At 37.5% G+C, this 60,948-nt stretch overlaps 1 protein-coding gene across 5 annotated transcripts; it reads left to right on the forward strand.

Annotated features, from left to right (window-relative positions):
* Positions 1–16,519: 16,519 nt before the first annotated feature.
* Positions 16,520–54,114, forward strand: LOC106878600 (uncharacterized). 5 transcript variants are annotated; one of them, XR_016241681.1, is made up of 7 exons: positions 16,711–16,903; positions 26,328–26,845; positions 29,444–29,469; positions 35,892–36,021; positions 38,246–38,419; positions 42,184–42,292; positions 50,005–50,584. XR_016241681.1 is itself a non-coding variant. In XM_014927860.3 (6 exons), exons 3-6 carry the CDS (start codon positions 26,609–26,611, stop codon positions 50,062–50,064), a joined length of 453 nt encoding a protein of 150 aa, XP_014783346.1. In that variant the 5' UTR covers positions 16,741–16,903; positions 20,094–20,166; positions 26,328–26,608; the 3' UTR covers positions 50,065–54,114. The 5 variants fall into 5 exon arrangements, 3 of the variants coding, with proteins under 3 accessions (XP_014783345.1, XP_014783346.1, XP_014783347.1); XR_001410518.3 differs by lacking the exon at positions 38,246–38,419 and having other exon boundaries at positions 50,005–54,114; XM_014927860.3 differs by lacking the exons at positions 38,246–38,419; positions 42,184–42,292 and adding an exon at positions 20,094–20,166 and having other exon boundaries at positions 16,741–16,903; positions 50,005–54,114.
* The last annotated feature ends 6,834 nt before the right edge of the window (positions 54,115–60,948 follow it).

Below are 60,948 nucleotides of genomic sequence, written 5' to 3' on the forward strand. Positions count from 1 at the left end.
TGTTGATGATGTTGCTAGTGATGGTGACGGTGGAGATCTTTCTCTCCTCCTTTGTTGTGCACAGAAAGCCTGGAGATGGTTTGTGTTACCACACAAATGACACCTCGGCTTCTGCCCTCAACGGCCACGTGCACTTTTGCACTGACTGGCAGATTGATCAAGTCCAGGATAGGTTCCATACTCTTTTGTTCTGTTTGGATCTATAACTTCATCCCTTGACTCAATCAGTTTTTTTTTGGGGGGGGGGGGGGGGGGTTGCAGCCTCTAGATCTGCAGAGTATTAATTTTATTCTTTGTGTCAAAGACGCCCATCTCCACCAAACAAATGTTATTTCTAGAGGCTTCCACTGTACCGTATTTATTTTCTCTCACGACATATGTTTTAGCGCTCCAGATTGGTTTAAGATACTTTCCTATTTCTTGCTGTGTCGCTCACTCTAATTTGCAGGATTTTTTACTGCTATTATTTTATGAGTTGTAGTTTTCGGATTTGCTTTTCGTCGAATGAATTCTGGGATGTCTTATTCTACGTTTCGTTCACAACTTGTCAGAAGGTTTTTAGCACTTTTTAATTTTGATAGTTCTTTCTGTCGTACTTCTTGTGTGAACTCGACAGCTTTGGATCTGTTAATTTGGTCCCTTGATTTTTCGTCATGTCGGCGAGTGAGAAGAAAAGTTTCCCTCTTAGATTGTCCTAATGTTTGATTATTTTTGTCTGCATTTTGTGCTATAGGGTTTTTAGAGAGAACGCCTAAATCCATTTGAGTAATTTCATCCTCTTCACGAAAGTATCCTCACAGGTGGTAACAACGTGCTGAAGTAGCTTGTGATTTGAAGGCACAAAAATAAAATTCTTACCTCGACTTGCAATCGGGTACCGCAGGCAGATTGTTCAATAGTTAACACGTGTTGTCATGACCTCTCTTCGTTACGTCTCACCTCTATCGCCTACGGCATGAAACAAGAGGGAAACTTTTCTTCTCACTCGCCAACGTGATGTCATCTCTCCCCCTTCCAGTCTTCCTTCTACTACATCGCTATTAATAGTGGTGGTCGCAGATTTGGTGATATGGTGAATGGACAGTTTGTTTTTTCTTCTTTGTTTTCTGTACTTATTCTTCTTGTTGCTGTTGTTGAATCGCTCGGTACTTATGGTGGTAGCAGTAGTGTTGCTTTCATATGTCTTTTTCATTGCGTTGTTTACATTGGTGGCTGTGATGGTTTTGTTGTTGTTAACATTGCTATCGTTCATACATCCTTTGTTAACTAATTGTAGTGGGGAATAGGTTTTGCTTTTGTATAGTCTGCTTGGAATAGCTAACTCGTGCCTGGATTTGCGAAGTAATATCGTTTTTATTTTTTTGATATGTAACTTGGCCATTAAAAGTCTCAAATTCACCTCGAAGGGAAATATTTTCACAAAGCCAACAAGCTTCAAAGAAGGTTACTTGACTTAATAACAAAATGGTACAACAAAAACCAAAATAGCTTTCTTTTTCTTTAAAACAACAAAATTCAGTAACAACTTGCGAGCTCCAAAACCATGTCTTTCACTCACGAACATAACAACACCAACAGTAATAATAGTAACTAATAATAATTACTAATAAAGTGGTTTTCGTCACTGTTTACAATTAGCATTAAAATTATTGGCACTATCATGCTATTAGCTGTCAGAAGTGAAAGTGCTCACTGCTAGTGAAGTATCTGTGTGCCTGTTGCTGGGCCTGTCGATTCTTTGGCTACTGACAGCTAATACCATGACTGGCCGGAGCGAGCTGTATGTCTGTCTGTCTCTCTCTCTCTCTATCTATCTATTACTCGAAAGTTCGCGCGTCCGCGCTAGCTAGTCGTGAGTAGAAAACACAAATTTAATATAAAAACATATTTCCTGAAATTGCAAATTATTTAAAATATAAAAATATAATTTTCAACAGAGAGAATTTATCAAAATAGAAAACAAATGAAGTTTGAAGTTTAAAAATAATAGGATCGACCACTCACGACTAGCTAGCGCGGACGCGCGAACTTTCGAGTAATAGATAGATAGAGAGACAGACAGACAGACATATAGCTCGCTCCGGCCAGTCATGGTATTAGCTGTCAGTCGCCAAAGAATCGGCAGGCCAGCAACAGGCATGCAGGCAGACAGGCAGACAGACAGATACTTCACTAGCAGTGAGCACTTTCGCTTCTGACAGCTAATAGCATGATAGTGCCAAATTATTTTTTTTAATGTATCATATAAATGTAATTTTTGACGCTGAATCCAAATTTGTTATTCATTTATTCCAGAAAAATTTTGCGAAAATGTCACAGGAGTTCAAATTTTGATAATTTTCAGCCAATCAGAAAACAGCGTGTTCGCATCAGCATGTCAAAACATTAAACTAGCTACAGTAAACAGTGAAAAACATGAAAACATTCGCGAGCAAATTGAATATTTAAAAGCTACGAACAAACCAACAGGAGTTGCTTGAAATAACAGTCAAAACATTAAAATATACACGAGCAAAGTTAGCATTAAAACATTCGCGAGCAAATCAACTATTAAAAAGCTACGAGCAAACCAACAAGAGTTGCTAGAAATAACAGTCAAAACATTGCTTAAATCAAACGTTTATTAGCTAAAAAGCACAAGAACGAAAGTAGGGTTAGGGTTAATTGTTTCAGAATCGTTTGTTTATGTAGTCGGCACTTAATGTATATCGGCTGAATGGACGTCAGTGATTGGTTGAAATTACAGAAATACAACTTTAACATGGAATAACTTATGGATTTCTTTTTTTTTTTAGAAGACTAAGAGAAAAAGATGTTTTATATGACACATTCTACCAGTGTTCCAGGTTTCAAAGTGTTTCGTTAATGAAAAATGTGGCCCCCGTTTTAAAAAAGATCCCTTACAGCTAACAACGGACCCGGGAAATTTATTCCATGCTTCAACAATTCCGAGCGTGAAAAGCTGTTTCCGAAAGTTGTGGGTGCTCTACTGTTTGGGGGTTTTATAAGCATGTGCATGAATGGTAGAGGTATTGAAATCAAAAAGGTCGCCGAAGTTATTGCTGGAAAAATGGTGAATGAATGAATTTGTAGATTTCTACCAAGTCAGCCGCTAGACATTGAAACTTTAGTGTGTCGATGCTCAGAGATGGAATGGGACTATTTTAATGAGCCGTGTCTGCGTCTTTATTTCTGCTCCGTGTTATATTTACATATCGCACTATTCTTTTACAATTTCAATAGTATATATGTTTCTCATACGAGCAGATACAACTGGCCCTACACTCAACAACCCTACTCTAATTTTGGTGAAAGGGACTCTGTTAGTGAACTTCCATGACCTTTTTTTACAGTACAACGTATCCGAGTATCCGATTTGACAAAAAAAAAAACTGACTCCGAAAGGATAAAAGGTAAAGTTGACCTTTGTGTTCACCTTTGGACTCAAAGTGAAGAGAGCCAGTGAAATACTGCCAGAGATTGTATCCGATGCTAATGCGACTCTACTCAATCACCATCTATAACAAGCTGTATAAATGTAGGGTAAATATGAGCAAAGACAGAGTTGCAGTTCTGGAAATTTTGACCAGGTCTGCAAACCAGTTTTAAGGCATAGACATTGCATACTCTTACTACACACTCTCAAAAAATTCTGTGATCTTATGCCAAGATAAAATATCAATATTTTTACTTCTTATAGTGATGAGCCATACAAGTTATTTACAATTAACAGTTATTTACAACTAATTGACCTGAACCATTAAAAAAAATTAAGTTAATTGCTTAGTTGGGAAATATAATATATAGCCGGTAAAAGATCGATCCCTTCACTGACTCATTCTGCAGTGTAAATGATAGTGCTGCTTTTGGGTTAAAATTCTGACAGAATCAACTCTGGTTTTTATGTTTATTCTTCGAGCTAGGAGGGAAGAAGGGCAGCAGTCGTGACGTTTTCAGGTCCTTCCATACAGATGAAATTAATATGATTGACATTCAATTTTAAATGAAAATATAATATAACTTTTACCAAATTACGATGGTCCACATGGTCTGCTGTTTATCTAATAGGTAAGAGATAAGAATCTCTCACCAAGTTAGTAATGCTGCTTTTATTTGGAATGATGAACTGCATTTACCCTGCTGTGCCTAGCAAGGTAGACCTGGCCATTTAAGAATTCAGTCTCCTGACTACAGATAGAAAACTACCTAGAATAGGGTATGAACTGCCGATCTCTCGGCTGGTTGTCTGCAACTGTATCCTCCCAGTCACTACACAACCATATTGGATGGTAATAGCAGAGGAAATGTAGACAAAAAGACAGTTAAAGAGGGTTATGATTTTAAAAATGAAGATTGGTTAAAGTATTTAGTGCGAGGTTTCGGAGTCAGTCAATGTACAATGTTCTTATTAAAGAGTTTACTGTATCTTGGATGGTAGAACAGACATTCCACTTGGTTTTGTCAGATCACCAAACATGGAACGCACAAAAACAACACTTTTAAGAGCTTGCAAAAACCCGATTAGAGAATCACAAGAATTCACCATCTGACAAATCTTTTCAATCTTTACTGGCACTACCGTTCCATTCATAAAATATAAACTCCCACTTACAGTCCTTCAGACACTACTGCACAAAAAACCCCTAATTTACCGGAATTCACATAGAAGTAGCACCTACCAAATCCACTGTCTTCACTATGATACTTTTCTGCTCTAGGAACAAGGCCCGAAATTTGGGGGGAAGGGGTCAGTCGGTTACATCGACTCCAGTACGCAACTGGTATCTAATTTATCGACCTCGAAAGGATGAAAGGCAAAGTCGACCTCGGCGGAATTTGAACTCAGAACATAAAGACAGATGAAATACCGCTAAGCATTTCGCTCGGTGTGCTAACGATTCTGTCAGCTCGCCGACGTGTCTTCACTATGATACTGAGCATAAACATATAACGAATAGCTTCCTAGATTTTTAGCCAAAATTCGAAACCTAGTCTGAATTTTTCCACCAATTCTTTTTTATTGCTCTCGGTTTTTGCCCTAAGAAATTTACGAGAGTCCTCTGTTACATATAGATAAGTTCTATTCTTTAACTGACTATTTCAAGTGAAGCTTAGGTGAAGGCATATAACAGACGAAAAATATTTTGTTTAGTCTGACCTAATTTTGTTAGCAAAAATATAAGTGCGGAAACCAAGTTCGGTTCTATCGCTTCCACTTGATTCCTGGCCAAAAAGAGCACTTCACGTATGGTTTTTCTCCGTACGGCTATGCAGCTTTCTCCCTCTCTACTTACTCTTTTACTTGTTTCGGTCATTTGACTGCGGCCATGTTGGAGCACCGCCTTTAGTCGAGCAAATCGACCCCAGGACTTATTCTTTGTAAGCCTAGTACTTATTCTATCGGTCTCATTTGCCGAACCGCTAAGTTTCGGGGACGTAAACTCACCAGCATCGGTTGTCAAGCGATGTTGGGGGGACAAACACAGACACACAAACATATACACACACATACATATCTATCTATCTATCTATCTATCTATCTGTATGTTTTACCAAGTAAATAAATGTTGTTTGAGTTGTTTAGTCTGGAGTTCAGCGTTCCGTCAATTTCTTGAATTTTATAGTAGAAAGTCAGGTATACAATCTAAAGATGTATAACCCACTTGCTACTAAAACAGAATGCACCCTTTGCTTTACACTAATGAATCAGTCAGATTGAGGTGCAGGGAGTAAAGCTAACGCTGCAAGCAATTGTAGTTGGCCGCTTGGTGGATGAGATTGACGTGGTGTTGGGGATGGACGCCATCAACCGTCTTGGTGGCGTTAGGATTGCAGGAGATGAGGTCACGTTCGGAAGCATGGGGGCATCGTGCGCCGTGAGTCGGGACCGCCAGGGAGAGCAGAGCCCCGTCGAGGACAGCGCCGCTTACACCATCGAAGACAAAGATTTTCAGGCGGCGTTTGATGGTCGGAGGTGGACGATAGAGTGGCGATGGAAGGACGAGCCCCCACTGCTAAAGAACAGGGTGAGCTGCTACCAGCATACGTTGAAAGGTCACGCCGACGTCGAGTTCGACGAGGAGGTAGAGAGATGGATCAAGGAAGGAGTCCTTGTCCCGTGGAAAGAGGAGGTGGTGAGTGGAGTGCTGCCTCTGATGGCGGTGGTGCAGCCGACGAAAGGAAAAGTCAGACCGGTGCTGGACTTTAGGGAGCTGAACGACCATATATCGTGCCACACGGGAGGCGAGGCAACGGACGTTTGCGGTGAGACGTTACATGTGTGGAGACAGTCGACCAAGGCAGCGACGATCGTCGACTTGAAGTCGGCATATTTGCAGCTCCGTGTGAGTGACAAGCTGTGGCGATACCAGCTGGTGCGGTACAAGGGCCGAACGTACTGTTTAACCAGGCTGGGTTTCGGGCTGAATTCCGCTCCGAAAATTATGGCGATGGTGCTCAAATCCGTCCTAGGGAAAGAGGAGAGGATAAGGAAGGCCACCAGTTCCTACATCGACGACATTTTGGTTGACGAGACTGTAGTGCCAGCCACCGAGGTAGTGAGACACCTAGAGAGGTTCGGGCTGATTGCGAAGCCGCCTGAGTCGATGGTGGGGGGAGCTGCGCTGGGGCTGAAGCTACAAAAAGACAGATCGGGCGAGCTGGTGTTCCGGAGAGGAAACGAGATCCCTGAACTGGGCACCAGCGTGAGTAGGCGGGAACTGTTCTCGGTGTGCGGGAAGCTGGTGGGACATTACCCGGTTGCAGGATGGCTTCGGACAGCATGTAGCTTCATCAAGAGAGGAGCGAAGTGGAATGACAGAGTTGGGGAGAAAACGACCGACATCATGCAAGAAGTCTTGGTCAGAGTGAGAGCAGAGGATCCAGTGAGGGGCAGTTGGTATGTTCCCAAATCAACGAGTGGGATCGTTTGGTGTGACGCCAGTAGCATCGCAATAGGAAATGGGAGGCACCATGGTGGAAGATGCAGCCTGGCTCAGGAAGATGGATGACTGCAACCATATCAACGTGGCGGAGTTGGATACCGTGTTGAAGGGGGTGAACCTGGCCTTGAAGTGGGGGCTGTGCACCATCGAGATTAGAACCGATTCGGCCACTGTGCTTGGTTGGATGACGACAGTCCTCACCGATGAGCGGAGAGTGCGAACCAAAGGGGCTGCGGAGATGCTGGTAAAGCGCCGATTGGGAATATTGCGGGAGCTAACCGCTGAGTTCGATCTGGAGCTGAGCGTAATCTTTGTGCCTTCCGAAAAGAACAGGGCAGACGTCCTAACCAGGGTAAAGCGAGCTTGGTTGCAGGTGCCAGAGGATGCGGAGCGGGCTGTGGCTGCAGTATGCTGTCTGAGTGACTCGGAGTTGAGGAGACTGCATACTATGCATTACATGGGAGTGGACAGGACGTTGTTCCTCGCCAGGAAAGTTGACTCCGAGGTAACGAGGCGGAGCGTGCAGAGAGTGGTTAGCAGCTGTGACAGGTGCCAGTCTATTGACCCTGCTCCGGGCGTACATGAGGCGGGAAGTATTCCAGTGGCCCACAACTGGAAACGACTGGCAGTGGACGTAACACACTGCCGGCAGGGGACGTACCTCTCAATGGTTGACTGCGGACCGGGGCGGATGGCCATATGGAGGGAGATGAAGACGGGGACTGCAGAGGAAATCGCAGGAGTGTTAAATGGGATATTCCTGGAACGAGGCCCCGTGGATGAGCTGCTGCTGGATAATGGCACTGCATTTCGCTCGGAGGCGCTGAAAGAAATGCTTGACAGGTGGCAGGTCAGCCGCTTCTTCAGGGTGGCATACCGGCCAAGTGGAAATGGAGTGGTGGAAAGGCATCATCGTACCATCAAGACCATGGCAGAGAGGGGTCGCATTTCGCCAATCGAGGCCGTATTTTGATACAATATGTCGCCCAGGTCAGGACAGGCTGAGGAGTCGGTGCCACACAGGACAATATTCAGGTACGAGTGGAGGCACCCGTGTATTGCATCAATGCGACTCCGGGGAGAAGAAGAGCACGCCTTCGTGCAGATCGGGGAAGAAGTTTGGGTAAAAACCCCAAATGCACGGTGCACATCACAATGGGGGATAGGAACTATGACCTCCATCAATTCGAAGAACAACGTCTCAGTCGATGGTATGCCACGCCATGTTTTGGATGTGCGGAAGATTGTCAGTGCTTCAGAGGATGGAACCAGCTGCAGTGGGCAGGATGATGAAGGCAGCGCGCCAGGAACTCAGGCCAGTCCTGGGGTCGCACAGCGACCACAGAGGGAGCGGTACCCTCCTCCCTGGTTGGCTGATTATGAAACCAATTAAGGTAGTTCGGGAGCGAGGAGTGAGTAGGAGAGCCGGTTGAATGATCTATAGATCAGGGGGGCGTGTGGTGTTTGGGCTGTGACGAGCTATGTGTTGTGGTGGAGAGGGGTGAGGCAAACAGAGGTGAAGCCAGGCCGGAAGGGTCAGATCGGAAGTCGGCGACACGCGGTCGAAGGCTAGCACGTGGGGCCAGTGAGAAAACAGCGACGTTACGAGAAAGACGTGTTCTGATTAGGAGCGATCGTGTACCCCGCTACGGTCGGCAAGGTAAGGTCCAACGCTTCATTCTGTCCTTTTGCTTCTTGTTGTCTTCTTCCTCCATCGCACCACAGAGTGCTTAACCTGAAACTGAACAACACACCCTTAGAGTTTTTAGTCAGCGTTCTTTTTGTGGAGAAATCTGTTTGGTGGGGAGGGGAGGGTTAACCTACTTGATTTGCCAAATTCATTAATACTCAGTGAAATGTTAAACCTCTTTCAGTCAATTCGACCACTGGCCGAGGAGGAAACTTTTGCTCCCTATGCGTGCGAGGATAGAATTTTTATTATCTCTAGCTACCTTTTTATCACTTCTATTCTCTCTCTCTCTCTCTCTCTCTCTCTCTCTCTCTCTATCTCTATCTCTTTCTCTCTCTCTCTCTCTCTCTCTCTCTCTCCTTCTCTCCATCTATCTATTTCTCTCTGTAACAGCACAGGGATGAAGCAAGCTCCCTCACAGAATGGACCATGGAACTACAGAAAATATCTTACTGTATTCATGTATATACGCAACGACGCGACATCGTTTATTACCTCCGCCTTCGCTAAGGCGGAGGTATTGTTTTCAGTCGTGTTTGTTTGTTTGTTTGTCCGTGGGCAAGATATCTCAAGAAACGGTGGATGGATTCGGCTGAAACCTTCGTCCTCGTGACTGGCACCAACTGATTAGATTTTGGGATCGATCCGTTACCGGAAAAGGAGTCTGGATTATTTTCCCGACTGAGTCCTCGCGCCTCGTGACCACGCATGCCCACCGCGGCCCTTCCGGCGGGACCCACAGGCCCCACTTCCGATAGGACATGCCTACTCCCTCACTTCCGATCCTTCCCTACAACACAGCTTGGCTCATAACACCTCACGCACTCCTGATCTGAAGATCATTCAACCAACCTGCCCACACCCTCTTCTCAACCCTGACCACACGCCTTAACTTGTCTCTTAATCAGCCAACCAGTGAGGAGGGCACCGCTCCTTCTGTGACCGCCGTGACTTCAGGACTGGCCTCAGTTCCTGGCATGTTGCTGCCGGCTTCGTCCACTTGTCCTTTACTGTTGGCCCCATCCTCCGTCGCAGTGATGATCCTGCGCACATCCAAAACACGTCGTGGCATGCCATCTACAGACAAATTGTTCCTCGAATTTACAGAGGTTATTGTCCCCTTTCCCCACTGTGATGTGCACCGCGCGTTTGGGGGTTTAACCCAGACTTCTTCCCCGACCTGCACAAAGGCATGCTCTTTCTCTTTCTCGTACTTGAATATTGCCCTGTGTGGCACTGACTCCTCAGCCTGTCCCGTCCTGGGCGACATATTATACCAAAACACGGCCTCGACCGGTGAGATGTGGCCCCTCTCTGCTATGGTTTTGATGGTACGATGATGCCTCTCCACAACCCCATTGCCATTTGGCCGGTATGCCGCCCCGAAGAAGCGGTTAACATGCCACTTGTCGAGCATTTCCCCCAGCACCTCCAAGCTCATCCACGGGGCCTCGTTCTAGGAATATCTCATTCAGTATTCTTGTGATTTCCTCCCTGGTCCCCGTCTTCATCTCTCTCCATATGGCCAACCGCCTCAGTCTGCAGTCGACCATCAAGAGGTATGTCCCCTGCCGGTAGTGCATCACGTCCACTGCCAGTCGTTTCCAGTTGTATTCCACTGGAATGCTTCCTGCCTCATGTACGCCCGGAGCGAGATCAATGGACTGGCACCTGTCGCAGCTCCCAACTACTCTTTGCACACTCTGCCTGGTCACGACAAAGTCAACTTTCCTGGCAAGGAACAAGGTCCTGTCCACCCCTATGTGATGCATGGTATGCAATTTCCTCAGCCGACACACTGCAGCCACTCCTTGCTCCAGATCCTCTGGCACTTGCAACCAGGCTTTCTTTATTCTGGTCAGGACGTCCGCTCTATTCCTCTCAGAGGGCACAAAAATCACATTTAACCTCAGGTCGAACTCGGCAGCTAGCTCGCCCAGAATTCCCAAACAGCGTTTTATCAGCATCTCTGTGTCCCCTTTTGGTTTGCCGGTGACCACTGATCCCACCCATCTAAGTACAGTGGCCGAATCGGTCCGGATCTCGATGGTACGCATCCCCCACCCCAGGGCCAGGTTCAGCCCCTTCAACACGGCATCTAGGCAGTTAAAAAGTACTTTCTGGAAAACAATCTTCCTCTCAAAGCCCTCCGCATCCTTGATAATGCTCTTGCTAACCCTCCTAACTTCGAAGATGATATCCTGAACGAATTTAAATTCATAAAAGTTTTATACCTTTCACGCAACACTATCTCTATCTTGCAGCCCATGGACTAACAGGTGATTTCTAATTTTAAGAAATTGTACACCAAACACCTGTTTCGTTGGCGCTTTGAAGCACCAATGAACAGATGAACTCCTGCAGCTTCAGGAGCAGCAGCATTCGGATGCGGTGGAAGAGATTGGTTCCCCGGAGGAGGACAATGTAGCGGAGAATGTTATTTCTACGAGTGACATAAAGGCAGTGTTGGCAAAGTAGCAGTATGTTCCTGAATTTGTAGAAAAATATCATCCTGAAAAAGTTTCCACGAGTCATGCAACTGCTTTATTGAATTACACTGCTCTGGCGCATTTTCGTAACATTTTGAAATGGGAGGAAAAAGCAGACTTCTCTTGATATGTTTGTAATGAAACGACCTGCAAGTGTGAAAAGTGAAGAAAGTGTATCCGAAAAAGCCTAACTTAAGTGAAATAGGAGAGAAAACGCCATAAATTGTTCTTCCTGAAGTCTTACTGGAAGGAAATCCTCCTTCCAAACAATAATTCTTCTCCCTGCTCCATTGTATTCCTCGTGCACAAATCATCCAATCTTTAGAGTAATCAAATTGATAAAACCAGTTTACATATTTCTTTTACATTCTATTTTATTTGTTTTTTATAATTGTCATTTTCCTTGTAACTTCACCATTTCTGTTTTAAAACTCATAAACAAATAATTTTTGGGTGGTTTGGAGGTGCTGGAACGGATTAATTATATTTGAATTAATTTCAATGGGGAAAATTGATTTGTACAAATGAGTAAATCACAAAACGAGCTTGATCATGGAACGAATTAAACTCGTACTGCGAGGTATCACTGTAATGCTTAATATCACCAAAAGGCAAGTGGAACAGCTCAAACTCAAAATCTTAAAATAAGTTCATGAAATATTTTCTGAAGGACGAACTGTGACAGCTGTGTGTGAAAGGACGAGAAACAACGAGCTGTGTGTGCATTGAGCGTCACCGGGCATTTCATACCGCCTGCATTTCTCTTCAAGAGGAGGCGCATCGCCGACCCACTGCTTCATGGAGTACCAGAAGGTTCGGTTGCTTATGGAAACGAAAATTAATGGATTGATTGGGAAACATTTTCTAAGTGGCTACGCCATTTCATTCAACATACCTGTTGAGAGAAAAATGCTCCTCCGTTTGGACAATCACATCAATCACATTAACTTGGATGCAATTGAGCTTGCTCGCAAGCATGGTGTAGTCATGGTATCAATTCTACCTCATACCGCCGAATGTCCAATCGATACTGGCCACAACGGACTTCTTAAACGACTTTCACTTGTTAGTAGATGTCAGGCGTCAGAGACTCGTGGACGATTCTAGAAATAAATAATGCGATGATGGGAACGGATAATAGTCCGATATTGCAGCAGACATGGAGACACCTGCAAATACGGTTTTGTAGATATCGTCAGAGAAGCATGGTAATAATGCACACGTCTGAAAAAATAAACGGAAATGATGGGGCGCCTGCAACCATTATTTAAGGACTTTTGTCCCGTTGTGACACCACATACATTGTCTCCAGAGATTATTGAACCTCACGTGTATGGGAGAGAAGGCTAACTACGCACTGTTGTGAAAACGGTTACTGAAAGCAAACCCCTTGTACGAAGCACCAGTGAATAAACGGTTATTGAATTTACTCCGCCTGAGATCTTCATTCTTCGTATTTCCAGCTCCTTGAATCAACAGAATAATTATAATGGAAGAAGATACCCCCAAAAGTATCATAAAAACCTTCCTTCCATTATAAGTCTGTCTGAGGTCCTTGTGACTTGACAAACAGTACAAGCCACCACCACCCCCCCACCACCCCCAGTAGACACAATATCTTCAATCAACAACCTCACGATATTGTATACTGTGTGACGTTTATAATAATAATAATAATAATAATAATTTTTCTTTTATTAACCACAAGGACTTACATAAAACAACATAAAATGACATGGCACAACATAAAAAACAACACAAGACGATACTAACGGTTTTACAGCGTGTAAACATTAGAAGACAATACAAAATTAAACAGCATAAATTTCCCAAAGCCACTTTGTGGTTCCTAGTGGAAAAACCCACAAAAGCCACAGGTGCCTGATCAACAGGGCAAGAGTCCTTCTCCTTTAATTTTCGCAGGTGCACGCTCAGAATTGGTCCTTTCACACTGGCCATTCTTCCAGCATTCACCCATCTTTCAATAAACTTGCTAGAAGGCAACACTTCCCATTCCACCCTCACCTTCCTCTTCAAGTAAAACTTGAAGAAGTTGATGAGGGCCTGGCCAAAGAGGAAAGTGTCTGACTTTAGCCCTTTCAGACGAGTCCACCAAATAATAATAATAATAATAATAATAATAATAATAATACAAATATATATAACATACAGAAAATTGCACTACTGGCCACTGCACACATCCTACGCAAAACACTTTCAATACAGTAACCATAAGAGCATCACAGCAAACCATAGCACACACCCAAGGCACACATAGCTGCGCTCGGTAGTGAAGTGAAAGCACGCTATAAAAATAAAACTACTGAACAATAATAATAATAATAATAATAATAATAATAATAATAACAATAATAATAATAATAATACATCTTCGCTGGTCAGCAAAGTAATTTATTCTTGACATTTGTAAGTGCTTCGAGGAACACCCACAATCATATTAAGAAAAAGGGTGATGCTAGATATGCGATAAAAATAAATGTGTTGAAGAGAAACGCCCTTCATTATGCTAAGTCTGCTCGATATGCTGGTTCAGTAATGATAGGTTTTTGTCATAGTAACACTATCTTTGTCATACATGTAACTCAGTACAATTATACAAGTATAAGAAATCATGCGGTAAATTAAAAATCAACCATTAATGTAGTTGTGAATATATTCGATTTCCATGTCCGTAATGTATATAACCATGCAATGCTATTATCCGTGTAATCGATCTGCAGGTTGTAGTGTATGCGTGCGAGTAGATGTAATCGCCTTACCTCGGTTTTCCTTTCGTCGACTGCGAGTCTGTCTTGCGGTATCCGATCCTCGAAGCTTGCCCCGACCCGAAGAACACTAGGAATAGCAGCTGCTTCTCCCAAACCTAAACCGTCGCTTAGCACGTCCTCTCCTGACCACGATCCCGATCGAGGCTCCCTCTGCCCTTCTTCCTATTCCGGTCAGCTCCCCAGTCACTGACTTCATACCACACAAGTGATCTCTATATATTTCCTTTCTTGAACAGGATATTATAATTCTGCTTGACACTCTGTGAATTAGCACACGTATTACGCTCTGTTGAGCAGTTATTACTAAAACCTTCTATGATGGTTAAGGTGCCGAGAGGCGGCGAATTAGCAGAATCATTAGCATACCAAACAAAATGCTTCGAACCATTTCTTCTGATTTTACATTCTGAGTTCAAATTCCAACCGCAAAGTTGTCAGCGAAGAGGTTGGCGCTGGTCGTCGATCGTTTGATTGATAGATCTATCCATGGCAATTCCCACTTCATGCGGTAGATCATAGAGAGGATGAGTAAAGGCCTAGTATATATGGAGCCTTGATCACTTTAGATCAATTGAAAGCTTTCTCTAGAGCCGACCATTAATACTTGGCGGCTGGTTTCAATCCTGCTTTCCGCGTTTGGATTACAACAAAGTAAAGCGACATCTGCTCGCTGGTTAGAATGAATGGCCACCAATTGGAATCATTCACCATCATGCACTCGGTCCGTCAAGGTTTTACCGTGTCATCTCTTCTGTATACACTGACTCTTGAGCCAGTACTGCGGAAACTAGAGATGTTGAGGGGCATCCTGGGCGAACAAGGAGGAAGAAGAACCATATCAACATATGTGGACAACATTATCGTTATAGTACCGGATACTAAGCATATTGATGTGATCGGCACTGCTTTAAGAAACTACGAGGTGATGACAGGAACAAAAATCAGCCAAGAAAACTCAATAGGCCCGTAGTTCAGCACCTGGAGAGGTAGGTTCATTGTCATCCAACAGCATCGTAGTTTGCTTGGGATCTGGTTTGATCCAGACCTCCAAGTGAAGAAGTGGGAGCAAATGACGAACAAGTGGTTAATCTCACCCAGAAATGGGCACAGGCAAAGCTTTCCTTTTAGGTCGGGCAAAGATGATGAACGCTTACATTGTCTCCGTCATATATTACTACCTGATCGTCGTGCCCAGTTCACTTCTGATGGGATTGGAGCACCTTCTCTCCCATTTTCTGTGGAAGGAACGCGTTTCACTTGTTAGGTGCTCTATTTGTTGTCAACATTCACTGAATGGAGGATTGAGCATGCCCTGGCTGATGGTCCGAAGACATGCACTGAAGCTACATCTCCAGCGTTTCCTTGACGGCGATCAGTTGTGGTTACCGTTTGTCAGACTGGTTTCTCCACAGCTCGTCTCTAACAGAACTTCAAGTCTTGAGTCAAGCAAAGACCAAAACAGGATGTTTGACATATGAAATATCGTCAGGCGCTCAGAGCTCTGTACCAAATCGAACAATGCGGTTGATGAAAGTTCTAATTTGGTGTTCTGTACGGGACACGTTGAAGGAGCCCTCTGGGTCAGTGCGTCTGGTTCAGGCAGACCACTTACTGAAGAGTAGGGTTCTTTTGGCATGCATGATAATGTGTGTGTGTCCTCCTCCTTCACTTCAGTATTGGCCCTACCCACTCTACTGATAGATGTACGAATGCATCTTACTCTTGACTTATGGTCTCTTAGACGGCTCACACATACACACACACACACACATATATATATATATATATATATATATATATATATATATATATATATATATATGCACATACACATACATACATACATACATTGTTGTTGTTGGCACTCCGTCGCTTACGACGTCGAGGGTTCCAGTTGATCCGATCAACGGAACAGCCTGCTCGTGAAATTAACGTGCAAGTGGCTGAGCACTCCACAGACACGTGTACCCTTAACGTAGTTCTCGGGGATAGTCAGCGTGACACAGTGTGACAAGGCTGACCCTTTGAATTACAGGCACAACAGAAACAGGAAGTAAGAGTGAGAGAAAGTTGTGGTGAAAAAGTACAGCAGGGTTCGCTACCATCCCTTGCCGGAGCCTCGTGAAGCTTTAGGTGTTTTCGCTCAATAAACACTCACAACACCCGGTCTGGGAATCGAAACCGCGATCCTATGACCGCGAGCCGCTGCCCTAACTACTGGGCCATTGTGCCTCCACACATACATACATACATACATGTGCTTGATGCTATTGTGACTTTTTTTCCTTTTTCAAACACATCCCAGGTATTTAGGCTGATGTGCAGCAATGATGGGTATGGGTTTTTAGAACGAAGATTACGCTAAGATCCTAAAGACTGGGGTTAGAAGATGGGAAATTAGACAGAATAAACCCGCCTCTTCTTTTGCCCCATTGTGAACTGAGAAGTAAGAGAATGCTGTCTCCTACTCCACCCCTTGCATGCCTCTCTTTACCATTTCCATCACTGCCGTATAGCTGTCTTCTGTTCTTATCAAATCAATAAACCTTATATGCACAAAATACACGCACACAAACATTCAGACACAGACACACACTACAAACATACACACTCATTCATTCAAACAGACGTACATGTTAAAGAGATGTTTTAAAAATTCATGCCTTAATGAATACACGCAGATATCTGAGGTATTAAATGTGCGTATATATATATAACACACTGTACAGGGATACCCCCAAAACCTTACCAGAGAAAGCAGTACCCGGTCTGGACTGTGACATCACTTCCGGGAAATTGAACTCGGGATGTCGTTAGCAGTCGTCTATAACAACAGCAGTTTCTCTTTCAGCGATATTGTACCGTCGTTGCGTCTGCTGCCATTCACTATCTATTTTTTACAGTGTCACTTATTCTGCAAGACATCTCATGCCGATAGAAACATTCTGTTCCCATTTCTACAAACTGATGCGTCTATATCAGTAATTTAAGGTACTTTCTTTATCCATTCATTCATTCGCATATAGTCTGTTTTCAGGTATCGTGTTGTAGTCTTCACAACACCTGTTGAACATTAACAGCTTCTCTAGAGACCGTCGTGAGAATATAAACTGATTAATATTAAAGGAAGGTGACATCGATTCTTATCATTACAGAATGGTACATTTTTGTTTTGCTGAAGCTTTTGAACATACCCTTTTATTAATATGGTTTGATTTTCTAGCATCGACTAACACTGCTATCCTGATGCCTGTAGGCATCCTCCACTCGTCAATTTTCTAAAGAACTACCTAAAATAAGGCAGTGACTATACACACACACTGACAGAAAGTAAATTACGATTGAAGAATAATTTTCCGATGTAAAGAGAAAACATGTTGATATTCTTACTGCTTATAATTATTAACAATGATAATGTTTTGTGTTTATACGTCGTATTAAAATGATTTCACGTAATATCGAAAACAAATATTCCCTACATTAGCCTTCACAAATAAATCAAAACCAAGTATTTTATCGTTAAAATCCTTGTTTAATATATTTGTCTTTTTGCTTGAAGGAATCCCCGTGTTTTTCGTTTCTAGTTTGTACTTACAATAGATGCTAAAGAGAAATTAACTTCGTCTTTTAAATAAACATGTAATCGAAGAAAATTGTCCGTTTGAACTAATCAGCTGCTTTGTGTATCAATAATCTAAATATATTTGGCACCAGTTTCTACACAGTAGAAAACAGATAATATCAAGCATCTTCTGCCTTTTTATTTTATTTATTTATTTATGCATGGTTTTTGTAGTATAAATCTAGTGTGTATGTAAAATTTTTTAATCTTAATTTTATATTGACCATTTGAGCTATTTTCTCTCTACTATATATATATATATATATATATATATAATGTCCTGTACCCAGATATGCACCTATACATACAGGTGGATGTCGGTATGCACATACCTGTACGTATATATGCATATACTCATTTACTTTTATATATATATATATATATATATATATATATATATATATAGTAGAGAGAAAATATATATATAGCAGGAAAGAAAATAGCTGAAAATGTCAATATGAAACTGAGAAAGATTCAAACACCACACACACACACACTATATATGTATGTATGTATATTATGGATGGATAGATAGATAGATAGATATAAATCTAACGTTTCTAGTTGTCGATGCTGTTTATAAATAGCCTTGATGTGAAACCTTTTGTCATATCACGGATTAAAACCGCTATATTTATAACTTTATTCCTAGTAAGCTGATAAATCTGAAGCTTTGTAAAATTTGATATAACTAGATGCTTTTGTTTTATTTATAAATCTGTAAATGTAGGGTTCCTCGTTTTTTTTTTTTTTCTTCAATAACCCTCTACAGTTTATTTATCGTTATCCTTTTTGATTATAATTTATTACTTTCGTTTTCTCGTCACCGACGCACCTGATCTGAAATATATTTCTTTTCATAGTTTATCGGTTCTCGCTTTTTATTTTATTACGAAGGAAGCAGGTGTTTTTTATGTTTGCATCTTATCTAAACAAATGCAGCTACTTGCTTTATCTACAAAATTCATCTTTTTTCGATTTACTCTCATTCTCACATGTCTACTTTTTTTTCTTAATGACAGATTCTGCGAATTTTATTAATATTAATGAAGTGTTATCCTGATAATATCTGTTTTCTCGCGCGAACAAATAACCAGAAAATTGTATAATAGGCATACTGCACTCTGTTGTTACTCCACGTGCTTCCTTGTAATCTGCTGCAGAACTGAGTTCTGTCCTTATAGTGTTGAGCATAAATGTTTGATTCCTGCTGTTAACGAAGATCTGGTTCCACCACTTGACACAGTTATATACCGTTTGCCCCAGAATTTATTTTACTTTCATTATTGAATACTTTCGTTCTTAATTATAACTTCGCTAGTTCTTAAAAAGATGTTTTCTTTGCTTACACCACGGCAATATTATATTTACACTTATACTTCGTGACTGACCAGTTAATTCTCAGTAAATAAATGTGAGCTGTTGTTTTTTTTTGTTTTTATTTTTTTTATCTTGAACATAAAATATTTATTCAGGTTTATCTCTAATATCAACAATCAATGAATAAAAGACCAGTGAAGTTCTGATTACTTCTAAGAGCGAAATACTTTAATATTGAAAGTAAAATAAATTTTGTAATTCCCTGTTTGTCGTGCTATAGTACCTGACAATTGTGTATTAAAAGTCAAATGTTAGAAACGTATCATAGTAATCATGTAATAAAACTTTACTATCCCGTTTATTTGGTTGTATTATCCAAAGAAACATTGACACAAGTGATAGTCATTGTCATTCATAAGTTCTCGTTATCTTCGATTCTGCCATTTCTTTTAGTGATCAGTAGGAACTACGCAATTCAAAAACCGAAATGCTTAACTGTAGTCACATGAAAGGGCCTCTGTAAACGGGGACCATTTTAAATGTAACAATTACAATTAATTAAATTTAAACTTAGTAAGACCTTTATTGTGTTGCTATCTTTTGAGCTGTCTTAGTTCAACTCTTTCGTTACACCTAACATAACTGTATTTTGTAATCTGTATGGAAATCAAAGGGAAAAGAGTGACATCTGTTTTGATTTGCTTTTTTCTTTATATATTCAAAACAGATTAAAACTTAAGTCTTGTATGTCGATTAGCAGTTTTCAATATCCATACTGCAGAATCTTGTGTGAAGCTTGCTACTTAGTCAATACTTTTTCATGCGTGTAAAAATCCAAGAAGCGTGGGAGTTCTATGACTCCCCTGGGGTTCCTGTTATTGCGTGAACAAGGTGAGTCAATAACTGCAGTAGAGGTGTTTTACGTTCTTCAAATCAGCTGTAGCTTTCAAATATATTTGTGTTATATTCATCGACCCAATTGAAATCTGTCATCTATTAATATTTCCGTTTAAAATGGAAAGGTGTCTCGTGATCATATTTCTATATTATTCTAAGATATCATTATTGGTTTGTAAACATTGAAGGTGTTCTGTGGTAGCAAAAATTAACAGGTTATTTATTTTAAAACTTCAGCATTTATTGTTATTATTATTATTTTATTTTTTGCAACTTGATTGACAGAATATGTAACGTTTAATTTATTAAACCTTGTAGTTAATTTTATTATCTTGTATTTAGCTACGCCCCTGCACTTTATGAGTTGAAATTCTATCGATGTCAACTTCGCCGTGGAGTAAATAGTGTAACAAAGGTAATGTTGTAGAATAACGTCGGAAATTATTCACCAAAAACTAATTTCAAAACATCAATTTTTTTTTTAATTTTACCCACTTTCTGTAACTTTTTTTGCTTTTCTCTCTTTTCGTTCTTTTTTTTTTTCTTTTTTTCATCTTCTTATATTTACATTTTTTAAACATCTATAGACACAAAACTCTGCCAAATATTTTAACTTGTGAATATTTTTGCATAATCGTATTGTACCTTGTAATCTTTTAAAATATGTAAATTCAAAAAAGAAATTTCTTGGAAAAGGCAGAAACGAAAAAGTTGCGGGGAAGCACAATTCTTTTTTTTTTAACTAAAAATGTTAATGTTTTTCTTTTTTTATATAGACAGAACCATAATCTCAGATGTTTAAAATATATATAGGAAAGAAAATAAATTTGGAAAATTTCGGAAAAGTAAAAAACGAAGAATTACAAAAAGGGGCTATTAATAAAAAAAAAATTTTAATTAGGATATGGAAAAAAGATTGTTTAAATCATATAGATCTTAAGAAATTACAGTTTTTGGTTGACTACATAATATCTGACTATATTCTATAGGATTACCTTGATCAAGTAATGGGGTCTGATTTTATATTCTGATATTGCATCCTAATCATATGTTCTACATGTTTTATGTTCAAACCAGCTAGTTCTGGCATCTTGTTGGCTTGCAATCATGAGGTAGTGGACTCAGTTCCTGAATTGGACTGTCGTCGCTGGTACCAAACTGTATCGGCCTTTGCCTTTCCTTTGAATAACATTGGTGGCAATGAGAGAGGTAACTGGTATGCATGGGCAACTGCTGGTCTTCCATAAACAACCTTGCATGGACTTGTGCCTCGGAGGGTAACTTTCTAGTTGCAATCCCATTGGTCATTCATGGCCAAAGGTTGGTCTTTACCCTTTTTAAGACATGCTTTATTTCCCAAAAATGTCTTTAAAAAATCAACCCTGGTGCTGTATGTGAAGTTAGGCCTCCCATAAGCTTTAACCCTTTAGCATTCAGATTACTTTATTAAATGTAATGCTTATTTACTCACATAGTTTTAAATTAATCATGCATTGACTTAAAACTTCAAGATTTCAATGATGTGATAGTCTGTTTTTAGAATGACATTTTAGGAAAGGTGTGAGAGGCTGGATCTGGCTGGTTTGAATGCTAAATGATTAATGCCTGAAAACCATTTTTTTTTTTCTGAATATGTGCTACTGAAATTGAAGGTGCATTAAATATGTCCATGTATGTTTTATGCCATCAAATACAGTAACCTTCCCGTTAATTATAGTAATATCTTGAAATGTTGCATCAGAAATCCGAGTACAATGAGAGAGATAGTGATTTAGGTGCTGAGGTGTTAATGACCAGGTAGCCTTCACCTCTGCCACACTGTTATAAACCACATGATTCAATGACAGTATTACCATGGTAATGTCATTTTGTAACCACTATTATGAAAACAGCTGTGACATTTTTAGCCAATCAGATCACATTTAAAGTACATTGTTATCAAAATTGATCTTCCCCCTACAATATTTGTAACATTTTCCAAATGTCTCTTGATTTAAATGTCAATGATATTGATTTATCGTCTGGAAAACCATGAGATAGTCAAAGTACTGTGACCACATTTATAGCTTATATTTGTTGGGGAAATACTCAAAATTTTCTTATCTGTGTCTAGTACTATCTTTTGGATCATTTCTGTTCACCTTGACTCTAAAATCTTTTACAATGTCAAATAATAAACTAAAAATTTACCAATGACATGAGCACAGCTTTATAGTTAAGCAGTTTTATTCACATCTGTGTTGTTCTAGGTCTGATCTCTCAACACAGCACCTTGAGCAAGTACCTTCTACTATAACTTCAGGTTAACCAATACTTTATAAGTAGAATATGAAAGACAGAAGCTGGCTGTCATTTATGTGTCAGTATGTATCACTGATATCCAAATCCAGCATTGAAAAATCTTTAAGTCTGGTGCTTTACAATCAGTCCTTGAGATATTTATTCATGTTAATCTTGCCATCAGAAATACTGAGAACCTGTGATTGGTCTATAGAAAACCTTTAACCAACAACACTATTACTCTTTTACTTGTTTTAGTCATTTGACTGCGGCCATGCTGGAGCACCGCCTTTAGTCGAGAAAATCGACCCCAGGACTTATTCTTTGGAAGCCTAGTACTTATTCTATCAGTCTCTTTTTGCCGAACTGCTAAGTTATGGGGACATAAACACACCAGCATCGGTTGTCAAGCGATGGTGGGGGGACAAATACAGACACACAAACGCACATATATATATATATACATACATATATACGACGGGCTTCTTTCAGTTTCCGTCTACCAAATCCACTCACAAGGCTTTGGTCAGCCTGAGGCTATAGTAGAAGACACTTGCCCAAGGTGCCATGCAGTGGGACTGAACCCGGAACCATGTGGTTCGTAAGCAAGCTACTTACCACACAGCCAACAAATAAACGACATTGGAGAATAATTTAGAGGGAAGCTTTACATTACACTGCAAATACACACACATACATGTAAGTGTTGCACATAAGAACACTCAACTCCAGTTTCATAGAGTTTGCTATAATACAAGAATTACTGCCAATCACTTTTTTAAATTGTTATAATCAGTGATATTTGTGAATCTCATTGTCGTAACTTTAATCTCAGTACAACATTAGTGAGATTACAGTTACTGCTCTACTTCTATAATCTACTTTTACCTCATCTTTGTAAATTCTCAAAGACCCTGGCAAAGTAGATTGATGGCTTCAGTAGTGAAGCCATGAGAATCACTGAGAATATTAGATGGTACCATCATGTTTCCAACAAAGAAATGCATGTGTGTACACATAAGCCCACAGCCTCCCACCGCATAGCTATCCATTGCAGGCACTGGCATGAATATGTCCTCTGTCTCTTACTAGATCATCCTTCCAGGGCTTTACTCTCATTTAACACAGAAGCTACGGCCTAGAAGAGATCTTGTCCCAAGCCCCATACCAGATGGCTAGATATGATTAAGGAAGTTCTCCAAAGGCTCGTCATTACCTTAAAGGATGCAGAGGGTCTAGCAACGGTGAGCATTGGTGGATCTGGTCAGCTCTTTGCATGATGACATCCCTGGGACCACTAACCTGGGATGACCCCAGACCCATCAAGCAAGAGCATGAAGCAGCAGTAGCAAACAGTGTGTGTGTACATGATTATGTACACACAAAATACATATGCACACAACAGGCACAATTCACATTGATCAAATTTCATTCGCAAAATATTGGTCAATCTGAGGCTATGTTAGACACTTTCCCAAAGTGCCATGTAGTAGGATTGAACCAAGAACCACATTGTTATGCAGCAGACTTCTTAACCTCACACCCATGCACCTCTATTTTGGGATAACAAAATGTGTCAGATTCCGCTAGAGAAACAACACACGATGTATGTATGTTTTTGTATTTAAAGCAAACATTGTTGACATAAATAAGTATATACTCCGTTTTATAAGTATCTTCGGTACTCACAATTCCCAGAATTTCTTCAACTCAGACTAAAACCTTTAGTGCAAAGGCCCCTAAATAAATAATAAAGACGTACACATGTATTTAATGATATTTGATTTCTCACAATTGCTGCTGTTGGTTTGATAATTTTGATTTGTGTCTGTGTGTGTGTGTGTGTGTATATATATATATATATATATATATATATATATATATACTTTATTTGTGGGTTAATAACAAGGCTACCATTGGTTTCATGCTGAGAGTAGTCTCGGCAATTATCAAGCCTGCATCATGGAATGTTGGTTCTTGTCTCTATCTTTGATTTTATATGATATGATATTTATATATACACACACACACACACACACACAGAGTCCAATGAAGGACTCTGGCCGAAACTTCAAAGTGACAATCACTGCTTTGTGTTTAAGAACAATAAATTTGTACTCTATCACATATATACTGAGTAATCAGTTTAATGTAATTATAACAAAAATAAACATTAATATATATATATATATATGTATATATATATATCCTGTAACCCAATGAAGAAGCTTCTACTTGCTTTTTCAACCTACTCTAAAGAGCAATTGAATCTCCATCACTCACTACTGTCTTGGACACAATGGATAATAATGTCCAAAATACACAATGCTTACAACAAATAAAAATATAAAATTATGAACATTATGGTTTTGAGTGTGCTGAATATCCTGTTATGAACTATCTAGATGTTATTTTAGCCAAGAGCTATTTCTCTTTTATTATAATTAAAACCCACTTAGTGCTGTATAATTTGACAGTAATTAGTAAATTAACTTTGTTATTGTATTTAAATACTATAAAAATCTTCCTTTTTCTAGAAGTTTGTTCCTCTCTCTGTCAATTAAACTTTGAGTTCTAAATAGAACATGAGCTATTTGTTTCACCATGATGAGTAAAATGTTGTAATTTCCCATGTCTTTGTTCTAATTACAATGCCATTCTGCTTAAAGTCTACTGCATCTACTTTTCTACATTCCATAATTTTCATTGTATCTTGTTCAGATGCACACCACAAATTATGTAGAAAACTCTGTACCACAGAAATGAGACTGCACCTAAAACATTCCCAACAGACTTCAACATACCGAATCCCTGTGTCGACAATACTGTCTTGAAAGTGTACAGGCATGGCTGTGTGGTAAGAAGTTTGCTTCCCAACCACATAATTCCAGGTTCAGTCCTACTGTGTGGTACCTTTGGGAAAGTGTTTTCTACTATAGTCTCAGGCCAACCAAAGCCTTGTGAGTGGATTTGGTTGAGAGAAAGTAAAGAAAGCCTGTTGTGTATGTGTGTGTGTGTGTGTGTGTGTGTGTGTGTGTGTGTGTGCGCGCGTATTTATATATGTAATATAGATATATATACATATGTCTGTACATAGATGTACCAGGTTGAGTAAAAAGTAAGCAACATTTTGAAACATGAAATTCTTCACAATATATTTCAACAATATGAAAATTTTATTCATCGGAGAAAGTACCGTTACAATCAACATACTTTTGCCAGTGAGTTACATGTTTGTTTATTCTGGTAACATAAAAATCTGGAGTTCTAGAGCTGATGAACTCTTTGAATGCACTTTCACCCATGGTTTGATTTTTGAATTCCTTCTCTCACAGGAAATCATCAAGGTGTTTGAAGAAGTGGTAGTTGGTAGGAGAAAAGTCTGGGGAATAAGCTGGGTGGGGAAGAACTTCGTAGCCAAGTTCCCTCAACTTCTGGAGTGTCATTAGTGAAATGTTTAGTCGAGCATTGTCATGAAGAATGATTGGCCCTCTTCTGTTGACCAGTCTGGGATGGAAGAGTAGTAGTTTGTCGTTCATTTTGGCAATTTCATTGCAGTTTGTTTCTGCAGTAATGATTTTTCTGGGTTTTAAGAAGTTATAGTGGATGAGTCAAACAGTCACCATAACCTTCTTTATGAAGAGCTCAGGTTTAGGGAAGGTTTTCAGTGCTTCATTTTGGTCCAACCACTGTGAAGAACATTTTTTTATTATTGTACAGAATCCACTTTTCATCGCAAGTTACAATACGGTTAAGAAATGGATCCGACTGGTTACAGAGAAGTGATGAGCAAATTTCATATCTGCTCATTTTCTGATTTTCATTCAAATCATATGGTGTGTGTATATATATATATATATATATATATATATACACATACGTAAATGTGTGTATGTATGTATATATATATATCATCATCGTTTAACGTCCGCTTTCCATGCTAGCATGGGTTGGATGATTTGACTGAGGACTGGTGAAACCGGATGGCAACACCAGGCTATAATCTAAATTTGGCAGAGTTTCTACAGCATATATATATATATATATACACATACGTAAATGTGTGTGTATATATATATATATATATATATATATATATATACATACACACAAATGAAAGAAAATTGAATTAATAACATTCTTTATTGAAATATCCACTTTTGAGTGGTGAATATCTTATCTTTGAATATTAATACTGCCTCTGTCGCTCTGTTTATCTATTATTGTTTGTTATGTGTTATATTTATTATATATTTATGTTATGTGTGTTATCTTTATGTTTATATAATTTTTCAGATGTGAGGATAACTTCTGAAACTCTCTGAGGTAATTATCCATTGGTGTACACATTGCATTTACTATCAGACACACTGCAAGGAGGATGGTGTTCAAACAAATGTTGTCCAAGGAAGTATACAGCATGTGTTCAACGCAGTTAATTTATAGAGCAAACAGAGATTCAGCTTGAGCGCATAAATGTCACATTGAAACTTTTCCTCTCTTAACTTTGATCACCAGCATGTCTCAACTTCACTTCTGACTCCTCCATGACTTTGAATTTCTTTTACATTTAAATAATGTCTCTAAAATTTGGAGCTGCTCAGGCCCCAGCTGAGCAAGCTGGGACTCCTCCGACTAACTATGTGATCAGGGAACCAAGTCCCCCGACCAGCATATTGGCTACATTACATGCAACCTCTACAGTTTCAAGCAGTACCTCCACAATATCTACTGAGTTAGAGGGAAAACATACCTGGGCATATATTTTAGTGCCTCTTGGAGCAATTGTTTTCCTTGGGTTTGTCATCTTTCTGGTAAGTTCTGCATTTATACTGTTAATATGTAATCAGTATGTTATAGGAAGTAATAGCAATGCAAATGGGACATCAAATAGGAAAAATATCATTAAGATATTGAGATATTACCTTACAAATATGTAATTATTCCTGATATTTTGAGTTAAAAAACTCCTTTTCAAAAGCTTTAAAAGACAAGAATGATATATATATTACATGGCCATTCTGTTAATACATGTTATTTTTCATATTTAATGTTTTATCTACATTGCTGTTACTTACTATAATACACTTATTTTCTACATATTCTGCAATGTTTCATGCAAGCTATAACATTCCTTTAACGTTGTTAATGTTTCATAGCTCAGTCATTTTGCGACTCTGTGATATTATGAACATTAGCTCAAATACTCAGCTTTCCAAACATGAACTAAATCCCAAATTGTTACAAATTGCCAATCAGAAGGAATTAAAACTATCACTTAAACAAATCAATTAGAGAGTTTCAGTGCAATTATTCGACTTATTAGAAAGAGCAACCAAATTTCTTTCAGTCATATTTTACTGTTTTTAAAAAATGACATATTAGATAACACTGTGTGACACAATTTTTGTTGTCCTTGGGTAGCAGCAGCTAATATTTCCTTCAAACTTTGCATTTTTTTACATTCATTCAAACCCCAAAGAACCCCTCCCAACATATGGCTATGATGCTTCCCCACTTTTCTTGCTCATGGTCAGAGGTGTACATATTGTCAGTCACTAAGGGACATGCTCAAACGGTTAAAGTCAAGCAAATCTATAGCATTGAGCAGAATATTTGCTATAACGGTATTTCTGCTTCAGTATCTCAGCGCTGAATCTGTCTGAAATGTAATGGAAAATTGGTCAGTTTGAAAACATTGATGTCCAGGTCACAAAAGCAAAGTTTGAAGAGAATAGCAATCATTTCGTTTGACTTCTAGATAGAAGCAAGTAGGAAATAACACTTAGTGATGAAAGACGAAAAAGAAATTAAAATTTTGTCAGACAATGTAATGGCACAGGTGTTGCTGCATGGTTAAGAAGTTTGCCTCCCAACCACATGGTTTTAGGTTCAGTCCCAAGGTGTTGTGCAATGGAACTGAACCCAAAACCACGTATACAAACAATTGTCAAGAAAGCATATACTACAAGAATGACTGGCACCTGTGTTGGCAGCTCATAAAAAGCACTTTCAAGTGTTGGGCCTCATGGAGGCAATGGCAAATTACTGAGACCTTTGGCAATATGCCATGCTTGAGAAGAAAACCCATCAAGCCAAGTGAAATCGTAGTTGTAGCAGATACTAGTGTCATGCAAATGGCACCCGTGCTGGTGGCATGTAAATATTCATTTTTGCCAGCTGAATGGACTGGAGCAACCTGAAATAAAGTGTCTTGCTCAAGGACACAACATATCACTGGGAAATGAACTCATGACTTTACAATCAGGAGCTGAATACCCTAACCATGAAACCACATACTACAACCTACTATCACACAACCTACTACCTTAAAAAGAAAAGAAAAGAATAAAGGATACAATGGTAAAAACTGGAATACTTCTGATCAGAGATCTGTTTGGTTAGAGCTGACCTGGGATAAAACAATGGCTTTGTCATGAGTTTATTGAACCAGATACTCTTTTACTCTTTTACCTGTTTCAGTCATTTGACTGTGGCCATGCTGGAGCACCGCCTTTAGTCGAGAAAATCGACCCCAGAACTTATCCTTTGTAAGCCTAGTACTTATTCTATCAGTTCTTTTGCTGAACCGCTAAGTTACGGGGACGTAAACACACCAGCATCGGTTGTCAAGCGATGTTGGGGGGGGACAAACACAGAGACACAAACATACATATATATATACGACGGGCTTCTTTCAGTTTCCGTCTACCAAATCCACTCACAAGGCTTTGGTCAGTCCGAGGCTATAGTAGAAGACACTTGCCCAAGGTGCCATGCAGTGGGACTGAACCCGGAACCATGTGGTTCGTTAACAAGCTACTTACCACACAGCCACTCCTACGCCTAAATTTTTGTATGATTTGGCATAAAAGTCAAAAGTTCAGTTCTGTCATTAATTCAGTGGGATACAGTTGTCGCTTTGTTTCAATTAGTCAAGATAAAAATTCTTCTCATTGGTAAATGATTGTCTTAGAAGAAACCTCCAGCTTAAAGGAGATAAAGAATTTCATAGGCCTGCAAACTAGTTCTATCATAGGAAAATTTTGAAATTAATATCAGTAAATTAAATAAGGTGACAAACCATCAGAATTGTTAGCATGTTGGGCAAAATGCTTAGAAGCATTTCATCCACCATTACATTCTGAGTTCAAATTCCATCGAGGTTGACTTTGCCTGTCATCTTTTCAGGGTCAATAAAATAAAAGTACCAGTTGAGTACTGGGGTCAAAGTAATTAACTGAACGCCTTCCCTGAAATTGCTGGCCTTGTGCCTAAATTTGAAACCAACATCAGTAAACCAAATACATTATAATACATTCCTTGCTATGTTACAAATCTTTAAATTGAATGTTGATGGGTTCTTAATTATGAACCAGCACGGTCATTAAAATCTGTATTTTTTTTTCCAGATTGTTGTAATACTGAAGAAAAATAGGTAAATTGTTTAACTGGTGTTCACTCAATGTTGTCTTGTGTCTAGTCTTCTATACTTTTAGTAAGCTTACTTGTGCTGTTGTGTACCAGTAATTTCTCTTCCTATCTTTATTCCCTCTTTTTTCTTTTTTATACTCAGTTCTCTCTTTCACACTTTGATAATTATCAGTTGATGTCCTAATTTATTATTTCCACTTATATTCAAAATTAAATAGTCAAAAAGTTGTTGGAGGGGCTTGCCTCCATGAACAAGGCACATAGTCTTAATCTATTCAGTCTAATGTCAAAGTTCTTTAATAAATGGACTCTGCTAAAGGTTCATAGGTGCCTTTAACTGGTCTGAAGATAATTTGTCTCACCATTCAAGGAGGTTCTGAAAAGAGTTGGTGCTTCCCTAAGTCATTAACCTTTTCACTATGACCATGAAATTTCATGGTCATTCAAGTAATAATATTAAATATCTACCAAAAAATAGAGTTGGTATTTTCTGTTAGTCATGTGGCTTCAATAAACTTGACACATCTCAACAAAAAATTGCTTCAAGCATGACATTCCTAAACAAAAGATAAATTTGTTTATAAAACCTATTTCCACAGTTAAGAGTTGTGAAATTTTGAGTGGATATATCTGAGTTTCACAGTAAAAGAGTTAAACCAAGAAAAAAAAAAAGAGAGAGACAAGTCAACCCCCATTTGTTGTTTTCTTTTTAAGTCTTGTATTTATTCTATCAGCCACTTTTGCTGAACCGCTAGGTTATGGAGACAAACAAACCAACACCAGTTGTCAAGCAGTGTTAGGAGATGAACACAATGACACACATATACACATATGCATACATACATGTTTCTTCCAGTTTCCATCTGCCAAATCTATTCACAAAGCTTTAGTCAGCATCAGGTCGGGAAGCAAATTTCTCAACCACCTATTGTATGTAAATGTGTTTAATACACTTCTTACCCACATATTAAAAACTAGATGTAATCTCTTCAACCTCCTGGACATATCTTCCTGCCATTGCGTCTGTACGTCTACAACAACACTTGACATAAACCCTGCTAATCTCACTCAAGTTTTTCTGGTCGGATTAACAGGTTTAGTGTGATAGCTATGATAAAATTTTTCTATAGCTTTGAAGTGAGGGTGAATCACCTCAGTTTTTCATGCATGTCTTTTCTTAATGTTGAAGTATTAGTCTGCACTACTCCGAAATTCCAAGTCTGATTATTTGTTTCTGTGTTAAAATAGATATTTTACTGAAATTAAATTGAATAAAAGATATTATTATTCTATTTAGGTCGGCTGGATTTTATTGTTATTTGTATGACACAGCTAGTCTTCTCCGCTAGACATGCTAGTATTTATAGATCGATCAATCAACGCAGATATATATTGTAGAAATAAATCCAGTCAGTAATCTCATGTCTATAATTTCAAAGCTACCTTCTAATTGTTAAGTGAATCCATTGTTAAATCTCATTTCATCCATGAAGCATTATGTCTATACTGCTGAAATATGTCGTAAAATATATTCATAAGTTAAACTTTACTGCAGTGGAAGCACATGGCTTGTTTACTCAGATGGGAAAAATAAGTAATCCTGAAATGAACCAGCATCCCATCCGGGTGGGGAATATACAGAAACCCAGAAACCAACCCTATTAGTCTGTATGACTCAGAAAAGATCTTTATCCTTTACTCTTTACTGCACACTATCTTCTTTTATTCGTTTCAGTCACTAGACTGTGGCCATGCTGGGGTACCACCTTGAATTTGCTTAAGTCAAATGAATCGACCCCAGTACTGCTTTTTTTCAAGCCTGATACTTATTCTGTTGATCTCTTTTGCCAAACCGCTAAGTTACAGGGACATAAGCACACCAACACCAGTTATTAAGCTGTGGTAGGGAACAAACAAACACACATACACACACGCATATATATATGTGTGTGTGTATATATGCAACAGGTTTCTTTCAGTTTTCATCTACCAAATCAACTCACGAGGCTTTGGTCAGCCTGAGGCTATAGTAGAAGACACTTCCCCAAGGGGCCATGCAGTGGGACTGAATCTAGAAGCATGTGATTAGGGAGCAAGCTCCTTACCACACAGCCATGCCTGCACCTATAGACATTAAATATATGTTGAGGCCAGTAAAGTTGTAATTTTCTCCCCAATATTTGTCTGATTAAACAGGAACAGTTTGATATGACAAATATCCATTGTATTGTTGCTGTATATGAATGTAACTAGTAACTTATCACAAATGGTTGGCTCCATTTTTTTACTGTTGTGGTCATATATCCCATCTAATTTTGCAAATCAGAACACAATCGACAATTCCTAACAGTATAGAAATCTGTCACATAACAATAAACTAATATCAGAGTCATATTATTTGATCCCAGGCCACAAAGAATAAATTAAATTTTTTTTTCTATTTTACTGACTATTACAGTCTGCTGGGTATTTTCTTTTATTATATATATGTATCCTGTGAAGATGTGTGGCTTAGTGGTTCAGGTATTCGGCTCAATGAGTTCAATTCCCAGTGACACATTGTGTCCTTGAGCAAGACACTTTATTTCACATTGTTCCAATCCACTCAGCTGGCAAGAATGAGTAGTATCTGTAATTCAAAGGGGCCAGCCTTGTCGCCTTCTGTGTCACACTGAATCTCCTTGAGCACTACATTAAGGGTACACATGTCTGTTGAGTGTTCAGCCACTTGCACATTAATTTCACGAGCAGGCTGTTCTGTTGACCGGATCAACTGGAACCCTTGTCATAACCAATCGAGTGCCAGTTTGTAAATATGCATTTTATATGTATTACATATGTATTATATATGTAATAATTAAATTATATATTATGCAATTTATTGTGTCTTGTTATACATGTAATCTTCCAGTCCATTGTAGAATTGTCTTGTATGAAACTGGTCCTCGGTGCAAAAATGGTTAGGGAGAGCTGGACTAGACAGAATACTAACTGACTAAAGTTTTGTTAGCTTGCAGTGCTAAGTTCAACTTGAAGAATTCCAAGGTCTGGTGAATATGGTATATGATAGAGAACTTCCAAGTTCAGTTCCCATAACTTGAGTAGCATTCTTTGTGCAACATGTGGTCAAGCATTGTCTTGCAGGAGAATTGGCTTGTCTCTATTGACCAATTTTGGTTGTTTGATTGCAAGTTTACTCATTTCATCCAATTGGTTGAAGCATGCATCACTGTAATTGACTTACCAGGTTTCATGAAGCTGTAGTGGATGACACCAGCGCTGGATCACCAGACACCATTAGCATTTTTTGGTGAATATTCTTTTTCGGATTGTATTTTGGCACTTCATTTCTCTCTAACTACTGTGCAGAATGCTTACTGTTATTGAAAAGAATCTATTTTTCATCATACATAACAATACAATGCAAAAGTGATTTGCTTTTATGGCGTGTCATTTGATGCTCATTCAGTTTGTGTGGTTAGCCACTTGTCCAGCTTCTTTACCTTGCCAATTTGTTTCAGATGGTCCAATACAGTTGGAAACAAAACATCATACCTTGCTGCTAACTCACGTGTAGTTTGAAATGTATCTGCTTCCACTACAGTTTCCTGATCATCATTATCCACCTTGGTCCCAGGTCTACCATGGGGCTGATTTTCTAGAGTAAAGACCAGAACTTCTCAAACCATCGATGTAGAGTGCGCTCATTTGCCACATCTTCACCAAAACACCTCATTGATGTTTCGAGCTGTCTGAGGTGCATTGGTTCCACAATGGAACTCATATTCATAAACAACACGAATTTTTTATCTATTCATGGGGTCACAAAATTTGATTTACAAGAGAAAACTCACAATATAATCAGACACCATGAATTGCATTTCGAAAAGTGGTACTGTAACTCTTCAATGTTATAAAACAAAGAATTGTCAGGATAAAACATTAGAGTTAACGACTGTCAAACTTGATGCATAAGAAAATCAGACATTTCATTCTTAATAACCTGATATATTATCAAACATTACCCACAGTGTGTGTGTGTGTGTCTTGTGGTCTCTCCTGTCGTACACAACAGATGAGTTTTCTGCAGTTTCTTGCTGAACATTCTCCACACATGATTAATAGTGATCAAATATTTATGCTTACTCTATCCACCAGATCAATATTGCCTATACACATGCACAGTGCACCACGCATAAAATGTCAAGGTGATTGCAGAGCAATGTGAAATGAATTGTCTTATTCAAGAACACAATGTACCACTCAATCCAAGAATTGAAACCATGATCTTGTTATTATGAATGCAAAACCTTAGACACTAGACCATGAATATATACATATTCATTTGTGTGTGTGTCTTTATTATATATAAGTTAAAGAGAATTGTATATACTGTTGGATACTTCTTTTGTTGACCTGTACTCATCAACTGATTGAATGAAACATTGGTTTGGGTATGAAATCTTGTTTACCTATCATCATCATCATTTAACGTCCACTTTCCATGCTAGCATAGGTTGGACGATTTGACTGGGGACTGGCAAACCAGATGGCTACTCCAGACTCCAATCTGATCTGGCAGAGTTTCTACAGCTGGATGCCCTTCCTAACGCCAACCACTCCGAGAGTGTAGTGGGTGCTTTTTACATGCCACTGGCACTTTTTACCTATGGAAAACCTTATTAAAAATTACAATTTCTAACACTTCTTTTTAGCAATTTTATATTTTTTACACCACAAAATATAATCCAGATGTAGTTAGCGTGTAAAATAGTATAATATCTGTTCTACAAAAGCAATGAATTAAATGTGAACAGAAATTTTAGTTTCATGCTTGAAATGACTATTCAAATGGCTTAAGTTGCATCAATGAAATGCCAATGATTAATTTATATATAAGTTTTTTCATGTATATTCATGTAGCATGGACATATGCATATTTTTCACATTTCTGCATACGCATATCTATTTCTGTTCGTGCATGTGTGTGTGTAAGGTAAATCTATACACATCCTTTATGTGATATCCCTCACTCTTGTAACCTCCCTCTCATCTTTTCTGTTTCCTTTCCTCACTTTACTTTACTACCTTTCAGCTTTTCCCTCTGGAAGATATGCTCTTTTTCTCTCTTGTTCTGCAAGGTGCATGTGTATTTTCCTACTAGCTAATATAAAGAATATTTAATCAATATCTATATCATCATCATCATTTAATGTCCACTTTCCATGCTAGTATGGTTTGGACGATTTGACTGAGGACTGGTGAACCAGATGGCTACACCAGGCTCCAATCCAATTTGGCATAGTTTCTACAGCTGGATGCCCTTCCTAACGCCAACCACTCCGAGAGTGTAGTGGGTGCTTTTACATGCCACCGGCATGAAGGCCATTCAGTGTGCTTCAAATGAAATTTTGAAGAAATTTAATGAACCAACAAAATTAAAGACAAAACTCAGAATAAGGGAAAAAGGGAATTTTTAAAGTAACAAATTATACATTTCTTTTTTTTTTTTTAATTTAAAATAGATTGCTTTCCCAAAATGTTATTACACCCTTTAAAATAAAGCACACACAACTTACACACAAAACTCTAGGTATTGTAGGAAACGGTACAAGTTTTTGTATTGGTCAATGATATAAAATATAATCAAGACTTAGTTTTGTGGATGTGTAGGACACACCCACAAAACTTTAGCTTGGGAGAGATCTGAGATTAAACACTAACTTACTAGTCAATTAGTGGGAGCCAATGTAGTGAATAAATACTCTCCCCCAAAAAATTGCTGGCCTTGTGCCAAAATTTGAAACTCTTATTTAGACTATATTTTTATTCTTTTTTTTATTTTCAACAGAGCTGCTAAATTTAATGATTCATGGTACAAAACCATGATTCGTCATTTGCTTTTCTAAAGTTAAAAGTAATTTATAAAATGGAACCCCGAAGCAATGCTGTGGGTACTGATGCTACATAAAAACCGCTGGTTCTGGTGCCATATAAAGTGCACATAGTAGACTCTGTAAAGTGGTTGGCATTAGGAAAGGTATCCAGCTGTAGAAACCAAGCTAAAACGTTTTCATAGCAAGGCTAAAAATACACAAGGATACCCCAACTCACATCATAAGTAATTGGTTCAAAGATTTCCCCATGTATTTTATGTGATTTTTCACTTCACTGTTGGTTTTTAGGTATTTAAAAAAATTTTAAGACCAATTTAGATCAATGTAAAGTCAAATAAATTGACTGAAGTTGAATTTATTTTCCTCATTAATTTCTTAAAAATAAAAAAAAACTTTAAGTCAAAGAAAGACACAACTCAAAATGGTATAAGTTGAGATCTGCCTGTATTTATTGAATATATGATTGTATCATTGTTTACAAGTTTAATATGTTTTATGTAGACTGAGAAATTGTGTTGTTTGGTAACAGGTTAGACAAACTTCGGCACCATTTGATGCCATTGTACAGTTTTGATCCAGCTGCTGTAGATGAAGACCAAGATTGGGAATGTGAATTATTAGATGGAGATAAAGAACAACATGTTGCCCTGAGATCTGAGGTTAGTATTTTTTTTATTACAATATTCCATTGCTTCATTTTCTTTATTACAAAAATTGCCTGTAGTGTTAGCCTTTATAACTATATATATATATATATGGACATGTCTGCACATTTTCCATTTATCTTATCATTGTTTCAATGGTTCATGTCTTTGTTCTACCTTGTTTTTGTTGCACTTTCAATCAGAATACATTGGTAAATAATAAACACGGCTGTGTGGTTAAGACACTCACTTGGTAACCACATGGCTTTGCGTTCAGTCTCATGATTCTGAGTGCAACATCCCAACCATTAAGTCACATGCCCTCATACTGCATCTTCAAATGGATAGTAAACCTATACAAAGCTTGAGTGAGACCCACAATAGAATGTTTACACATCTGGCACCCGTGCCTATAGCACATAAAAGCACCATTCAAGCATTGGGCTTCATGGAAGCAGTGACTGGTGACTGAGATCTTTGGTAATATACCATGCTTGTATAGACCTGTCAAGCCAAGTAAGACCATAATCGTGGCTGATGCCAGTGTCGGGTCAGTGGCATGTAAAAACCACCCAGTACACTCTTGGAGTGGGTGGCATTAGGAAGGGCATCCAGCTGTAGAAACTTTGCCAAATCAGATCAAAACCTGGTACCAGCTTCCACTCAAACCATCCAACCCATGCCAGCATGGAAAACAGATGTTAAACAGATGTGGGAAGCTGCTGCTATTGGTCTTACAGATATCCTAGACCACATATAAAACATACCTCCGACTGATTGGCATCATCAACACACTCCCATCTCTGACCCTTAGACTGTAATTCATTTCCTCACTCTACTCCTTAGAAATGGCTGATCCTGTGTTCCTTCTCACTCTCCCATCTTTCTCACTCTTCTGACTTCTCATCACACATATTGTGCTCTCACCCAGGCCACACACTATCAACTTTTCCATTCCTTCATCCCCACAACACCCTCCGTCTGGAATTCCCTCTTTGCCCATACTTTACCTGCAACTGATGTCCATTAGTTATTCAAGAACCACATCAACTGTGTCAATCTCTGTCTTGTAAGCTCTTCAAAGGCCTTGAGTACAAACCTCTTCCTCCAGATCAGACCATTAACAATAACAGTTCTGCATTAGAACTAACTATACCATTTGTATACTCTTTAATCATACACACAATACTCTATCAGATTTATTTTTCTGAACCATGGCCATTTCTCTGTTGCTGGGCTTTGATGGGTGACATTTTTCATTAATATTTCAATCATTCCGCCTAGGTCAACTTTGCCTTTCATCCTTTCAGGGTCGATAAATTATGTATCAGTTGCATACTGGGGTTGATCTAATCGACTGGCCCCCTCTCCAAAATTTCAGGCTTTGTGCCTAGAGAAGAAAAGGATACTTCAATTTTTCATTAAACATCAATCTTAATTCAGCCATGTTTTCATATTGCAAACTGTTTAATATGATCTATCTCTTGTGGCAGTTGTTGACTTGGATACATGTAACAGATATGATTGATTGACCTGCTAAAAATAGCAGCCAAATTTCTCTCAAATCATACCCAACTGTTGTAAATAAAGTTAGATATACCGAATGATGTTGGTAAATGCAAGACAAAAGGGGTCACACCTAGAATCCCTTTTACTCATAAGTTTGTTTGATTAGTGCTGATCTGAGGCTAAATGTTAGCAATAACATATCCAATAAACAAACTCAATGACTGATCTCTGGAAGAAGCATTCTCACATGTATTCTAAGTCAATTGTCAATAATTCACAGCATGCACAGCCATGGCTGTGTGGTTAAGAGGCTCACTTTGCAACCACATGGTTTCAAGTTCAGTCCCACTGTGTGGCACCTTGGGCGTGTGTCTTCCACTATAGCTCTGGGCCAAACAACACCATGTAGGTGAATTTGGCACATGAAAACTGAGGAAGCCTGCTCTGTGTGTGTTTGTGTGTATGTCTCTTACAAGGCCTTATGGTACATAAAGAAAACACAGTGGGCTTCTCTGTATACAAACATAATCCATTCCAGAGCCTTGTTCATTACATGAGTAATTAAAATGCATATAAACGGGAGTAACCATTCCAAGCCACACTCAAACTCCAAACAATTGACCCAGAGCTATAGCAGAATACATTTGCCCAAGGTGCTACACAGTAGCATTCTTAATCACACAGCCATGCCTGCAATTATCCTCTCGTTTTTTTTTGTTTTTTTTTTAAGATAGTAGGATGAGATTTTAGAGAGCTTTCACAGGTATTTCTAAGCAAGCTGAGCAACCACATAGCACTTCCCTCATTGCCTCATGTGTTTTAGTTGTCCGGCACTATGATGGTGCTCAAGCTTACTCAGATCTTCTACAGTTTGAAAGGCCATTTCAGCCAGCAGACACCAAAGGTATAATACATAAATTACTTTTTTCTTCTATCAATATCAAATAAGAACTACATAATTATCAAATTATTTCATGTTATCATCATCATTATTGCTTGAAGAAAAGAGGAAGGGTTGATTGGTTGTGTAGACTAGTGGCCTATGGTGGTTGTTGTCATTTAGTGTGCTGCCACACTGACCATACTATGACTAACATTAGTATTACTCAAATTAGGCACACAAACTGTGTATTTCTATTCAAAATGCAGGATCCAAAATGTAAATGTAACACAATAAATGTAAACCAACATACAACCTTTCAGAATTCGACCTAACTTAAGTTTTGTTTTTGATCTTAATTTGTTTTCAAAACTAATAAATAATACACTTTTAGAAGTCAAAGTTATACGATGATATAGTAAGAAAAAATTCATGTAAAAAGAATTAGTTTTAGGTTAAGAATTTTAAATTAATTTAAATGTACAACTTCTCACCACAAAAAGTGAACATGCGACCATTCTGTCAAAGATGTCGCACATCCTTTGCCATTAATTTTTTGCCATTCTCCCATTATCCTACAATACGCTTGGTACCATATTACGATACAATGCACTGTGAGGTACACAGTATTATTTCAGGACACCCACTTCCACCAAATTTCAAGCAGGGGTATAACAAAAGTTTTCCATTATGATTTGTGATTAAATTAACGAGTAAGGTTAATATTTATAATGAATTTGCCATTTTCAATGGGTGTGCAGAGCACACCTGGAATATATGCCCCTGGTGTAGACTTCACCTCTGATCAGTGGTAGTAATCTCTGATTGGCTGGTTTAGCATCCTGGCATGTGAATATTTTGAAGTTTACAAAGTGTGTGGGCCAAAAGTCATGCACCAAAACATTTGACATTTTATTCTTTTTATTATTATTATTATTTTTCATTGTGTTCATCATTATAAGTACGTGTTTATTCATCATTATTTTATTTATTTTATTCAATTTTAGAAAAAAATTGAAGCATGTCTCTGATAAATTCCAGAGCATATTGGACATATTTTGTACATGACTTTTGGCCCATTCTGTATTTCAGAAATACATGAAGCAGGGTGGAGTACAAATTCCAAAGAACGGTACTCCCTAAAATAACAACACTTATAATTTTGGTTGAAAAATTTAGGGAACATCATTTGCAGGAAATACAGTATGGGTAATGAGTATTAATGATACAATGGCAGAGTTATAGATAAAACTGAGCAAAGACAAAGAGCTTGTTGTTGTAGTCTGAGTAGACTCAGTGAGAGTACATATAGCAATGACTGAGCAAGAATTGGAGATATTTCAAAAAAAGAGTATTTAAAAGTTTCAAACACATTGTTTTCCTCTTGAGTGTAGTATAGGATCCCACTGACTGTGTATGGTTGGGTGCGTTTGGGGCCTCATAAAAACTTAACAGTAGCTCAACACTGAAATATTTTTTGAGCTCCATTTGTTTTACTAAAATATTAGTAAATATACTATTAAATGATTACCCAGTTACTTGTCCTTTGATATCATGAAAGCTATTCTGAAAGTCTGCTGATCAACTATTACACCTGTCTCATGAGTGTGTTTTATTTACTAATCTTTTAGTTAATAAAAAAAATTGGCTGTCAATAATAGGAAAACACCAAATTAAATCTCTAGACGCAGTGTAGTATGAATCTGTTAAATTTGAAATAAAATTTCGTAATTATTCCAGTTAAATGTCTATCAAAAGTACAAGGTGTATTTTATGCAAGTCACTTTGCCTCTATAAACTTGACATATCTCAACAAAAAACAGTTTCCAACATGACATTCCTCAACCAAAAGCTAGACTGATATATTAAAACTGATTTCTGCAGATAAAGATAATGAAATTTTGAGGGAGTATATCTGATTTCCACAGTAAAAGGGTTAACATATGTAATGATGGGTATATTTTGTATTGGAGTTGTTTGTGTGATGTGATGTGATGTGTGGTTACAGCAATGCTGAGAAGTGACTTGAGACAGTCAATCCCAATGTGCATTGTGATGAGTGTATATTTTATATTGAGAATGGTTCTTTGATATGACATTTGAATTTTAGCATTTAATTATTAATAACAATTTATTAAGCATCATTGGAAGATGTAATGATGATTGCTGTCATTCACCAAAGAATTGCTGGATTTAAAAGATGGGGTGAATTAGCACATTATTTCATAGGAGTGCAAGAGGCTGGTTGTCATTGATAAGAAGGAGTATTAAATTATGGAATGTGACAGATATTTTGAAAACTTCAGAATTTCTGTAATGAGGAAGGTTTGTAAGTTTCTGATCCTTAACATTCTGGATTTATCCAGAGGAGAGAAATTTGGACAAGAGATTTGCATAGTTTATCAAAATATTTGCTTATAATTACATGCTGCAATTAATTGAGGTGCATGTAATGAAAAATATATGGTTGGAAATAATTGAGTAAAATAGAGACAGGATAGTAACTTTTAAGTTGTGGATTTTTTTGTTTTACTTTTTTACTCATCTATCCAAGAGAAATATTACATTATATTTCCAATAATGCTGAAAGTGTGCATTCATTTATCCTTAAGTTTGCTAATATTGATTTTTATACTCAATATTTGATTTTTGTTCTATACAAAATCCTTCCAAGTAGAAGCTCTCTCTGAGAGTAATATTTCTAACTATGACTGTCATTTATCACTGAACAATAAGCTAACAGTTATAAAAACAAAGGAAGTGAACGACTTTCTCTTTACTAATTCAGAACTGTTTTTTACAAAATCTAAAAATATTTCTGTATTGTCTCCAGCCAAGCAGTATCTCTGACACTATTTTTAGATTGAATGAAAATGCTGTATCTATGTACCATCTTTTGCTATAATTTAAGTTTCTGTTAGGCTAAAATAGTGAAAGAAGCAGCTTTGGACTTTATTATCGAATAATGTTAAAGAATGTGGAGGTGCAATGGCCCAGTGGTTAGGACAGCGGACTCGCGGTCATAGGATCGCGGTTTCAATTCCCAGACCGGGCGTTGTGAGTGTTTATTGAGCGAAAACACCTAAAGCTCCACGAGGCTCTGGCAGGGGATGGTGGCGAACCCTGCTGTACTCTTTCACTACAACTTTCTCTCACTCTTACTTCCTGTATCTGTTGTACCTGTAATTCAAAGGGTCAGCCTTGTCACACTGTGTCACGCTGAATAGCCCCAAGAACTTCGTTAAGGATACACGTGTCTGTGGAGTGCTCAGCCACTTGCACGCTAATTTCACGAGCAGGCTGTTCCGTTGATCAACTGGAACCCTCAACGTCGTAAGCGACGGAGTGTCAACAACAACAATGTTAAAGAAGGAGATGTATCATTACAGTTTCCTTCACCAATAACAATTTGAAGTTTCAATTTCTGAATATAGTGAGCCCTGTATGAAGCAGAGCATCAATTGTATTTATTTACTAATTTATTTTATCTATATCATTTAAAATGACCCCTATTTTATGGTTGGGTATAATATTTGTAGAAAGATCTTTTGAATTATATCTTAATTTCTTCTTTGTTTTTAAAATAACTATAAACATATTCCTTGCAATAATTTTAATCAAAATTCAAATCCTCAAACAAAATTATTTTGTATCTACACAATTCTCATCACGTGAAAATTTTAGTTTTCTGTATTTTTCTATTTTGATGCAGAAATCTATCACAGAGAATGTGTTTAACATTCCAAAATCTAAACTGTAATAAACTATTCTTTATCTCTTCCATTTAGCGCTGTGAGTCTTATAAAAGCCTTCTGCAATGTTCGCATGGTAGCATGCTGACGTGAATACTTTCATATCTGCTGCTGCTGCTGCTAGTACTTCCTTCCTGGTCCCAAGGTAGGTTCACTGGGGTCACTTTCTTCATCCCAATCACATTCCTCCACCTCCTCCTCATTGCAGTAACTGGTAATAATAATGATGATGATAATAATAATAATAATAATAATGATGATGATGATGATAATGATGTTGTTACATATGCTAATATTTAATGTCATTCTATATATAAAATGACATGGGTCATACTTGAACATTAGTATGTCAATGTCTCTGACATTATTTCTTTGTTAATGACTTCATTATCAGTTTAGCTAATTGCTACAAGACAGTCACGGCTAATTTGCTATTTTAGAATTTGAAACCCTTTAGCAAACTTTAACAGATTTCTTGGTTAGGATGTATTCATAGAACAAATTAACTCTTAATATAGAAGTCCCCATAAAAAATGGATCCCACTATATTTATTCCTTCATAACCAAGAATCGCATTTAACTTTGAGAAAAAATATTTTCAACCAAAGTCTCTAATTTATTATTATTTTGTGGTCCTTTTCTCTAGTATCTGTACAAATTGTCTCTACTTGTATGTCCATTGTTCTTTAATGTAACTCTAGTAACACTAACGACTTGTAGGTATGAGGTATTTTGTTATGCAACGTTAATATTCCATTAAGTATATTAAACGTTTTTATAAGTAAACACCATGTTCTATTGCATTAGCAGTGTTCTTTTACATTATTTGTTAAGGTTATCTCTACAGATACTCTATAGAAATTATTGCCAGTCCTGATTTTTGTTACGACATTTCATATACGACAGGTCAGATGTAAACAAACAATGAGATCAAAGATGAAAAAAGGGTAATGGGTGTATATGCCATATTTTGAGGCTTTTTGCCCTTTCATCAGCTCCCATTCAACCCTTTAATTATCCTTGAACACAGTGCTTAAATAGCCACTGTATACAACAGTGTTTGGTTATTGGATATACCAATTTTACATATTAAACACATTCCTGGAAGCTGTACATAAATACTAGTGACTTGTAGGTATGTGGTATTTTGTTATGCAATTATAATATACTATATACTAGGTGCAGGAGTGGCTGTGTGGTAAGTAGCTTGCTTACCAATCACATGGTTCTGGGTTCAGTCCCACTGCGTGGCACCTTGGGCAAGTGTCTTCTACTGTAGTCTCGGGCCGACCAAAGCCTTGTGAGTGGATTTGGTAGACGGAAACTGAAAGAAGCCCGTCGTATATATGTATAATATATATGTGTATATGTTTGTGTATCTGTGTTTGTCCCCCCAGCATTGCTTGACAACCGATGCTGGTGTGTTTACGTCCCCGTAACTTAGCGGTTCGGCAAAAAGCGACCGATATAATAAGTACTAGGCTTCCAAAGAATAAGTCCTGGGGTCGATTTGCTCAACTAAAGGTGGTGCTCCAGCATGGCTGCAGTCAAATGACTGAAACAAGTAAAAGAGTAAAAAAGTATATTAAACATATTTATAAGTCAATACTGCGTTCTAATGTAAAAGCACACCGCTAACACAGTAGAACGTGGTGTTGACTTATAAAAGCGTTTGATATACTTTATAGTATATTAAATGTTTTTATAAGTATAAAGGCAGCAAGCTGAAAGAAACGTTAGCACACCAGGCAAAATGCTTAGCGGTATTTCATTTGTCTTTACATTCTGAGTTCAAATTCCGCCAAGGTCAACTTTGCCTTTCATCCTTTCAGGGTTGATAAAATAAGTACCAGTTGCATACTAGAGTTGATCTAATCAGCTGGCCCCCTCCCCAAAAATTTCAGGCCTTGTGCCTAGAGTAGAAAAGAATATACTTTATAGTATATTATGCATGTTGCATGTTGGCACTCCATCGCTTACGACGTCGAGGGTTCCAGTTGATCCGATCAACGGAACAGCCTGCTCGTGAAATTAACATGCAAGTGGCTGAGCACTCCACAGACACGTGTACCCTTAATGTAGTTCTCGGGGATATTCAGCGTGACACAGTGTGACAAGGCTGACCCTTTGAATTACAGGCACAACAAAAACAGGAAGTAAGAGTGAGAGAAAGTTGTGGTGGAAGAGTACAGCAGGGTTCACCAACATCCCCTGCCGGAGCCTCGTGGAGCTTTAGGTGATTTCGCTCAATAGACACTCACAATGCCCGGTCTGGGAATCGAAACCGCGATCCTATGACCGCGAGTCCACTACCCTAACCACTGGGCCATTCCACCTCCAGTATATTATGATTGCTTAACAAAATACCACATACCTACAAGACATTAGTATTTACATAGAAGCTTCCAGGAATGCATTTAATATGTAAATTGGTATATCCAATAACCAAACATTGCTGTATACAGTGGCTATTTAAGCACTGTGTTCAAGAATGATTAAAGGGTTGGATGAGTGCTGATGAAGGGGCAACAATCCCCTAAATATAGCATATACACCCATTACCCTTTTCTCATCTTCGATCTCATTGCATGTTTACATCTGACCTCTCATATATGAAATGTAACAAAAATCAGGGCTGGCTATAATTTCTAGAAAATATCTGTAGAGATAACCTGACCAAGTAATCTAGTATCACTGTATGTACCCACCTTTTTAGCACATGATACTTGAGGACTGTATACCTCAAAATACTCCCATTTAGGATAAGGTATTACACACAGCCTAGATACAGCTCCTCCTTCTGAAATTGCTGATCATAGTTTCATCCTAATGGTTTGATCTATGTTTTTTCATTGCTTTCAGAAATTGAAAAATATTTTGCTAAAGTCAAAATGTCAGTTTTACTATAACATTAGAACAAAGAACATATTCACTGCTTTCAAAATTGTATTTTGCTTTTCTTCTTTTTTACGATTTAAAAATTTGTGGTTTAAACATTTCAAATGATTACTCCAGAATTATTGCAAATGAATAATAAAATACACTTTGCAATAAATAATGCAATATTGAGCCTTGTGAGTGGGTTAAGTAGAGGGAAACTAGAAGAAGCCTGATACATATATACATTATCAATACCACATACTTAACATACATGTGTTGTTGAAATGCTAGAAACTGCAGTTTTTCATCCAGAAGATTTCCGGATGAAAAACCACAGCTTCTGGCATTTAAACAACATACATACATTAACTATGTGGTACTTATAATGTTTACATCATAGAGTTGGTTCTATTGCATAATCTGAATGTGTGTGTAGGTGTACCCTTGTCTAGTTATTACATAATGGTTGTAAATGAGTGTCACCATCATACAAGCAGTGTTGTTTGTTTCCTGTCTTCCATAAAAAAAACACGTCTGATCATGGAAATATTATCTTACCTTGCCTGGAAACAGGTGAGTGTTAGTGTGAAGAAGAGCATCCAGTTCAAGAAAAATCTGCCTCAAACATGGAAGAGTGGACATTAAATATCCAACTCATGCCAGCATTGAACATTGATGTCAAATGATGAGAGAGAGAGGGATGAGAATATTTTACATGTCACCAACACTGGTGCCTTTCACATCGTCTTTAGTGTCTACTTTTCCATGCTTCCATAGATCAGATGGAATTTGTTGTGGTAAATTTGCTACAGCTGGGATGCCTTTCCTGTCACCAACTTCCACCTGTTTCCAAGTAATGTTATATTTCCCCATAGCTGGATGTGTTTTCAGGGATAACTGGAAACTAGGAACACTGCTTGTATGATGGTGATGCTCATTTATAACCATGTGACGTTTTAACAAAGACACACACACACACATATGGTGGATTCATTTCAGTATCCTTCCACCAAAACCACTCAAAAGGCTTTCTTTGACTCATGGGACCATGTTGTAGGACTGAGCCCTAAACCATGTGCTTGAGAAGCAAACTTCTTAACCACACAACTATGCTTGCACATAGCCATGCCTATGCAGATTAAAACCGTTTTCTTTCAGATTTGGAATTTTGATTAGAATTATTGCAAGGAACATATGTATTAAAATCTTTGTAAAGACCATATTTATAGTTATTTTGAAAATAAAAGAGAAACTGAAATAAGATTAAGCAGGTTTTTTTTTTTCTTGAAGTCGCATGTCCCATTTGTAATTCTATAAACTGACCCGAATCTTAAAAGACTTAATATTCTTCAGTTCATATTTGCTTCTTTAAACCCTTAGCACTCAGATTACTCTGTCAAATGTAATGCTTATTTCGTCACATTGTTTTGAGCTAATAATGCATTATCTCATAGCTTCCAGACTTTTGATGATAGAATTGTTTGTTTTTAGTATGACATTGTAGGGTAAGTGTACAAGGCTGGATCTAGTTGGTTTGAATATAAAACAGGTAGAATACCTGGGCTAGATATGGCTAGTTTAAATGCTAAAGAGTTAACCATTCAGCATTCATTTTACTCTGTCAAATGTAAAGCTTATTTCTTCACATTGCTTTGAATTAATCATGCATTATCTCATATCTTTGAGATTCTGATGTCTTTTATCTTTTATTTGTTTCACTCAGCAGACTGTGGCCATGCTGGGGCACCGTGTTGAAGAATTTTAGTTGAATGAATCAACCCCAGTACTTATTTTTCTTCTTTTTAAATTTTGGTACTTATTCTACCAGTCTCTTTTGCAGAACCACTAAGTTATGGGGATGTAAACACACCAACACCGATTGTCAAGCGGTGATGAGGGACAAATACAGAAACACACACACACACACATAGATTTATACATACACGATGGACTTCTTTCAGTTTCCCTCAACCAAATCGACTCACAAGGTTTTGGTTGACCCAAGACTATAGTAGAAGACACTTGCCCAGAGTGTCACACAGTGGGACAGAACCCAGAACCATGTGGTTAGGAAGCAACAAACTTCTTATCACACAGCCACACCAGTGTGATTATTTTTAGGGTGATATTGAAGGATAGATGTGAGAGGCTGGATATGGCCAGTTTACATATTAAAGGGTTAAAATGGACTTGAGTGAACCTTCGTTTAAATTTGTTCTTGTTTATGAATAATTCATACTCAAATTTATAAATGTTTGACAATTTAGGGTGAACTTTTATCATGAAACCCTTTAGAAAATAAACTAATCCAAGACTCATCAAAATAGAATAAATTTGTATCCATATAATAAAGCGAAATCGGGATAGTACCTGTGCCCAGCGTCGCATTTCTAGCACTTGTGCCCGTGACATGTGTAAGGATTTTCGAGCGAGATCGTTGCCAGTGCCCCTGGACTGGCTCTTGTGCGAGTGGCACATAAAATACACCATTTTGAGCGTGGCCGTTGCCAGTACCGCCTGACTGGCCTTCGTAGGATTTTCGAGCGAGATTGTTGCCAGTGCCCCTGGACTGGCTTTTGTGTGGGTGGCACATAAAATACACCATTTTGAGCATGGCCGTTGCCAGTACCACCTGACTGGCCTTCGTAGGATTTTCGAGCGAGATCGTTGCCAGTGCCCCTGGACTGGCTCTTGTGCGAGTGGCACATAAAATACACCATTTTGAGCGTGACCATTGCCAGTACCACCTGACTGGCCTTCGTAGGATTTTCGAGCGAGATCGTTGCCAGTGCCCCTGGACTGGCTTTTGTGTGGGTGGCACATAAAATACACCATTTTGAGCGTGGCCGTTGCCAGTACCGCCTGACTGGCCTTCGTACGGGTGACACGTAAAAGCACCCACTACACTCTCTGAGTGGTTGGCGTTAGGAAGGGCATCCAGCTGTAGAAACTCTGCCAAATCAGATTGGAGCCTGGTGTTGCCATCCAGTTTCACCAGTCCTCAGTCAAATTGTCCAACCCATGCTAGCATGGAAAGCGGACGTTAAACGATGATGATGATGATGATAATACTCCATTCTCAGATGTGTAATTCAATAAAGTCAATCATGGCAGATTTTCTTCTTTTTTTTTATTTAAATCATTTTTTGAGAATGAGATGTTACACGAACATATGACCATTGACAAAATAGATTGCTGGATCTAATGGCAAGAATTCTATAGCAGAATGAGTTCTCTTTATCTCAATTTTGCTTTTGTTTTTTTTTTTCGATTTGGTCTGAAGAAAGGAGCTATGATTATGTATAACTTGGCAGACTTTTGAGAACTGAGGAGTTGAATTGGTTAAAAAGATAACCGTACAGTTCAAGGAAGGTATTAAGGAGCCAAGCCATTTGACATTTTGTTAAAGATGGTGTCACTAGGTAATTTCTGTCTGTCATTATATTGTCACACCACATCTTGTGCATTTCATATACATCTCTCCTGTGATTATTGCTAGAGTTGATGAGTACTGGAAAAGACCTAATAAAACCAATACCTGTTTGAAAGGGTTGTCTTCACTTTAACTTGACAAGATTTTATTAACATTAATGAGGATAGCTGCGTGAAAAAGTGCCACACCCTAACAGTTGAGGGAACCCGTGGAAGAGGTAGGCCCAGGAACCTGGGCTGAGGTAGTGAGGCAAGACCTTCGTACATTGGGCCTCACCGAGGCGATGACTACTGACCGAGACCTTTGGAAATGTGTTGTGCGTGAGAAGACCCGGCAAGCCAAGTAAGATCGTTGCCAGTGCCCCTGGACTGGCTCTTGTGCAGGTGGCACATGAGATGCACCATTTTGAGCGTGGCCGTTGCCAGTACCGCCTGACTGGCTCCCGTAGGATTTTCGAGTGAGATCGTTGCCAGTGCCCCTGGACTGGCTTGTGCGGGTGGCACATAAAAGACACCATTTCGAGCGTGGCCGTTTTCGTGCGGGTGACACGTAAAAGCACCCACTACACTCTCTGAGTGGTTGGCGTTAGGAAGGGCATCCAGCTGTAGAAACTCTGCTAAATTAGATTGGAGCCTGGTGTTGCCATCCGGTTTCACCAGTCCTCAGTCAGGTCGTCCAACCCATGCTAGCATGGAAAGCGGACGTTAAACGATGATGATTAAGCCTGTATTTCCCTCCCCTTACTGGAAAGCATTTTTTTTTCTTTTTACGCGTGCATTTATTTTTACACTCGTGTAGGTGCAATGGCCCAGTGGTTAGGGCAGCGGACTCGCGGTCATAGGATCGCGGTTTTGATTCCCAGACCGGGTGTTGTGAGTGTTTATTGAGCGAAAACACCTAAAGCTCCACGAGGCTCCGGCAGGGGATGGTGGCAAACCCTGCTGTACTCTTTCACCACAACTCTCTCTTACTTCCTGTTTCTGTTGTGCCTGTAATTCAAAGGGCCAGCCTTGTCACACTGTGCCATGCTTAATATCCCCGAGAACTACGTTAAGGGTACACGTGACTGTGGAGTGCTCAGCCACTTGCACATTAATTTCACGAGCAGGCTGTTCTGTTGATCGGATCAACTGGAACCCTCGACGTCGTAAGCGATGGAGTGCCAACAGCAACAACAACATTATTTTTACACTCACTCAACTATTACTTTGTGTGGATAGTGTCCCTAACTAATTTGTCTCAATCATTTTTGGAAAATAACTTCACTGATGTTGTAATTAAAAAGATTGATCGTATCATCTGGTGCACTGTGGACATGTAAAGAACCTTGTATTTGAATTACTCTAAAGTTCTAAATTCATCTTCAACCTCTCCTATTTGAGTAAACTGTATTCCAATATTTTGTAAGGTTTTCAATTTCTTCAGTCAGGTTGGGGGTGTCTGAAACGACCACAATTGCACTCTCTCATCCTACCCTGACTAATTAATGATTTTAAAAAGTTCATACTTCGATAATAATTTTTTTTTTTTTTTGTTTTTTTCAGAGCCCAAGTTTCCGACATGCACCCAAGCTGAAATTTTCTACAGATCATTCTGAACTGTAAGAATATTTCCCTCTGGAAGCTTATTGTCTTACAAATCCAGAATTATCAACTTCCTTCCTCTGTTGTGTCAGCTCAAGTATTCTCCAGTATGTCTTCTGCTTTTGGCATCATTCTCCAGCACAATATTGTTGACAAAAGTTCATTCTCTGAAAAGGAAATAGAGAGAAAAAGAGGACATATAAACATGTTATAACCATTTTTGTTAACAAAAGTTAATGTTTTGTTGTTTTTTGTTATTATATTCATTTGTTAATTTTTTGTTCTGAATTTGTTTATAGAGATATCATCACCAGCACTCTTTTCTTTTTCTCTCTCTCTCTCTCTCAAAATATTTGGATAAATTTCTTCAAAACAATAAGCAAGATGTCTATATCTAGATAATTGTTTTTCTAACACCTATTTTATCAAGTTAATTTCTGTTGGATAATTCAGCATAATTCAGAATTTTGAAGGTAATGAAGCATTTCAAGGTATTTTGTTTTCCTTGTTTCATACTTGAGCTTTAATTGACAAATACAAAGATTATTATAAACCCTGTATGAATGGATCTTTGAGGGAAATCAATGTATTGCTATTCTAACTATTCTTAACAAAACTGAAGTTTCAAAAATATAATTATTCAATGTATTTTTCTCAAAAAATTTGTTTTTTAATATATTTAGATCTATCTCTGGTGTTTAAAACCCATAATGAGCTGCTGAGGTTTTCATGTAGCTGCTTGTTTCTATCTTATTTGTTATTTGACTAAGCTTCTTTTGAAAAGTCCAAAGTTGCATCCTCAAGGTTAATCAAAGAAAAGACTCAAGTTTTGTATTCAAAGACAACCAACTTGTTATATTTTACCAATATCCAACAAGAACTCTTCTCCAAGTCTTCTTGAAACTTTGTCTCCCTGTAGTATTTAGAATGTTTCTTGATAACATCTTTTAGTCCATATGTTTGCATCCCTTGCTTTTATCATGCATATCTCTAGACACTTACCATCTATACTTTTTAAACTTGCCAACAATTTCAGTTAGGATATACTTCTTTTTGATTCCCTCAATCTTATCTATTTAGTAAGTCTGAACATGAAATACATATATATATATATATATTTTTTAACTCTATAACACTTTTATACCAATAATGGTGGAATTGTTTCCAAATGACAAACCTTCCAGTTTTCTCTCTTGCAATGTTTCAGTGCTGAAGATAACCTTTTAAAATCTAGTCTTTTGTTTTTTGTGTTATTTATCCCAAGTGTATCACAAACACTTAATTTTTCTTGTTTTAAATCATCATTAAAATGCATATTTTGTTAATTAATTACTATTTTTAAGAAAATGACAGAATATTTACCAAAAATTCTAGTATGTATATTTCTCCATTTTCAATTAGAAAATGGTATTTGTTAATACAAATATTCTAGGCACTTCTGCACATGTGTCAGTGCTGTGTTGCTGTTTCAAGTGCAGTTTCCGTAACTCTTAAATTTGGGTTCTCTCTTTTGCCCACACAAAAACACATGTGAACATGTAAACACATGTATACACTTACACACTTCTACATGGTCAAGCTTATAACTCCAGTCCACCCATGACCATATTTCTAAGTGCCTAATCCAATGTTTTGCTCAATATTTGTTGCTGGTTTTTAAAATTGGAGGCAACCCCAATGTTGCTAAAAATTCTCCTTATTTCCTCTTCTAGCTTTATAATATCTGATCCTTGCTTTAAATCAATTGACCATTTTTACCTTCTCTCCTCCCTTATTACATCATGTGGCTACAGTGACCTTGCTACTTCCCACTCTCAATACTCAGTAATATTGCTGATGATCATACAATTGTTGTAATAGTTTGGGCTTGGTAACAGACCTTTACAGTTCATATAATGTTGTGACCATGATACTGGCCTCTAATTCCTATGAAATAAGAATCATACTTTGATAAATGTGACCATTCAATCAATGTTTCTTCTTTGTCTAAATATATTTCCATTATGACTCCACCATTGCATGACTTTTTTGAGTGATCTTTGACTTCAGTCTTTTAAAGAATATGAATTCTGATATCCTTTGACCCACTTCATTAACAATATTTACTCTAATTAAGACAGCTGACAGAATTATCTGTATGTCAGACAAATTTCTACCAGCTTAACATTGAAATTCCACCATGGTTGACTTTGCCTTTCATCCTTTTGGGTCAATGAAATAAGAGCCAGTTGAGCTCTGGAGTTGATATGATCAACTAGTCTCCTCTCCTCAAAATATCAGGCCTTGTGCCTAAAAATATTTACTCTCATTTCTCTAACCTTCAGACATTTGTATCATCTAAGAACTACTAACAGATGGGGGTTAAATCAAAATAATTATTTACTTCATTAGTGTTACAAAAATATGAATTAATATATAAAGTATTGTGCCCCATTTTATTCTTGAAGTGCAACATGAATAGCAGAAAATATAATGTAAATGGAAATTGGTTTAGGAGTAGCAACCTAAATATATGTGTACATAAGTGGAGTGAGGAGCTTTATTATTATTATTAGAGTAGGCATAATGGCTGAAAATGTATATCATGGAGGTTAGCTGGATGGAATGGTACACAATGTAAGATATGTGAATGAATATTTTACATTGCTATGTTAAACTTGGCTGATCATGAATAACAATCATAATGGTGGTAACAGACAATTAGCTAATGACATCAACAACTACCAATATTAAACGATTTATATATTTTAATGCGGTTGTGTAATATTGGTCACGTTTAAAAATGTTACTAAAATTATAAAATTATCATTACAGCAGCTTGTTCTTCTCTTGACAAAATTGAGATTATATTTAGTTGAATTTGAAACGAATATTTCATGTGTGTGTGTATGTGATTAAATAGATAGATGCATACACATTAAACGTAAAATAGTTATCCAAATTCCTATGGATATCTTTTCTTCTTCTTCTTCTTCTTCTTCTTCTGGTAGTCTTATATAAGAACATAATTCGCTAGAACTTCGGAAATCTTCCTTTGAATGACAGAGAAATCTCCCTTTAATCACATCCTATCAAGTGATTTGAGGAAGACTTCTCTACAGTTTCTTGCAAGTCAAGTGACAACATAAAGGCTTTCACATTGGCTCAGTGCTATTTAGTTTTTCGATATAGAAGTCAATATATTCTACATAATTTATTATCAAGATATACATCTTGGTATCTAATATGTCTTAAATGCAATTAGATTTGGAATTTTTAGTCTTGTCTTTTGTTTTTTTTAAATTAGATCTGAAGAAGACCTGTTGGTGCAAATATTTTTTCAAGTTTTAGTTGCATTCATGTGTTGTTTTCTTTTTAAATTTGTTTTCAATTAATTCTTAATTGATTAATCTGTGTATGTGCACATTTGGTAGGACATGATAACATTATGCAACTATCATTGGTGAATTTAAAAGCAAAGTTCAAGTCATTTCGGATAAGCATAAAATGTAGTACACACACAACTGTGTGGCAGAGAAGTTTACTTTACAAATATAAAAAAAAACACATCTCAAAGCTTAACTCTTTAGCATTTAATCCAGCCATATCTGGCCCAAATATTCTACTTGTTTTATGTTGAAACTGACTAGCGCCAACCTCTAACACCTATCCAACATTTGTCGTTCTAAACATAAGGTCTGAAAGCTACAAGATAATGCATGATTAATTCAAAATGATATAAATAAGTAGTGCTGAAAGATTAAAGGCTTTCAAGAACATGAGGCCCCAGGACCCAGGCCAAACTATTGAAAAACTCTGTGAATACTTTAGACAAAATGGAATGGTTGCTAAAATTTGGCATACCTTAGGATTAAATAGTTGGTCTTCTATAAAAGAGATCTTCGGTCTCAGAATTACAGATTGTTTGAAGCATAAAGTAAAAAGTCCTAATCCTTCATGAACTTTGGAAACATAATCTACCCGCAAAGCATTTTTTTTTTAAATATAAAGAAAGACGATATGTATCAGTTATATATTAAATGCTAATAAAACCAATTGAAAGAGAAGTAGCATGGCTTATATACACAGCAATTACTAGTTTGCTTTATAAATCATTAGCAATTGTTTGCAAATGTTTTACATATACATATATAAAAATATTAATGTGCATATATTCTCAGGTCAAATAATCCAGTATTACACACTTGAATATATGAATGTTTCACTCTATATGTAAAACATTACTTTCATGTAAATTTAACTAGAGAACAAAGTTGTGTTGGGTTCAAATTAAATCATTGTCTCCTGTTTGATTCATCAATGAATGAAAAGTAATTTTAGTTGATTAGTATCTGTTCTTTTCAAATGTTAGTATTGTATACTAGTCGCTTGATGACACCAATCGTTAGCTACAGTTAATTTGCTAATTTTTTCTCATTTTCTTCCTTATTAATATTCTGTTATGTATATAATATATATGTGTATATTTATATATACATGTGTATATATATATATATATATGTGTGTGTGTATATGTATATACATGTATGTATGTGTGTATATGTATATACATGTATGTATGTACATGTATATATGCATATATATATGTACGTATATGTATATACATATATGTATGTGTATGTATGTATATATGCATATATATATGTGTGTGTATATGTATATACATGTTTGTATGTGTGTATATGTATATACATGTTTGTATGTATGTATAGCCACTATACTTTTTCTATTTTCTCTCCCTGTTTATTTCTGTGTTCCTTTCTGTCAAAGAGTGTAGGCTTGAAGCATAAAAGACTTTCTCACTTCCCGAGTGTTAAACTAATACATCCGTTTGTTGTTTACACACCCGTCTTCATCTTTAGTTTTATTGTAAATTCTCATTATATATATATATATATATATATATATATATATACATATACACACACACAAATGTGTATGTATGCGTGTATGAATATATTTGTATATGTATATATACGTGTGTGTGTAATTATTTTTGCTTAGAGCCAAAACAATGCAAGTTATAAAAATTGGACATTAAATGATGATGAGGTCGATGGCTTGTAGTTTCACCTGATATTTCAATGTTTCAGAGTTAGGATCACTTCTTCGGGAAATCTTCAGAGACATGATGCTGTGAAGAAATGGTCCTAACTCCAAAATATTCAAATAGCAGGTGAAAGTACAAACCACTAACCTGTCTTTTTAATTTTTTATAACTTACATTGTTTTGACTTGAAACAAAATTATTTAAAAATACACACACACACACATACACTAAACATATTTATTCATTTAATGTCTATTTTATCCGTGTTAGCATGGGTTGGATGGAGACAATTTGAGGCAGCATTTTATATGGTCAGATGCCTTTCCTGATACTAACCCTTACCTATTAGGTAAGGATTTTTATTCAGCTGGCCTTCAAAAGCACAAAGCTACAGTCATACCAACATTTTCCACACACACACACATATGATGGGCTTCCAAACAGTTTCTCTTTCCTAGTTCCACAAGGGTTAGCCTGGGATTATATTAGCAGACACTTGCTAGCTAGCTGTTCAACCACTTAAGTAACTCTTAAGTCTTCTTTTTAAGTTGTAGACTATTGCAAATATAATTTGCATGATTTTTAAATTTTATTTTAAAGCATCTTATACATTCATTGTTATAGATTTTAAAATGTATGAGAAAGTATGTCATACATTTATCCTCATAGATTTAAAAAGCCAATTGGCTTTTGTATGGCTCGCCTCATTCCACACTTTTGTGAAATTTTTTGTGTGACCATTGATAATAATAACACCTTGTGTGTTTGTCTCACCACATACCTTCTCTCATAACCTAGAATACTGGCTTGCAAAAATCAAACACAGCTAAGTTAAAGTGAAGTGAATTTTCCTTTATTATTTCCCTCTTTGTGGAAGTTCATCTCATTTTTGCATGCAGTAACATTTGATCCTCAAATGAAATAGCTCAAAATTATTGCTTATCTCTGATGACCCCATACACTTGCTGGCTCCCGGTATGCAGAGTTCTCGACTGGTAGCACTTGCATGTGCGAGTTGTTTGCAAGACATGTTCTATTCTTCTTCTTACCATCATGTAGCTATGTGTTTGCTACAGCCAAATTGGTGATAGCTTTATCTGTGTGTAATCATATTTTTGTTTTATAATGGGTTAGACATTTGTACCACTATTGATAATATTTTACATTCTTCTTTAGCATATCTGTTTTTCCTTGGTTTTGAATATTTTAGCTTTGAAAGATTGATAAAGCTATATTAGATCTATTACCACCACCCCTACTCTAATCATGATTAACAAACAAAAAAAAACAATAATTTGAAATATTTCAACATAAATTTTTGTTTCATTTTCTTATTTCTCCATTTATATATGGTAGTTGCCATAGTGCAATCTTTGTATTGGCTATTATGATACCTGAACACCAAGTCAGAATTGGATGATAGGTATCAAAATCTGTCCTCTAACTAGTCACATCTTAACATAGACAACAGAGGAAACTAAAATTGCACTGAGAGCTAAGCTAACATTGCTTTGACATTTCTACATGTGAGGATGTTTCTAGTGGACTTACTTATCTTGATACAGGTTTTCTCATCTCCTTAACCAACTAAATTTGATTTTATTTAATTTTAGAGGTGTAATAGTCAATTCTTGGTATGAAAGCTTCATATAATCTTCCTACTTTTTCTAGAACAACTGGTCAGAGTTATGTAGTAGGTTTCTAAATTCATCCTCTAAATAGCCACATTTTAACATAAATAACAGAGGACACATTATTACAATTGCATTGAGAGATAAGCGAACATTACTTTGACACTTTTACATCTAAGGATGTTATTTCTAGTGGACTTATTTATTTTGACACAGGTTTTCTCATCTGCTTAACCAAATAAATTTGATTTTATTTAATTTTAGAGATGTGTTAGTTACTTCTTGGAATGAAAACCTAATAACATTTTCCTGGTTTTTCTTTATTGTATAGATATCTCTAATGAGCATCAGTTTATACTACTGAATCATTTATTATTTGCTGCTTTGTAATTGTTGCTGGCATCTAACAACCGATTAAAACTTTGTTTAAGGCAGCAATAGTTATACAATAAATGTTAAGCTGATTAGTAACAATAGTTGCTTTACATTCCAAAACTCAAGCACATACTATCAGATTGCAAAGTCATTAAAGTATTAGACGACAAGCCTTGTGCTATTGGTCCTGACTCTACCCATTTCATGTTTAAACTCTTTAGAGTCAACTTCATTTTACATCTCTCCAAGATTAATAAAATAAAGTACCAGGCAAGTACTGGGATCAATGTAATTGACTACTTCCCTTTCCATAAATGTTGGGCCTGTGTTAGAAATTATTAGCAAAGTGGATTGGCAGAACATTTAAAGAAAACTATGATATAAACTATAAGGCTCGAAGAGATTATAATAAACTCTCTCTCTCTCTCTCTCTCTCTCTCTCTCTCTCTCTCTCTCTCTCTCTCTCTCTCTCTCTCTCTCTCTCTCTCTCTCTCTTTCTCTCTCTCTCTCTCTCTCTCACTCACTCACACACACACACACACACACACACACACACACACACACACACACACACACACACACACACACACACACACACACACACCCCGCAGTCTGTTTCTGCAGGTGTTTAGAACAAGTTGTTTCATCAACTAGTATCAAAGGACCATGAGAAATTTTCTTTGTTCTCTACACAATTGTCAGGTCTGTGTTGTACTCAGAACCAGTCAGTGCAGTTGTGTGGCATCAAAACAATTTTGTAGGGAAAAAAAATAAAAGAAGACGCCCTTGCCAGCTGTTTTCATGAGCTACATGTTGCTTTATTACAGTTGTAAATACTCACCAATCAGGTTTGCATCTAGTAGAATAAATCTTTCAGTCTTTGTATGAAAGACTCTTCTAACTTATAGAGTTGTATGGAACTCCATAAATATGTCTAATTTCTGTAGAAATGTTTATTAAGGCGCATAGCTCAGTGGTTAGAGCGTCAAGCTTACGATCGTGGGGTTGTGAGTTCGAATCCTGGACTGGGCTGCATACTGTGTTCTTGAGCAAGACACTTTATTTCACGTTGCTCCAGTTCACTCAGCTGTAGAAATGAGTTGCGACGTCACAAGTGCCAAGCTGTATCGGCCTTTGCCTTTCCCTTGGCTAACACTGGTGGCGTGGAGAGGGGAGGCCAGTATGCATGGGTGACTGCTGGTCTTCCATAAACAACCTTACCCGGACTTCTAGGTGCAAACCCATGGTCAGTCATGACCGAAGGGGGTCCTTAGGTTATTACGGTAAACCACTTGGGATCTACATAAACCTCGCATGAACATTAGGCTTACAGAAAACTGTACTTCCTTTTAGAATATTTTCTATTTGGTTTCAATTCTTGGTTAATATGGCTTTATCTTTTTATTTTTTGAGGACGGTATGAATGCTATAACTTTTGTTACTCCCCGCGTTAAACCAGAAGTTTTTAAAGTGAGTGGTACCACTCCCAAATGGGTGCTGGGTATGTCAAAGGGGAGTGAGGTAACATAATTAACACACTAAATTCTACTTGTAGTATTTATTATGTTATGCATGTTAAAACTAGTTATGGTTATTAAAATAAAATGACATCTCATTAGGCACAGAAGTCATTAACTCGAAATGTATAAAGTATGTCTGAATTATTTTTTATCATTTCACTGTTAAAAGCTTATACAATCCATTTTTAAAGTAAAATTTATAACTTATCATTCATGTTAAGTAAGTTTAGTCATGATATCTCACTGACTACAAAAGAAAAATGGTTAAGAACAACTGAGTGAAACCATTGTTAAATTGTGTGACGATAGATCTTTATTGTCTGATGAGGAGCTTTCAGTTGTTCCAGTGACTGAATTACCTGCTCCTGAATTAATATCTAAGCAACTGAGCATTTTACAGACATATGAACCCTGATCATAATTCTCAGCTAAAATCAGCACAACACAGGGGATGAGGGGATGACAAGATTGTAACTTTTGAATTACAGGTATAATCCACCAGCTGGGCTTCTGTACAGTTTCTTTCTACACTAATTTCATGCACACAATATGATTCAGCCCAATGCTATAGAAAATGACATGTGTCCAAGATTCCACACAGCAAGACTGAACCCAAGACCTTGTGGATTCTTTAGCCATTCAGCCGTACCACACCTATGTTAAACTGTGTAGTGGGACTGTGAGGCAAAATAAGAAAGTACCAGACTAAGAGACCTTGCAGGTTTTTTTTTTCTTTTAATGTTCGAATTACTCAAACATTGATTTTGTTTATCATCTTTTTATGGTTGATAAAGATCCTTAACTTGAATCATTTAGCATTCAAACCAACACCAGTTGTCAAGCAGTTGAAGCACAAAGTCACACACACACACACACATATATATAATTATGTGTGTGTGTGTATGATAAATTCCAAATTCACTCGCAATGCATTGGTTTGCCCTAGACTATATTTGAAGAGACTTGTTCGAGGTGTCATGCAGTGTGACTCAACCCAATACCACATGGTTGCAAAATAATCTTCTTAACCACACAGCCATCAATATGAAAATGTTTGATCACCATATATTTAAGAATATTACATTCTGTTACTCCTGTTCCTCTACTAGATGGCAGCAGTGTACTGACAACAAAATGTCACAAATTATAGCCACCATTTTACCATCTTATTTGAAATCTTTCAGGTTAGTTAATATTTTGTTTTCTCAGTCTTCTTTTCTACTCTTAATTAGTCAAATTTGGGTTATCGTTCCTCTTGAAATAATATCATTGTCATCTCCATATTCCTGAAGGTCATTGCCACTCTTTGTTAAATACTTTGATTAAATTACCTAAATCATTGAATGCTTACAGAATAGAATTGGTTTAGTATTATCAATGTCTAAATCTCTGAGATGAAATATCTTGATAATTAACTTCATTTGTGTTTTCTTTTATGCAATATTTCATTGATTTTTCCCTGTTGTCATTATCAGGGCTGTGGAGGCGCAATGGCCCAGTAGTTAGGGCAGTGGTCTCGCGGTCATAGGATCGCGGTTTCGATTCCCAGACCGGGCGTTGTGAGTGTTTATTGAGCGAAAACACCTAAAGCTCCACGAGGCTCCGGCAGGGGATGGTGGCAAACCCTGCTGTACTCTTTCACCACGACTTTCTCTCACTCTTACTTCCTGTTTCTCCTGTGCCTGTAATTCAAAGGGTCAGCCTTGTCATACTGTGTCACGCTGAATATCCCCAAGAACTACGCTAAGGGTACACGTGTCTGTGGAGTGCTCAGTCACTTGCATGTTAATTTCATGAGCAGGCTGTTCTGTTGATCGGATCAACTTGAGCCCTCGACGTCGTAAGCGACGGAGTGCCAACACATTATCAGGGCTCTTGTTCCTGAATGTCTACATCCCCTCAGGTTAGATTTTGAACCTTTGTCTCTAAATGTTAATTCCCTTCGTTTAGAAATAAAGATTCAGTTCAAATCCTGCCTGGGACATTGTATACATTGACTAATTTCCCTAATGAGAATCAGTAATCAATGAAAACATGAAATATAAAGTTAAATATTTGAGAAAACTAATTAGATTTCTGAAATATAAATCCAAATCTTTCTGCAAAGGCTTGAACTGCAAGATCCCAGTGTTGAAGCTTATAATATCTTGATAGAATATGGAAGAAACTTCAAAATTTTAATGTCCTGAATTTAAAGATCAACTGTGTTTTATTAAAAAAAAAATTGTTAATATTGTTAAAATTGTTAATACTTTTTGTTTTTGTAATTGGTTTGCAAGATTTTTGAGGTGTCTTGAAACATATTTTGTTGCGTCTCAGGAGGGTCATT

Source organism: Octopus bimaculoides, chromosome 4, assembly GCF_046866305.1.
Source record: "Octopus bimaculoides isolate indiv1 chromosome 4, ASM4686630v1, whole genome shotgun sequence".
Lineage (NCBI taxonomy): Eukaryota > Metazoa > Mollusca > Cephalopoda > Octopoda > Octopodidae > Octopus > Octopus bimaculoides.

What these genes read in the sequence shown, in the direction of transcription:
- LOC106878600 (XM_014927859.3), top strand. Translation starts at nt 26,609, where the DNA reads ATGTCTCTAAAATTTGGAGCTGCTCAGGCCCCAGCTGAGCAAGCTGGG. An exon ending in TTGGGTTTGTCATCTTTCTG is followed by an intron (nt 26,846 to 29,443) that starts GTAAGTTCTGCA and finishes TTTTTTTTCCAG; the next exon opens with ATTGTTGTAATACTGAAGAA. An exon ending in ATGTTGCCCTGAGATCTGAG is followed by an intron (nt 36,022 to 50,004) that starts GTTAGTATTTTT and finishes TGTTTTTTTCAG; the next exon opens with AGCCCAAGTTTCCGACATGC.